Source organism: Dama dama, chromosome 8 (genome assembly GCF_033118175.1).
Source record: "Dama dama isolate Ldn47 chromosome 8, ASM3311817v1, whole genome shotgun sequence".
NCBI lineage: Eukaryota > Metazoa > Chordata > Mammalia > Artiodactyla > Cervidae > Dama > Dama dama.
In genome coordinates, this window is record NC_083688.1 from 42,134,513 (window position 1) to 42,206,601 (window position 72,089).

The 72,089-nt window shown below is 39.8% G+C and overlaps 1 protein-coding gene and 1 non-coding gene across 2 annotated transcripts; both read right to left on the reverse strand.

Annotated features, from left to right (window-relative positions):
* Positions 1-20,027: 20,027 nt before the first annotated feature.
* Positions 20,028-45,098, reverse strand: ICOS (inducible T cell costimulator). The gene is made up of 5 exons (XM_061148949.1): positions 44,965-45,098; positions 24,681-25,019; positions 23,990-24,096; positions 22,569-22,653; positions 20,028-22,021 (listed from the first exon to the last, which is right to left on the reverse strand). The coding sequence occupies exons 1-5, from the start codon at positions 45,020-45,022 to the stop codon at positions 21,981-21,983; spliced, it is 630 nt and encodes a 209-aa protein (XP_061004932.1). The 5' UTR covers positions 45,023-45,098; the 3' UTR covers positions 20,028-21,980.
* Positions 43,933-44,004, reverse strand: TRNAC-GCA (transfer RNA cysteine (anticodon GCA)). Its single transcript has one exon. It is a non-coding gene; the product is annotated as a tRNA-Cys (tRNA).
* Positions 45,099-72,089: the final 26,991 nt, after the last annotated feature.

A 72,089-nucleotide genomic window follows, 5' to 3' on the forward strand; every position in this document is an offset into this window, starting at 1 on the left:
GCTTTTGGATGGAATGTCCTATAAATGTCTAAGTCCACCTGGTCTAATGTGTCACTTAAGTCCAATGTTTCCTTATAGATTTTCTGTTTGAATTATCTGTCCATTAGTAATCCCCTACTTTTATCATGTGGCTGTTTATTTCTCCCTTAGGTCTGCTAACATTTGCATTATATATTTAGGTTTTGCTGTGTTAGATACACAAATATCTACTGATGTTATATCTTCTTGTTGCTAGCCCAGAACTCTTTGTCATACTGTTCCACCGCAAAGTCCTCACTATCAAAACCACATCCTTGACATTCAGTCATGCATTGCCTTGTGACGTCATTCACAAGGTTTCAAAAAAGGGAATGTAATCCATGGCAATCTGTGAACTGTGACTAAGTCGTGTCCAGCTCTTTGCATCTCCATGGACTGTAGCCCACCAGGCTCCTCTGTCCATAGGATTTCCCTGGCAAGAATACTGGAGTGGGTTGCCATTTCCTTCTCCAGGGGATCCTCCTGACCCAGGGATTGAACCTGTGTCTCCTGCATTGGCAGATGGATTCTTTATTGCCGAATCACCAGGGAAGTCCAGCACATATTCTGCTGCTTTTTCTCCTTCTCAGTGTTAGGAAAATTGAACTCCATGTTTCAATTCCTAACTCAAAAGTCACCTCCCTTAAATACACACTTCTTTTAATTTTTTTAAATTTATAACACACACCATAACAAACAAACAAAAAAAGGATATAACATCTGATCTTAGCTTCCCTGGTGGCTCAATGGTAAAGAGTCTGCCTTCCTATGCAGAAAACACAGGTTTGATCCCCAGGTCAGACAGATCCCCTGGAGAAGGGAAAAGCAACCCACTCCAGCATTCTTGCCTGGGAAATCCCGTGGACAAAGGTGCCTGGTGTCCACGGTGTCACAAGGAGTCAGACATGACTTGACTAAACAACAATAAATGTCACATACGGAGATACACACTATATAGCAAAGTGAAATATAGTCTAAAATTTAGCAAATGATCCAGAAGTAATACAAAGACAGGAGTCATGTTAGGCCACAAGATGTTCTCAAACAATCCTGCACGTCTGAGAGCCCCTCAGTCATTCACTTTAGTCTCTGGGAGGTCTTTGAAGGTCTTTATGTGCCTTCCTTCTCTCCTAGACTGTGAGTCCTTGAGGAAAAGAAATTCATCTTATTTCCCTATGTTCAGTTTCTCAATGTCTAGCACTTGTTAAGTACTCAATAAATGGTTATTGGATAAATGAGTAAATGAACATTTTAGTGGCTATCATACTCATCTTTATATTCCCTCCCAGGACTGAATAATTTGTACATAATGCATAAAATGGAGAGAATTCAAAAAGAAATTTCCAAGCACATGGAATATAGCCATCCTCTTCAGGGAAAATAGATTAATTTGGGGAAATGTATTGAATATCAAGAAAGAAAACTTGGAAAAAGAGCCACTGAAGGAGAAAAACAGAAAGTCAAAAAGGAAAGAGCAGTAAGGAGGCAGGAAAGACAGGGCCAGTGATGGGTCAATAGCTATGAACTTTTAGGTTCAGCAAGCTCTTATTGAGCCTGATACATTTTGCATTCACTTTGCCCACTATATGTGCTAAGTCACTTCAAGTCCACCAGTCTCCTCTGTCCATGGGATTCTCCAGGCAACAATACTGAAGTGGGTTGCCATTTCCTACTCCATGGGCCCACTATAAATTTGGTACTAAATAAACATAGTCATGTCAGAAGTTGGACAGTGGGAAACTTTCAAGTCCCAAGTCAGAAGCCCAGCAGGGTAAATGACTTCCTTGTCCTCAGATTTAGTTTGTGCCCCCATGTGATTATGCCTTCATACTACTTACTGTATTTGTGTTTATAACAATTGTAACCACTTCTGGCTACCTTTTCCTCAGACTCTAGAGCTGTTGGACACACAGCTTTTTATCTACATTTACCCACCCTGGTTGTTAACTCTGGAGAATAGGCATTCCTTCCAGATGCTAGTTGATTTGACATCTGTTTAGGTGTTCTAGACTTCCTCATGCCCTGGGATGTATGTAACCCTTGGGTCTTCCTATGCAGTCCTAGATAATCTCACCTAACTCTTCAAATGTGTATATGCCAACCTGGGAAGTTAACTGGCTCAGAAATTCTCATCTTCTTCCCCATTCCCACCCTTGATCTCTGTTGGCCCTGACAGACTTCAGAGATTAAAATGCTCTTTGTCTCTTGGAGTAAGTTTTTGAAGGTACTAGAAAAGAAGACTATGTAGCTTTTCTATTTTCCAATATAGCTTTACTTAAAATCACTATAAATTCTTAAAAGACTGACAGCTGGTAACAAAAGACAGTGATTACAATGAAATACTCTATAAATATCTGTGCCATGTTTTGTGGAAAATTTCATCGCAATTTTTCTGATTTTGAAATTGCTTATTTATAATTGCTATTTAAGTCCAGGAAGCTTTGAAACTGCCATCTAGGACATTTTTAAAGGTTGTTTGTTTGTTTTACTTTGAAATCACTTAAAAGAAGTTTGTACCACATATATTCATATTCTGCAAACCTAAGAATTAAGTGGCTGCTAATTCAAACATATTACCCACGTAGAACTGCCATAAGTAAAACTGCTTGTTTTAGTTTGCAAAGTCATTCCTTTCAACTCATTCTAAATGGAGCAATCCCTTTCTCTCCATCTAACTTTCAAGATGGAGAAAAGTTACAATATAAAACACTAAAAAAATGGAGAAATTGGCACTTTATGATGGAAGAAAGCAGGCTACCTTCTCCCTTAGAAAGCTGTCAAAGTGTAGAAGATGGAAGTAGAGAATCTGTTGTGACTTGGGTGATTTTTGAAAGCTTGGGAGCTTTCAGAGTTTCCCAGAAATCAGAGAAGTAAACAGCAAAGTGCCTGACGATGCAGCTTTAAGAAGTACAGACTTTACCAAAAAATAGAAATGTGTAATGCTGATGAAATTGATGACATTTTAACATACAAGGATGGTCATCTCACCCACCTGGGGAAAATGAAGAGTTGAAGTACATGTTTTCAACAGTGAACTGATAGGCTCTGATAATCTCCAAAATGATCACTATATAAGATCTTTAAAAAAACACTGAAATTCAAGTGCTGGGAATGGAACTAAAGATTCTAAAATGCTAGAAGGGTAAAAATTATAGTAATAGAAGCAACTTTAGAAACTATTTTGTAAATGAGGAAAATGAGACCTTGAGTGTATTTGACTGGCAGTGAAATGACTACTCAGTCACTGTGAAGATAAATGCACAGACAAAAGGCAACATGCTTTGAGAAATAAGAAAAATTATATGCGGAGGTTAAATGTGATTGGGTATAATTGAGATGGGATGCAGCAGTTCATCTGCAAAAAACCCCCAAGCTTCAATCCAAGTTCACCTACAGCACACTCCCAGCTTCCTCCCCCATGAGTACAAAGAAGTTGGCAACAATGAAAGTGGTAATATAAAGAAACTTAAAAATTCAAAGCTAGTGATAACTGTGAGAAAATGAAGAGGTGTGAGGTGTGAAAGCCAAAAAGCTCACAATAATTATGAGAATAGAAAATTGACTAATTTTAGACAAATTATTGGTGAAAATTGTATAATCACATTATAAACTTTCTTTCAAGCATGTAATTAAAAAGTATGTCCCAATGTATTTTTAAGTGCCATTTTTTAAATTCAAGTTTGTCTTTTTTAAAGATTCTTATGTTAATTCATTCTACAGCAACACTAAGTACCACTTCTTTAGAAAAGCAAATTATACCATGGAAAAAGTGCTTAGCAAGAGCTTACATTTTGTTCTCTGTGGGGGTGGCAAAGTTTCTTGGTTATAGACACCAGAACTCAGTCTCAATTTCTCTCTAAGCTTGGTGTCCTATGTTTGTTATGCCTCTAAGTAAATATGGCTCCCAGATGTCATCCACAGCCAGCCGTGGCTCAAGGTGCTTTTCAAGTGAGTTGGGTGTGGTACTTGAAATTGTAATATTCAGTGCCTCCGGGCACCAGAGATTGCTGTAGATAATAAAGATAATGAAAGGAGGGAAAAACCCAGATGACTTCAAATAAGCCTAAACTTCAAAAGTTTCAAGACTTAGAAGCTGGTAATTTGCGGTAAAGATCTTTTGTGGGTTGAACTTGACTTAATTAATTCCCCGCCCCTACCTTCACCAATAATGCATTCAAGAAAGGAAATTGAAATGTCTCTTGGAAATTGGATAAAGGAAAAAATTCAGTCCACTTGGCCTAAAGAAGAGAAGGTGGAGACAAGGTTTACTAACCATCTTCAAGGATATAATCCTCATGAGAGGATAAGTGGACTTGTCCTAGAGGTGTTCAGTAATAGTTACTGAATGAGCCATTTTCCTTAATGGCAGGAAGAAGTTAGTTTAAATTTCAACAAATAAGAAAGACAGTCTAGTGAGAACTAATGAAAAATAACTATATAGGAAACATCCACCTTTGAATATTTTAGGAATAGAGAAGACAGGAGAATAGATTGCCCTTCTTCTCAAGATCATATCATGTTTGAGTTCATCAAAGTTCATCTTAACATAATAAATGGCCTTGTAATATCTCTAGGATTATTTCAAGGGAAATTAATGTATTTGTCTATGTGCTCCCAAACTCCTACAATAAGTTTTACACAAGGAAAAAAGGAAAGCTTTCTGTGCCTACAAACTTTCCTTCCTGAGTCTACAAACAGAAGAGAAGTTGAGAAGAGAAGCCTGGGAGGAAAGGAGAGATGAGAATGGTCAGAATCAAAGAGGGCCATCTCAAAGGCAAGGAAGCACTTGACTGCCAAGTCAAAGAAGATATCAGTGACTCCACTTCCACCAGAGCCCAAAGTGCTCCATAGGACTCCTGGGAATACCAATTACAAGATGAATATATCAGCTGCCAACTCTGGCTGTCCTACACCATATTATCTGATCCCAAGTTTCTGGAACCACTGTCACCCCTTAGGAGATCATCCTTCCTTGCAAAATCCCAAGTCAAGACAGAAAACAAACTTCTCAGAGTTGATTTCTTATTAAATTGGCCAAGATATATTTTCTACGCTTTTCCTCTTCCTCTGAAGCTACCACACTTTCTAAACCTAGGGAAGAATAATGATACCTGATGAAAATTCTCAGCTATCAGTTCTCTAGAAGATCACCAGAAAAACCTATTAATCAAGCAAAGCTCAGTCTACTAACTGTATTGAAGTAAGGGAGAACACCACTTTGCGAGTCTCAAAATAGAAAACTGAGACAGGTTATCCACAGTGTTTTAGGGCCCAGACTAGATGACTTTAAGGTAGGTCTTCCAAGGCAAGAAACTGGTTGGGACTGGGCAAAGTTTATGACAAAATAAGTTGATTTAGTAGGCACAGTAGGCAAGGTTGTTAAAATAGTCTTGATGAGCAAGCTGTTAGAAGTCAGTTGTAGAGCTGACATTACAGGTTGGGTTCTCCAGAAGGCAGATCCTGGGGCAGTTTAGTATTTCAGATGGTCATTAGGGTGTGTCCTTGAGAACAACACCTGTGCAATAGAGGTGGGGGTGGGGGCAAGCCAGAATGGCCAGGAGGGAAGTCAACCTGTGATACAGTCTCCATAATCTCAGAAAATCCTCCATAGTGAGTTCTACATATTTAAAATGACTCATCAGAAATGTCCTTTATTGGGCCATGTCACTGGATATAGACTACCCCTGGAAGGAAGTTATGGTCAAGGCAGCTTTGACCAAGGAATTAGTGCTCAACTGTAGCTGAGGTGATCTTGGAAAGGAATGACAGAAAAGACATTCAGCCAATAGCATACCTAGCAGCTAGGGTAGAAGTCTTAAAGAGGGATCTAGTCAGAGTGGTCCACAGTTTCATCATATCCCCTAAACACACTCCCTGAATAAGTAACTATTATTACTGCTTGGTCTGAATACTGTCTAGCATAGGACTAGGAAAATATGTCTGATCTCATTATTGTGTAACATAGGAACAAGGAATTAGGACAGTTTTAGTTTTCAAAACAAGTTCAACTTCTGTTCTCCCCACATGAAATTTGTCTGGATGTCAGATAAAGAGATGCTTTTCCTCTATATATCAGTTGGGTTCTCTATCCATCCATCCTTACCCCCTTTTACCACTCATGTAATCCACTCATATATTACATGTGTTATCCTTTTACCCTATACGTATCCCATTTCCCCTCACCTCTGATAACTTTTCTGCCAAAAGTTAACTTAATTAATTAATTTTTATTTATTTGGGCTTGTAGATCTGTATATAATCATCTATCTTCCTTTCATCATCAAATGGCTTCACTTAGAAAAGAAATAAAAGATAGTTCTTACTGGCTTCATTTCTCTTACCAACCCTTTCAATTCTACCTTTACTACTCTATGAAAAAGACCCATTGGGAAGTCATCAGCTCCCTTGATATTTACAAGATTTGCTCAGATTGACCACCTTCTTAAAATTCACTCTTGGCTTCTCACATTCTGCAACTTTTCCTTCTGCTTCTGACATAATCATTTCTGTCTTGTTTTTTTTTCTTTCTCTTCATTATTTGTCTCAAAAACAAAGATAGTTCCCATTTCTCTCTCTTTTCTATTCTAGCCATACTTTCCTAGTTGTTGATCTCTACTCATATGAACAGCACCTTCATGTGAATAATATATTCTTTCTTCAACATCCAGTTGCCAACTAGAAATCTGGAAGTGATTCATTTGTCAGCACCCCATACTCACCATTTCTATGAGCAGACTTATTGTATGCTCCTTCAAGAGTACAATGCTCATATTTCCTATCTATATCCTCCCATATACCCCTATTCTATGCAGAATACTGGAGAAGAAAACAGCAACCCACTCCAGTGTTCTTGCCTAGGAAATCCCATGGACAGAGTCTGAGACTGGTGGGCTATAGTCCATGGGGTTGCAAAGAGTAGGACACGACTTAGCAAATGAGCACATACAGAATATAGTTCTGCGTGGATCAGCATTCAGCTAGGAAAACAGAAAACCACACCAATTATTCCAACAGAGAAAATTTAATACAGGAAATAATTTAAATAGACTTTGGAGGATTGAAAAGGCAGAGTAAAACGGGATTCTGAGGTAACTCAAGATAGTAAGTCCAGAAAGCAGCTACCATTTGTAGGGCTGTTGGAACAGAGGGGGAAAGTTAGGGTTATTAGAACCTAGAATCTTGGATCTGAGGAGAGGTCTCTGCCTGTCTGGCACTGATGGCTCAGGAGCTCAGGGGAAGATCCTCAGGATGACAAGACTCAAATCCCAGTGGAGGGGGTGCTAGGTGGCTAGTGCCCACATCCCTAAGGCAGCTCTATTAGAGGCTGGTTCTGGAAGCATGGGAAGAAACTGGAAATCAGAACCCACTGCAGTTTCCAGGGTAAAGAGCCATTGTAATGACCCTGATGGTAACAGCAATCAAAACACAAAGGAGCATGTGCCTTCTCCCTGCTCCAGATCTCACAGGGAGCAGAGAGAAAGCAGAACTGTGATTTGCAGAGTCCCAGGCCCAGCATCCCAAGAGGACAAGTTTATAGCTCAGAGGTGACAGCTTAATTAATATTAGCACTGGTGCCATAGTCTTCTAAGCCAGGGATCAGCAAACCACAGCCCACAGGCTGAATGTCTTAGTGAATAAAGCTTTACTGGAATACAGCCTTGATTGTTCATTTATTAATATGTATTGTGTTTAGATGCTTTCATGATAACCGTGGAGGGTTGAAAATGGCCATGAAGTCTGTATGGCCCAAGCAGCCAAAAATAAGAATTTTGTCCTTTATAGAAAAAGTTTGCCAACCTCTGCTCTAAACTTCCAAAGCTGAACAACTGCATTCTTTTTAATTAACTGCACTTCTTTCACCCTCAATACATCTATCAAGCTACATATCTATGATATTATTTCTCCATCTTGACTGTTTCCTCAGCCATTATCTCTCTTCTTGGTTATCATCTTTCATCTGCCTTCAGTCTATTTACATACAGCTATAAGATTATTTATTTCCTTGGGCTCCAAAATCACTGCAGATGGTGACTGCAGCCATGAAATTAAAAGATACTTGCTCCTTGGAAGAAAAGTTATGACAAACCTAGACTGCATATTAAAAAGCAGAGACATTACTTTGCTGCCAAAGATCCATATAGCCAAAGCTATGGTTTTTCCTGTGGTCATGTATGGATGTGAGAGTTTGACCACAAAGAAGGCTGAGTGCCAAAAAATTGATGCTTTTTAAATGTGGTGTTGGAGATGACTCTTGAGAGTCACTTGGGCTGCAAGGAGATCCAACCAGTCCATCCTAAATGAGATCAATCCTGGGTGTTCATTGGAAGGACTGATGCTGAAGCTGAAACTCCAATACTTTGGCCACCTGATGCAAAGAGCCAACTCATTGGAAAAGACCCTGATGCTGGGAAAGATTGAAGGAAGGAGGAGAAAGGGATGACAGAGGATAAGATGGTTGGTTGGCATCACCAACTCAAGGACATGAGTTTTAGCAAACTCCAGGAGTTGGTGATAGCCAGGGAAGCCTGGCGTGCTACAGTTCATGGGGTCGCAAAGAACAAATGAACAACAACAACTAGATTATTCTTTGTAAAATTTGTCTCTGGAAATGTTTCTTCCCTGCTCAAATACCACCAATGCTTCCCCTTTTTGCTAAAAATAAAAAATCGAAAGTCATTCTCATGTTTGGCCCAAGCTACATTTCCTGGCTTGTTTTCTACCACTTTCATGCACCCTCAGATCAATGAATTGTCTCTAACAAACTCTACTCTTAACTATCTTTGTGATTTGCACTTACATCTCTGGTTTGACATAAATAAAAATAAAAAACACCTCTACTCCACACCTGAGTTAAAATCTAATTGAGAAAACCAACTCTTAACTGAATACAGCAAAAAGATCAAAATGTTAGATTTATTACCATGAAAGCTAAGGTGCAGTATGTGGTTTACGCAAGAAAAGTGGATTACTGATACTTTCTCCTACCTCTCATTCATATACGAATTAGACCTTTACGAAAGCCCATTCAAGGAGAAAACTTTGATCTTCAAAATAAAACAATATCCAGGACCTCTGCCTCCCAATTGATATAGGATAGAGAGGACATGATAGAAATTAGCACGTAGGGCTTGGAACTTTGTGATAGATCAGCTCCACTAAATTGATCAGTGTGTACCAATGGACATCTCCTACCATCAGAAAGGATGGAGTAGGAAAGAAGACAGGTAAATGATGAGGGTGTTAATTAAGGACTCCCATGTAAAATTTAAAGCAAGAATAGGGGAAGGGTTAGTTCCCCCAAATATTTCCCATTTTTTCTCTCTTCCTTTGGGATTCATCATGAATTATGTCAACCAAAACAGTGATCATTCTCTGAATGGGAGGAAACCAGCTGTTGATCAAGGCTGTCTTATTTCCACCTTCATGGGTTGCTTCCTTAATACCACCTACTGATCCTTTGGTATCCTTCTGCGGAAGCATAAAAATGCTCCAGACAGTATACTAATGAGATTAACTACAAATCTATGCCATATCCAAGGCTGAGACTTTGCTTCCTCTTCTATTTCCCATCCCAAATGATGTCCAACTACACTGCCCACTATAGCTTACCAGAGGTTAGGCAATACAATTAAAATGCTACACCAACATGTTCCACTCAGAAATTTCCAACAACATAAAGATGGCAGAACTTTGCATAGAAACTCCCTCCCATTGTGAAACTCCCAGAAGAAATTGAAGTCCAAATATTAAATTCTCTTGCAAGTTAAGGTTCAAATAATTTAACATGCCAAAGAATTAACACCCTTAATTCTTCCTCTCCACGTTGCAAAATGGCTGTCTAAGGAGGCCTTACAAACAGTTGTGAAAAGAAGAGAAGCAAAAAGCAAAGGAGAAAAGGAAAGATATGCCCATTTGAATGCAGAGTTTCAAAGAATAGCAAGGAGAGATAAGAAAGCCTTCCTCAGTGATCAGTGCAAAGAAATCGAGGAAAACAATAGAATGGGAAAGACTAGAGATCTCTTCAAGAAAATTAGAGATACCAAGGGAATATGACAGAGGATGAGATGGCTGGATGGCGTCACCGACACAATAGACATGGGTTTGGGTGAACCCCAGGAGTTGGTGATGGACAGGGAGGCCTGGTGTGCTGCAGTTCATAGGGTCGCAAGAGTCAGACATGACTGAGTGACTGAACTGAACTGAACTGAAGGGAATATTTCATGCAAAGATGGGCACAATAAAGGACAGAAATAGTATGGACCTAACAGAAACAGAAGATATTAAGAAGAGGTGGCAAGAATACACAGGAGAAATGTACAAAAAAGATTTTCATGACCCAGATAATCACGATGGTGTGATCACTCACCTAAGGCCAGACATTCTGGAAGGTGAAGTCAAGTGAGCCTTAGGAAGCATCACTATGAACAAAGTTAGTGGAGGTGATGGAATTCCAGTTGAGCTATTTCAAATCTTGAAACATGATGCTGTGAAAGTGCTGCACTCAATACACCAGCAAATTGGGAAAACACAGCAGTGGCCACAGGATTGGAAAAGGTCAGTTTTCATTCCAGTCCCAAAGAAAGGCTATCCCAAAGAATGCTCAAACTACCACACAATTGCACTCATCTCACACGCTAGCAAAGTAAAGCTCAAAATTCTCCAAGCCAGGCTTCAGCAATACATGAACCATGAACTTCCAGATGTTCAAGCTGGTTTTAGAAAAGGCAGAGGAACCAGAGATCAAATTGCCAACATCCACTGGATCATCGAAAAAGCAAGAGGGTTCCAGAAGAACATCTATTTCTGCTTTATTGACTATGCCAAAGCCTTTGACTGTGTGGATCACAATAAACTGTGGAAAATTCTGCAAGAGGTGGGAATACCAGACCACCTGACCTGCCTCTTGAGAAACCTACATGCAGGTCAGGAAGCAACAGTTAGAACTGGACATGGAACAACAGACTGGTTCCAAATAGGAAAAGGAGTACATCAAGGCTGTATATTGTCACCCTGCTTATTTAACTTATATGCAGAGTACATCATGAGAAACGCTGGGCTTGAAGAAGCACAAGCTGGAATCAAGATTGCCAGGAGAAATATCAATAACCTCAGATATGCAGATGACACCACCCTTATGGGAGAAAGTGAAGAGGAACTAAAAAGCCTTTGATGAAAGTGAAAGAGGAAAGTGAAAAAGTTGGCTTAAATGGCTGAGTAATATTCCATAGTGTATATGTATGCTCAGGGCCGGTGCACTGGGAAGACCCAGAGGGATGGGATGGAGAGGGAGGTGGGAGGGGGGATCAGGATGGGGAACATATGTAAATCCATGGCTGATTCATACAATGTACGACAAAAACCACTAGAATAAAAAAAAAATTAAAAATTGGCTTAAAGCTCAACATTTAGAAAACTAAGATCATGGCATCTGGTCCCATCACTTCATGGGAAATAGATGGGGAAACAGTGGAAACAGAGTCAGACTTTATATTTGGGGGGTCCAAAATCACTGCAGATGGTGATTGCAGCCATGAAATTAAAAGACGCTTACTCCTTGGAAGGAAAGTTATGACCAACCTAGATAGCATATTATAAAGTAGAGACATTACTTTGCCAACAAAGGTCCATCTAGTCAAGGCTATGGTTTTTCCAGTGGTCATGTATGGATGTGAGAGTTGGACTGTGAAGAAAGCTGAGCACCGAAGAGTTGATGCTTTTGAAATGTGGTGTTGGAGAAGACTCTTCAGCGTGCCCTGGACTGCAAGGAGATCTATCCTAAAGGAGTCCATCCTAAAGGAGATCAGTCCTGGGTGTTCATTGGAAGGACTGATGTTGAAGCTAAAACTCCAATACTTTGGCCACCTGATGTGAAGAGTTGACTCATTGGAAAAGACCCTGATGCTGGGAGGGATTGGGGGCAGGAGGAGAAGGGGACAACAGAGGATGAGATGGCTAATGGCATCACTGACTCGATGGACATGAGTTTGAGTCAACTCCGGGAGTTAGTGATGGACAGGGAGGCCTGGCATGCTGCGATTCATGGGGTCAAAAAGCGTCGGACACGACTGAGCAACTGAACTGAACTGAACTGAAGACAAAGCAAGTGGGAAAACAGATAAGCAAAGGAAATAAAAGGTACAGTTTCTAGTCTCTTTATGATACTAGGAATGTTAACCATGAAAAATTATTTTACTTCTTTAGACCATTGACAAAATTGGACTGTGGATCCTTGTAGACTCTGTGGTTGCAGAGCCTGTGGAGTTTCTGTGGTTATTCTGTTGAGCTTTATAAATATCTTTTGTTGTGATCAGATTTGATATCTCAGGCCTCACCTTCACACATGTAAAAGTAAATATTCTAGACATTTTAAAATCTGGACAGTGGGATTCTATAGCATTTTGCTTAAAATTCAGAAATTAACATAAAATTCCTTTAGGATGACAGAGTGGTATTAGACAGGGAAGAGAAGGATGGAGAGGCATTTTGGTTATTTTAAATCATTCCTTTTGTCCTCACATACCAAGAAGGTTTAATCTCAAAGTGCTGTTTGGGAAATGTTAGGCTGAATTCAAGCTTCAACTGGATGGCAGTCAATGGTTCCCATATTTCTCATGTTCATTCACTTGGGTTTCTTTACGTTAAAAGAAGAGTGCTTCCCAGAAATCGCCATTTTTCTTGACTGTTGCTGGGAAATAAATTCAAACCCCACAGCATTTAATACATCTCTTAGGATGGAGAAAAATAGAAGATCCCTACCTTGATTTCCATTAGAGTGGAAACTCTGACCCAAAATAATTTAATTAAGTCTAGCCCACTTCCCACATTAATAAAGTGAACACATTAAAATTTAACATCAGCTTCTTTTATTGTTTTATTTTTTTAATTAATTAATTAATTAATTTCACTTTACAATATTGTAGTGGTTTTGCCATACACTGACTTGAATCCGCCACGGGTGTACATGTGTTCCCCATCCTGAACCCCCCTCCCACCTCCCTCCCCACCCCATCCCTCTGGGTCATCCCAGTGCACCAGCCCCGAGCATCCTGTATCATGCATCAAACCTGGACTGGCGATTCGTTTCACATATGATAATTTACATGTTTCAGTGCCATTCTCTCATACCATCCCACCCTCGCCCTCTCCCGCAGAGTCCAAAAGACTGTTCAATACAACTGTGTCTCTCTTGCTGTCTTGCATACAGGGTTATCATTACCATCTTTCTAAATTCCTTATATATGGATTAGTACACTGTATTGGTGTTTTTCTTTCTGGCTTACTTCACTCTGTATAATGGGCTCCAGTTTCATCCATCTCATTAGAATTGATTCAAATGAATTCTTTTTAATGGCTGAGTAATATTCCATGGTGCATATATACCACAGCTTCCTTATCCATTCAATCTGCTGATGGGCATCTAGGTTGCTTCCATGTCCTGGCTATTGTAAACAGTGCTGCGATGAACATTGGGGTGCACGTGTCTCTTTCAGATCTGGTTTCCTCGGTGTGTATGCCCAGCAGCAGGATTACTGGGTCATATAGCAGTTCTATTTCCAGTTTTTTAAGGAATCTCCACACTGTTCTCCATAGCGGCTGTACTAGTTTGCATTCCCACCAACAGTATAAGAGGGTTCCCTTTTCTCCACACCCTCTCCAGCATTTATTGCTTGTAGACTTTTGGATAGCAGCCATTCTGACTGGCGTGTAATGGTACCTCATTGTGGTTTTGATTTGCATTTCTCTGATAATGAGTGATGTTGAGCATCTTTTCATGTGTTTGTTAGCTTCTTTTAGGATGCTGGCAGGCACTTCCATCGGATGCAAGATAAAAACTTATTTCATAGTGGTGAGGACCCAATGACTCCTGGCTAAGTGAGGCAATCGAGTCTTTTCTTAATCTGAGCTTAAACTATACTGGTTCCCCAGCATAGTTTGTTTTTTGGGAATTTGCTTACTTTAATGGACCAATTAGTAAACAAACCTTTGGGTCTACAGCTCCTTTTGGTAGATGTAGTGGAAAGGAAATTGGACTTGACAAAGCTGTGTTCGCTATTGCCCACTGGACTGAAACCAGTTCTGGCCCATCCTCCTTCCATCTCAGCACCTGCTCTGCAAACAGTAATGAGCTTCAGCCATCCAGTGAGCTGAAACCTAAAACTAATCACAATACTAGGGCCAAGAATAGGAATATTGTCCACTGGATAGGGAGAGAATCTAAAGAGGCAATAACTAGAGCTTTGTCAAAGAAGGGTTTGAAATTTCAGAAACAGAGTATTAGAGAAAGGGGTAGGGCATCCAAAGTATAGAGACTCAAGTTGAGAGTGGAAGGAAAAGTTCATAAGGGATTCCCCACCCCCAACACCCTGATGGTTAGGGGACTATGGAAGACTGAGTAATGGGCTAGGAAAGATATCCCAGTTTTAAGCCCTGAAATCTGTGGATGATCTTCCAAGGCAAACGAGACTTTGCAGACATTTGCAAATGCCATTCAGTAAGGATCTTGAGATGAGAAATCATCCTGGATTATCCAGGTGGACCCTCAATGCAATCACAAGGATCCTTATAAGACAAAGGCAGAGGGAGATTCCACAACAATGGGACTACAGAAGCAGAGATTGGAGTGATGACAAACCAAAGACCACTGGCAGCCACCAGAAGTGCTAGAAAAGCAAGAAAATGGATTCTTCCCTGGAGCCTCCAGAAGGACCAGCCTAGGTCCATCCATTGACTTTAGGCCAGCAAAGCTGATTTTGGACGTCTGACCTCCAAAACTCTAAGAGAATAAATATGTTGTTGTAAGCCACCAAGTCCGTGATGATTTGTTACAGTAGCCTCAGGAAGCCAATACAGGGACGATGTGAAGTAGGAAGAAAGAAAGCTATTTTTTCATGTGTTGTGAATGGGAAAGTGTGGAGAGGAGAAGGAAGTGATGGGCAGGCTGCTTGGAGAAGGCTCTAGGAGAAGAAAAGGAGGGGGCTACTGCTTCCAGAGCTGCCCCCAGGCATGCAAGAGGCACTGATGAGGAGGACAGGGTTTTTATTTAATGACATTTTTTCTGTCCTTTGTGAATGAAACCCATCCCCATTTGGGCATGTTCTCAAAAGACTGGAAAGAGATATATGTTCAGTTAACATTTATTTCTGATGCAATGTCATGTTTTTCCATGTAAATTCTGAGTAAGCTCGGCGATATCTGGGTTTTATAGTGGGGATTTTAGAGAACTTCTCTGAAGTTTTGGACCTAAAATGGGGGGTATTCAACTATGTCTTCCTACCCTAGCTCAAGAGAGCATTTCATTATGACTTCCAAAGTAGGGGAATAATAATGGAAGAGAGTGTCATGTCCACTAGACAAGCTGCAGTCATTTTGGACCATGACCCATAATTAAAGCCAAAAGGACAGAGTAGAGAGAGACCGTACTAAGGAGAAGTCACAAATAGGGTTCAGTGTTTCTGGCAAAGAACCATACTTAGATGCTGTTATAATCTTTATATACATGAAAACTGAAAACTCCCCCATACAAAATGAGATTTGGTTTTTTTTCCAAAATGGCTCAATGTAATTTTTTTATGTTAAAGTTTACAGGGTCGTTTTGAAAGGACTTACTAGAAAAGGAATGGGCTGGGGGAGGGGTAGTGATATTACATACAGGAGAGAAAAGAGACTAGCTGGCCCAGGAGTGCTTTCATGGAGAAGTACAAAGGTATCTAGATGTGTCATGGCAGAAGGAGAAGCTGTTGAAATGTTGTTCAGTGGCTAAGTAATGTCTGACTCTTCAGTCCCCTGAAGTGGCCCCAAGGAGGCAAGGCTTCCCTGTCCTTCACTATCTCCCAGAGTTTGCTCAAACTCATGCCCGTGGAGTCGGTGATGCCCTTCAACCATCTCATCCTCTGTCACTCCCTTCTCCTCTTGCAGGGCTGAGAATCCAGTTTCTGTTAGTTTACAATTGTGTTTGGTTTTGTTTCACTAAAAAAAATATTCAGCCAGGCAGCTCCCTTTTCCACAAGCCTTTTTGTGACTTTAACACTATTGTAGAGAAAAGATTCTTTCCTATATTATAAAAAAAAATTATCCAACACAGTAATATCGGTATCTGTCATTATTCTACTTCTGTTGAACTCAGCCTCAATGGACATCCTTTCTTAAGGACAGAGATCAGTGACAGACATCCATGGTTTGGTGAAGGCTTTTATCCAGCAGAGATCAGGAAACTGAAATTGAAAACTTTCATAAAAAGCTCTATGCTAAGGGGACTTGGGGAGAAAGGAAGATTTTTAGTCATGGTTAGAGCAGTCCCTGAAATGAGAAAAGAATGGATAGACTTGGAAGACAAAGGAAATAAGAATCCACAAGTGTTGGTTTTAGGGATAATTTCTAGGTTTGTTGATAGACACTCTAATTGCCTTTAGATGGATTATATGGCAAAGTAAAGACTAGCTTAGACTCATATATTGAATCACAAACACTAATCAGCAAGAGAAAAATAAAAGGTGGCATAGAGTGAATGGCATCCAAGGGTAGCTTCCTTTTAAATTCACCAGTGTCTTCTTACTGAAAATATAGACTGTGGAAGGGGAATTAAGTGTTGATATTGATGCAGTCACCCTCCTAGAAAATTTCAAATGTCCCCGTTTCTCATTTTCACAGAACAAAGGTTGACAAGCAGGTAGGATGAGCACAGCCTGTCTTCCATGGCACGAGGAGAAATATTATGTACCCAACACAAGAGAAAAATGATAAAACAGAGTGGGAAATGGGAAGAGGATTCAGATCACACAAAGAACAAGCGGTCCCCTCACATAAAGAATGTGAATGTTACAAGGCGGAGAAGCGTACTCACCAGAATTCAAGATGACACTGCTAAGCAAGGAGGTCAGATCCCAGGACGACTCTGTGTCCCAGGGTGCTGGACGCATAGCAGGAGGGAGCAGAAGGGGCCACAGATGGCAGCTTAGTGGTTAAGTGAAGAGGGCAACAAAGAGATTTTTCCAAAGGTGTAAGAGTCAAGGAACAAACAGGAGAGGAGGAAGCACCAGTTACAGGCAACAGTGCGAAAACAGGCTTTCCCCTGGTCCTGGAGGATCAAAGGATATCTAAGCTGGAGTTACCCCAGAAGCCAAAGCTGAGACAAGGACGCGAGGGCAGGAAGTTTATGTGAGAAGTGAAGGAGATGCCAGTAGGGATGTAAGCAGGTAGACGGGGGAGGAATGACTGCCAATAAAGCGTATCGAATTGAACCGGTAGTCCCTGTAGGCAATCAGAACTTAACACAAAGGGCAAGCTCTGGGAGCCAGTATAGAGCACAAGCCACAAGTTAGACATCCCAGGCCAAGGGAGCCACTCTGGCCCCCAGTTGAGGATAGAGGAACCACCCAGACTGGGGTGTTAGAGCCCAGAGTGAAGGGGGTATCCATGGGGTGGGAGCACCCAGCATAGGGAGGGAGCACCCAGACAGGAAGAGGAAGCTATCCTGTGGTGGGGGGAGGAGGTGCAACCAAGATGGCAGATTGGTTTCCTTCTGGGGGACTGATCAAATAAGTGACATATTAAGGATAATAAGAATCATATTTCTCAATGTCATAAGAGGAACAAATAACAGAAAGGAACAAATCTAGAACAAACTTTGTTGTGTTGCATTAGAATTAAAAGCATAGGTGTGAACTCATGAATTTCAAAACAGCAGATGTGGGTACAGAAATAAACACAATTGTAAATGTGTATATGTATGCATTTTATATATATATATGTATACAAATTTATATCCCTACCTAGGTGTACATATTATATATACAAGTATATTTGCATCCAGACTTCCTAGGTGGTCCTAGTGGTAAAGAACATGCCTGCCCATGCAGGAGACATAAGAGACATGAGTTTGATCCCTGGGTCAGGATGATCCCCTGGAGGAGGGCATGGCAACCCACTCCAGTGTTCTTACCTGGAGAATCCCATGGTCAGAGGATCCTGGTGGGCTACAGTCCATAGGGTTGCAAAGAGTCAGACACGACTGACGCGACTTAGCACGTACAATTTGTATCTACACACATACACACACACATATATACACACACATATTTACGTCTACATTTGTGTGTATGTGGGTATGTGTGTCCCACTTCTGTCCAGTAAGGATCCTGGAGCAAGGAAATCCCAATAGGAATGAACACTTACTAATGCTTAAATCTTGGCTTCTAAAAACCATTGTCCATGGGAAAACAACTGATTCCAGCACTGGGACAGGGGAAAACACCAGCTGAGCCTGGAGGGTCTTGTTCTGCCAGAAAGCAAAGAAGTGATGAAAGAATCACTTCCAAAGAAGTGATGAAAGAATCACTCCATCACCTGATGGAGACCTAGTTGAAAGACACCAGAGCCAGTTTGAGTAGGCGCCCACTGGCCAAGGATGGGACAATTTAAGCATCAAAACAGAGTAAAAATAGTAATAGATGTTTGTCACTGAATAAAACAGGAAATCATATGTATATATTAAATAGATGGACAAATGACTAAATTGACACTTCAATGAGGAACAGATGATTCACAAAACTTGAAAGTACCTCCCTATAAACTGTCACTATAAAATAGAAAAGAGTTAACTTTACAGAGGAGAAGCTTAACAGATAACAGCTTAGTCAAGGGATCAAAATGCTTGTTGTCAGTAACATAACAAGTTGAAATTTCGAACCACCTGACAAGATGCAATTAAAAGAAAGTAGCACCGTTTCTGTGTTATTTTGGCTAAAGGTCAATAAAAGCTGATTTTAATTATGAAGAAACACAAGACTGAGCGAATCAAAGGACCTTCTACAGAATAAGTGCTTATAATCTTCGAAAGAGCCAAGGCCGTAGAAATCAACGCTGAGGAACTGTTCAGACCAAAGTTCTCAACAAAGGTGTGAAGACTAAATGCAAAGGGAGATTCTGGATAGAATCTTTTGCATAGAATACATTATAAGGACATCTGGAAAAACTTGAATGTGGTCTGAGAATTAGGGGCAGCAATGTAGCCATGCAAATTTTCTGATGTTGATGATAGTATTGTGTTTATGGAGAAAAGGGGCTTGTTTATAGGACATACATATCAGTTGGAGGTGATAGGCTGTTAGGTCAAAAACTTAGAACTAATGCCCTATTATTAGGGCATTTTGGGGGCCTTCCAACTATATGTTTGTGATGGCCTCAATTAAAAAAAAAAAAGGGAACCAAACAAGCAACTGTTCCAAGCTGTGTGACAATCTTTAAGATCGAGGTCAGATTTGCACGTGCTGGCTACAGTCATCATTTCCCTCCCCCAAGAAAACATATTTTCAGTTGCTGAGTATCAAATGTTTATTCTTCAGCTTCCTACTACTACTAAAATCTATTTCATAATTAGCTCCTCTTAGGGAAATAGATGGGGAAACAGTGGAAACAGTGTCAGACTTTATTATTTTAGGCTCCAAAATCACTGCAGATGGTGATTGCAGTCATGAAATTAAGATGCTTACTCCTTGGAAGGAAAGTTATGACCAACCTGGATAGCATATTAAAAATCAGAGACATTACTTTGCCAACAAAGGTCCGTCTAGTCAAGGCTATGATTTTTCCAGTGGTCATGTATGGATGTGAGAGTTGTACTGTGAAGAAAGCTGAGCACCGAAAAATTGATGCTTTTGAACTGTGGTGTTGGATAAGACTCTTGAGAGTCCCTTGGACTGCTAGGAGATCCAACCAGTCCATCCTAAAGGAGATCAGTCCTGGGTGTTCATTGGAAGGACTGATGCTGAAGCTGAAACTCCAATCCTTTGGCCACCTGATGCAAAGAGTTGACTCATTGGAAAAGACCCTGATGCTAGGAGGGACTGGGGGCAGGAGGAGAAGGGGACGACAGAGGATGAGATGGCTGGATGGCATCACCAACTCTAGGGACATGGGTTTGAGTAAACTCCGGGAGTTGGTGATGGACAGGGAGGCCTGGCGTGCTGTGATTCATGGGGTGTCAAGAGTCGGACACAACTGAGCGACTGAACTGAACTGAACTGAAAATCAGCTTTTATTTCACAGAAATTGTATCCTTTAATAATTCCCTTTGAAACATACAGGGCTAAGGACGCAGGTGTTTCAAAGTACAACTCGGACAACCAGGAGAAGGGGACCACCTGAGGGCTGTCCTCCCCACTCGACACCCCATGCAGAAAGCCACAAACAATCCTGGGAACACCTCTGCAAAGCCAGCCAGGTTGTTCAACTCAGTAGAACATTGTACTTGATTCAAATTACACATTCAGTACTGTACTGTACATATCCAGCATCACACATGCTTAAAATAACATAAGTATGCATAATGACATATCAGATCTTACTTTTAAAGTAATAAGCAGGCAACTACACATTCTAAAACTACTAAGTAATCCCTTTTTACCTAAATTTAAAATGTCACCTACACATTGGCTGCTTCAGAAGCCTTGGGCATGCAGACAGGAAGTGCAGAAAATATTTCAGCTAAGACTAATCACATGTTACATGTACTTAAGAATCTCTACAGCTAAACTGAATGCAAAGGAAGACTGTCTTGAAGAGCCAGCGCCAGTTTCCAGGCTGAGTGGTTACTAGGACAGGGGATCATACAGATGTTTTCCTGACACATCTGTGTTTCATCACAGATCCTGGAGGAAAAGGCAGGCAGACCGAATCTGGTTCCCAGGGCTGCCTCAGCCCCCGGGGGCAAAAGCACCTGGTTGTCCTGGCTCAGTAGAGTCTCTCAATTCTGGGAATTCCATCCAGGTCTGGATAGCTGCTCCAGGCTGATGGGGGCCACTTCAACCTGTAAAGAACAGTGGCATCATGGCTGAAGCTTGGCAGTGACCTCTAAAAACTGCAACCTTTTGCCGAATGGATCATGGGCTTTACCTTCCAGGACAATGCTTGACAAAGAAAGATGGTTTTCTTCGTTTGTTCAAAATTTTATCATGATCTCCAAAAATAGGCTGGTTTGTAATTAATAGCACCGTGAAAACATAAAATTAGTGGGAAAAAGTGTCAAAAAATGAAGTCACTTTTGATTCTGAGCAATGCTTCCTTCCACTGGTGTCAACATGTCAGCAAAGTAAACCATTTGGAAAGTAAACTGAAGACAAAGTAAATCTTTCTCATAGAACACATTATAAGAACATCTGGAAATTTGGGGGAAATTTGGGAAAATAAGATATCTCTCTGGAGCAAAAAAATTATGCTTATTTAGGGAGAATACAGGCAAGTTATATTCACTAGACTGCAACTATATATATGTAACTGAGCAGCAGAAGGAAAAAATGTAGACAGTAGCTCCCAACTCCGTAAGCCTGTCAAGTAGTTAGGTAGAAGCATTTTTAAAAGTAAAATTGAGGGCAGAAGAAAGAATCTAAATTGTTGGGGCAGTGGTCAACTGGGGTATTGAAGTTGGAAAAAGAGTGCTGTGTACAAACATATTAGTATGCTATAGTTATACATCCATACCTCAGAAATAAAACAACTACAGTTTTCAAGCATCTTCCTCTACTGCCTGATTATGAAGGGAACGGTCATCCCTACAGGAAGAAGAGGTAGTCTGTAGTGAAATGCAGATAGACTCTGGCTCTTGGCTGCCCATTTGCTTTGCAGATTTGGTACCCCTGGCATCTTTAAAACAGTTTTGTAGATGTGTTTGTTCTCCTGGCTGGTGCTTTGCTAGAAGCAGATGTGAAAACAGGGATTCCATCCCAGTGAGGTCTGTTTGTTGAGCACACATGAGCTGGGCTTTCTATAACGCTAGTTGCAAGAGGGTATTTGTTTTGGGAGAACTCAACAGTACTAAGGCAGTCTGTTAAAATCCCTATTGACTGACATAGTCCAGACTGAACAAAACTCTTGCAGAAAATGTATGTAGTCAAATCAAGTCAGACTCTCTGTGGTCCAGGAAACAGAGAATCTTGCCCTTCAAGTTGTAGAGAACTGACCAAGGTGGTTCATGCCTGGGTGCCAGTGAGTTCCAAATTACGGGTCACATCTGTAACAGAAATATAGCATAAATTCTTTAAAAATTCTTTATGTGCCAAGCCCATTCAGCAAAACTTCTCCTTTCCTCTGCCTCTTATAAACACACACACATATACATGCCCTCAGGGAAACACATACCCCTTCCAAACTCTTCTTTATGTTTCAAGATTGAGCACCAATTCTACATTTTCCATGGAGTTTTACCCAACGTCTATTGCAAACTTGGCTCCTATTGCAAACTTTGAGCTCTACCATATTGTTCATTTTTTTTTTTTAATTTTATTAGTTGGCGGCTAATTACTTCACAACATTGCAGTGGGTTTTGTCATACATTGACATGAATCAGCCATGGAGTTACATGTATTATGTACATATTGTTCATTTTCAATGAACGAGACAAAGCATCAATTCAGTGAAAATGAAACTTTGGCTTTTTACAGAAAATACTAAAATTCTGTCTTAGAGACATCTTCTCTTCTTTTAAAACAAAAAATTAAAATTATAGGCTTCATGTAAAGAACACTCTTCCCTTCCCAAATCCCCATGTGTCACTGTACCTGTGGGTGCTGGCTTTTTAGCAGTGTTCACTGCTGCCATGAACATGTATTCACTGTTAGGGTCATGCACGCTGGCGGGATATTTCTGCAAGAAAAGTCAGAAACATGGTTTGTCTTCTCCTCTTCCCCATCTCCATTCCTCTGTGTGTGTGTGTGTGTTACTGATTTCTATTCTTTGTTGAAGCAGTATGTGACAAAGTATTAAACGTGACTTAGGCTTTTGACTTTGGGTTTCCCTGATAACTCCGTTGGTAAAAAAATCTGCCTGCAATGCAGGAGACCCCAGCTTGATTTTTGGGTCAGGAAGATCCCCTGGAGAAGGGATAGGCTACCCACTCCAGTATTCTTGGGCTTCCCTTGTAGCTCAGCTGGTAAAGAATCTGCTTGTAATTTGGAAGACCTGGGTTCAATCCCTGGGTTGGGAAGATCCCCTGGAGAAGGGAAAGGCTACCCACTCCAGTATTCTGGCCTGGAGAATTCCATGGACTGTGTAGTCCATGGGGTCACAAAGAGTCGGACATAACTGAGTGACTTTAACTTTCAAGGAGAACCATATATGTAAATGACTTTAAATAAAAAGCTTTCTGCTTAATATCTTTTCTCACTTATGCCTTTACTTTTCCTTCCACAGTAGACTTAAGACCACAGGACTTATCTTACGCTCTTCCTTCCTTGTCTCTCTTTTCAAATTCCCTTCTAGAAACAAACATACATACTGTATGGCCAATGATCACACTGTGGATGTACTTGAAGGTGCTAACATCCTTGCATAATACTCAGAATGGTATAATTTCTTTGAGAACCCATTTTGTGATAGATTAAAAAGAATATTCTCCCGCACAGAGAGATTTTTGTTATCATTCTTTTATCTTTCTGCATAGCTTTTCAGTGATTTTCTTTAAAAGCAAGGAGTCCTAATAACTCACCATGTAAAAAAGTTGGCAGTTTCTTTCTCAACTACTGATGGCATCTTCCAAGGCTTTCTCCCTGGTTGTTTCTTAATTGACAAGTTGAGGAAAGCTTACAACTGTTTCATCTGGCCTGACTTTGGAAACTTCTAATCAAATTTGCAGTGTACATGGAATAACATTTTTTAAAGTCGGAAGCATCTTTTTAAAAAATCTTTTAACCTTCCTTTTCCCTTTGGTCTTTCCATGGCCCTGATTCCCTTAGCATTTTGGAATAATAATAATGACATATCTTTCTGGAAGCCACTGAATTCTTCTTGGAATGAAGTGGCTATAAAGTAAATAAGCTTCTGTTCCAAGTTAGTAGTTTAATTAATAGGCACATCTTAAAGAAAAGAAATTATCTATCTGTTAATCAAATTATTCTGGCAAAAGCAATACTTACTCTGATGAGTATAGAACTACTGATATTCCCCAGTAAAGCTGGTGCAAGAAGAGATCGATGTTGCTCACCTTTCTTGTAAGCCAACACATAAGGACACATCCAAAAACGCAGACTATGACAAAAGCTGCACATCCTATGGGTAACCAGAGCTTCAGCTGGCAACAAAGCTGCGATTCTGGGTTGAAAAAGAAAAGATTAGATAAGGAAAAGCTCTCAGAATCAAATCTCCCCTTTCATTGCTGAATTATAAGTTCATTTACCAAATTTAAAAGAGCTATTTAATCAAATAAAGTTTTTCTTCAGTACAATCATGAAATGCAGTAAGTAGTAAATAAATAACATCATCTCAGTATGATAGCAAGGATCCAAAAATAAAACCAAAAAGACCCTATGCGCATATATGTCTACAAATGTGGTTAATGGAAAAGACTTTGCTGTCTATGTTCTTGCAAAACAGTAAGAAAAGTAATGTAGAAAACTACTGTTTTCAATCATCTCACTTAATTCCACATACCCCAACAAAAACCCCAAACCTTAAACTTCAGGTGAATAGAGGTAATAGTTCTTAAGCCATGGGTTTTGACATTTGTTCTAATTTTTTCCCTGATTTTCAACAGCATGTCTGTTTTAAAGACAATATAACCTATTTCTAACTCAGCAGTTTATACGATACTTGTTTGTTTAACTGTTTTCATTAGTGAGAAAAATGTTAAACTGCATATATACTCTTAAGTCTAGAAGATGAAAACAATATCTTACCATAAATATTCAAATATTCTCTGCTTAGAATATCTACTTGAAAAGGAGGAGGATCAAAAATCGACAATTTGCAGATGTAATAGTTGGCATAAGAACTGTCCAAATTATATAGAAAAAAAGAGACACTATTATTGGATAACTGAAATTTACAGGCATTCAGATTCCTGATGGAGTCCGTGTCTTCACTTCCCTTAATCTTAGTGAGATCACAGAGTATGTTATTCCCTTTCAACAACTGCATTTTAAATTGTCGAACAGTATCAGGGTATTTGCATAAAATTTGTACGCCTCCGTTGTGAAATATGAACATCTCAGATGCAGCAGAATCATTGAATTCTCCTAGGCAAAAAAAAAAAAAAATGAAAGCAAAACTTTATGATTTTGTTGCTCTAATCATTATATTTGAACACAAAAGTCATCTTTTCTCTTCATAAAGTCACCATCATTGCAACAAAATGAAAGAACTTCACAACCAAATTATAGAATATGAAGGTAGAACTGTGAATTAAGAAAAAACCTAACCAGAGATTTGTTTATCATACATGAGTACATAATATTTAATATGTTAAATAATACATTTACATAGCATAAATCAAGCAGAAGTGGTTCCTGCCTCTTGGCAGATTTCACATTGGAGACAGATGACAAATAAATATGTAGTCATGCACCATAGTTTATGCTAGAAATGGAGTACTATTCAAACATAGTTACATGGGTCCTAATTTTGATTGAAGAATTCAGATAATGCCACTCCAAGAAAGTGACTTTGAAAATTAAAATTGAAGGAGGATTAGCACTTTAGTCAAACAATGAAAAATTCGGGGAAAGACATAGTTTAGGGGAAAAAACTTTTTAAAGCACAAAACAGCTTGAACTAAAAACGAATGGTTATGTATAAATATATATTTACACTATATGCTCTAAGAGAGTGAAAGAACAAATGAAAATTATTTTCAAATGATAGAAACATGTCTTCTCTGAACCTCATCCATTGAGAACTGAATCAAAGTCTGATGATAAAGATAAAGATAATGATCCAGATTTTCTATTTACTTTCTCATTTTTAAAAACAAATTTGAAGCTTATAGGAAGCCAAAGTTGTTTTTGTGAGCTACATAGGGGATCACAGAAGAAAGAAGCTGAAATGGTTTTGGACCAGTTGCAGATTCTGAGTTATAAGTTAAACAACTGTCTGCTTTCTTTTTTCCTTTTTTCTTCTTTCTTTTTAATATGATGAAATTTCATACTGAAATTGTTTGGAAAAAATTATTAACATGACAGTTGCTAGTTTAAATTTTGAAATTCCTGGTTTTATTCTTGAGAAAACTATGTAACAAGAACAAAGAATTTTTAAGGAAAAAAATTACCTTTTGCTCGTATTCCAGTGAAATAGATATACTATTTGTGCATTTTTTGCTCTTTATCTTCCAGATATAAATTTATTTTATATAGCAAACATATTACTTAGTGTTCTTCTATTGGCATTTAATATTATATTATAAATGTTCTATTTTTTACATAGTCATAATAATTATCCTTTTTAATGCCTATACAAAAGGCTTAATGTTAATCTAGAATAACTTATTAAAGCATTCCACTCATGTTGACTGGTTGGGGTTATTTCCAGCATTTTGATTTCATGTAAATATTTCAACATGTGGTAAAAATCTCTAAAGACTCTAATGACACTCTACACGGCCACGTTGCTTTTGGAAAGAACTGTTCCACTTTTTAACAGGACTAGCATTATGCAGGAGAATTCACTTGCCACAACTCTGCTTACGCTAGTGTGTCAATTTTATTTAAGATTTACCACAGTTACTTATTTTTTTTAATATCTCTAGGCTTTCTATCTCTCATATTGTTAAGGAATAGATTTTCAACTTGAGGATTTGATTGTGAAAATATACACAAGTGTTCTAGTTTTCAGCTATGGCAGTCCAAATTGTTCAAACTAACTCCCACACCAAAATAACCAAAAATGCTGAATGAAATGCCTAAAATTATTAGTTCAAAAGATTAAATGGTGAAAGTAAAGAAGAAATTACTAGATTAAACTTAAAGAACCAGAAGCCAAAGACAGAAGCAAAGGTGAGAACTTGCTTTTACTTTGAGAGTTTATGCTGTTCTCTCAGATGTATATTTTTGTTTTCATGTCTCAACTCCCGGAGTCTGAAAGTGAGAAATCTGGTAAAAGACATTTTATCAAATTTCTCCTTGGTAAGATGAAATCCCCAATGTTTGCATTCTTGGAATACAGGTAAAGCAGAAGTAAGCCAGCTTTTACCCAGATTATGCCCCACCTTCAAATCACTCCAAAGGTCCAGAAAAATCTCAATAATTGAACTTTGTTTAAGGTGACTGGGATTACTATTATACCTAAGCTTTTGAAAGTAAAAACACAAACTATTCCAGAAAGCAAAGATTTACATCCCAGGACTCAAATCATATCTACAAATAATACTTAGTTATAATGACAAACATACCATAAAAAATAAACAGACATACCAGGAAACAAAACAACAGAAACAATAGACTACAAAAACAAATACACAATTATATATTTAAATTAAAAGATTCCCCAAAAGAAAACAATTGAGCATTCTATGTCTAAGGAAATAAAAGACAAACTTGTAGGAGTATCTATAGAGCACAGGAAACTTCAAGGAAAAAAGTCAGCTAATTTGAAAGATAACTAATTAGAATTGGAAAAAAAAAAAAAGTCTCAGCAGGTAGGTTAAAAGTATATTAAATGGTTAAAAAGAGTTGAGGAATTGGAAAATTAGGCTAGAAAAACTATTCAGAATGCAGTCATAGTTCACAGATTCAAGAATCCCAACAAATCACAAGCAGATATTTTGAAGATAAGCACATCTGGTGGCCCAGACGGTAAAGAATCTCCCTGCAATGCAGAAGACAAAGGTTTGAGTCCTGGATTGGGAAGATCCCCTGGAAAACAATACCCACTCCAGGATCCTTGCCTGGAAAATTCCATGGACAAAGGAGCCTGGTGGGCTACAGTCCATGGGGTTGCAAAGAGTGGGGACACAACTTGGCAACTTTCACTTTCACTCAGTTCAGCTCAGTCATGTCTGACTCTTTGTGGCCCCATGGGCTGCAGCATGCCAGGCCTCCTTGTCCATCATGAACTCCCAAAGTTTACTCAGACTCAAGTCCATCGAGTCAGTGATGCCATCCAACCATCTCATCCTCTGTCATCCCCTTTTCCTCCTGCCTTCAATCTTTCCCAGCATCACTGTCTTTTCCAATGAATCAGTTCTTCACATCAGGTGGCAAAAGTGTTGGAGTTTCAGCTTCAGCATCGGTCCTTCCAGTGAATATTCAGGACTGATCTCCTTTAGGATGGACTGGTTGGATCTTCTGCTGTCCAAGGGACTCTCAAGAGTCTTCTCCAACACCACAATTCAAAAGCATCAATTCTTCATCTCTCAGCTTTCTCTATAGTCCAACTCTCACATCTGTACATGACTACTGGAAAAACCATAGCTTTGACTAGATGGACCTTTGTTGGCAAAGTAATGTCTCTTTTTTAAATATGCTGTCTAGGTTGGTGATAACTTCTCTTCCAAGGAGCAAGTGTCCCTTAATTTCATGGCTGCAGTCACCATCTGCAGTGATTTTGGAGCCCCAAAAAATAAAGTCTGTCACTGTTTCCACTCTTTCCCCATCTATTTGCCATGAAGTGATGGGACCAGATGCCATGATCTTAATTTTCTCAATGTTGAGTTTTAAGCCAACTTTTCCACTCTTCTCTTTCACTTTCATCAAGAGGTTCTTTAGTTGACATATTATAATAAAAATCTTGAAAACAACTAGGGAAAAGAGACTGACTTCTTTCTAAAAAGCAACTGTTAGACTGACAGGTGGTATCTCAACATCAATAATAAAAGTTATGATACAGTGGAATTACATCTTATATCTTTAGAGTACTGAATGAAACTGTCAACCCAAAATAGATTGTCTAGGGGGACAGAAAAAGTATATGTAACTTGAGACTTTGATAAATGAAGTATGCATGTTGTGATTTCTTGATAATGACTAAAATAATAGAAACAGACTATAAAACCCAAATGAATGTCACAAAATGTAGTATGATGCTTCTGTATAAACGGGAAGAAGAGTTGGAATCAGGAAAGAAATACAGAGCGGAAAGGTGTCTGTGTGCTGAAAATGTTTAACTTCTGGACCTGTGGTGATTATGGGAGTAAGGTAGTATGCTTAGTAGTTATTCATTAAATTGCACATTTTATTTTTTCACTTTTCTGAATAGATGCTTTGTTCTAGAAAAAGATGATTTTAAAGTACAAAAAGAAAACTAATGCTTGTTTCATTTAAAAAATAGAGGGTAGATATAAGCAAAAGGCGAAGGGGAAGAGTTGATCACATGAGAATAGGTACAATCTACATTAGATTAAAATAAAAGATGATTTGCATGGGGACTTATTTGTCTGAAAGTTAATTATGTTGCACTACTCTTGCTTTGCTGCAGAAGATAAAAATCAGTGAGCTGGTTCACAGTTTCTTTAGAAATGTTCATAGCAAGTTTCCCAAGGACTTTAGAATGGCAGTGTGCAAACCACAAAGAAATCTTGGAACAAAAGTGTCTGCACAGCCACCCCTGTGCTCACCCAGACACAGATGTACTTCTATTTCTGAAGATGATTCTGTCAGCAATTTTTTCTCCTTTTATACCCACACTATGACCTATAACCCAACACAACATGAAATATAATGGTTGGTGGTGCAGAGTGAGAGAAGTACAATGCAGTGGTTCCCAAGGAAACCAGAGGAAAATTCTGGCTTTGCCATTAGCAAGTCTCTGTAACAAGGATCCCTCTCTAGACTGTAGCTTCTTCATCTGTGAGATAAGGAAGTGGGACCAAGACATCTTAAAGTCCTTTCCAACACTTATTGTCTATGGATTCAGGATGAGAACATAACCAGATGAGACCATGAACAACCAAGAGAGATTACTTTGCTGTTGGATTCTTCAGAGGAGAAACCGTGTTTCCATAATCCTCTTTCTGTCCCAGCATCTTATTGGGCTATTCCAGGAAGTCAGGAGAAATGAAAATTAATGAGACTATCGTCCTGACGAAAAGCATTTAGGTATGGCTAGGAAGACCTTTGACTGTGTGGATCACAATAAACTGTGGAAAATTCTGAAACAGATGGGCATACCAGACCACATGACCTACCTCTTGAGAAGCCTACATGCAGGTCAGGAAGCAACAGTTAGAACTGGACATGGAACAACAGACTGGTTCCAAATAGGAAAAGGAGTACATCAAGGCTGTATATTGTCACCCTGCTTATTTAGCTTATATGCAGAGTACATCATGAGAAACGCTGGGCTGGAAGAAGCACAGGCTGGAATCAAGATTGCCAGAGAAATATCAATAACCTCAGATATGCAGATGACACCACCCTTATGGGAGAAAGTGAAGAGGAACTAAAAAGCCTCTTGATGAAAGTGAAAGAGTAGAGTGAAAAAAGTTGGCTTAAAGCTCAACATTCAGAAAACTAAGATCATGGCATCTGGCCCCATCACTTCATGGCAAACAGATGGGGAAACAGTGGAAACAGTGTCAGACTTTATTTTGGGGGGCTCTAAAATCACTGCAGATGGTGATTGCAGCCATGAAATTAAAAGACACTTACTCCTTGGAAGGAAAGTTATGATCAATCTAGATAGCATATTATAAAGCAGAGACATTACTTTGCCAACAAAGGTCCGTCTAGTCAAGGCTACGGTTTTTCCAATAGTCACGTATGGATGTGAGAGTTGGACCATGAAGAAAGCTGAGTGCTGAAGAATTGATGCTTTTGAACTGTGGTGCTGGAGAAGACTCTTGAGAGTCCCTTGAACTGCAAGGAGATCCAACCAGTCCATCCTGAAGGAGATCAGTCCTGGGTGTTCATTGGAAGGATTGACACTGATGCTGAAACTCCAATATTTTGGCCACCTGATGTGAAGAGTTGACTCATTGGAAAAGACCCTGATGCTGGGAGGGATTGGGGGCAGGAGGAGAAGGGGACAACAGAACATGAAATGGCTGGATGGCATCACCGACTCGATGGACATGAGTTTGAGTAAACTCTGGGAGTTGGTGATGGACAGGGAGGCCTGGCGTGCTGCGGTTCATGGGGTCACAAAGAGTTGGACATGACTGAGCGACTGAACTGAACTGAACTGAGGAAGACTACTCAAGTTTTTCTTGAGTGACAGTGCCGAGGGTGTGTGCTATTGACATCAGGGGAGTAACTGGAGATCCCAAATTATCTTATCTACTAGACACTTTTTTATTGGAGTATAACTGCTTTACAATGTTCTGTTAGTTTCTGCCGTGCAACAAAGTGAATCAGCTCTTTGTATGTCTATATGTATATGTATCTATATATCCCTTCCTTCCTGAACCTCTTGCCCACCCACCTGCCCTCCACCCACCATCTCACCCATCTAGGGTATCACAGAGGGGAAAAAAACATCATCAAAAAAATCTACAAACAATAAATGGAGACAGTGTAAAGACAAGGGAACCCTCTGCTGGACACTCTTAATTAATCATTTTATCAATTTTAATCTATAAATTGCCTAGGTCACCTTTTTATTATTAAACATGGTGGTAAGAAGCCTGACTTAAGTGTCCACATGCCCAATGCTTGGAGGAGGAAAATGCAACCTACTCCAGTATTCCTGCCCGGGAAATTCCATAGATGAGGGAGCCTGGTGGGCTACAGTCCATGGGGTCTCAAAGAGTTGGATGTGACTGAGTGACTAAGCATGCAGACACACCCAATGCTTAAACTTTCCATCTGGAAAACCATTTAGTAACTCTTAATCTGCTATTTGAACATTTTCAACTACAGGAATCAGATAGGGCATGTAATCAATTGCTTCACAATTACTATGGATCCTGTAAAACCTCAAATCTCTAATCACAAAATCTCCTCAGTCTTTGATGGCATTTGAAAAACAGTATCATAAGGAGGTCATCCCTATAATCATGACTAAAGCATTTAATGGATACACAGACAATTTAAGGAAAATCTGAATATATTAGTTCCTTATAACTATAGAAGGTGCTAGAATCTTTTCTCCACCTTCCCCAGATATTATCTCCAAGTCTGATATTCAACCAGGAGTACTGGTACAATAGCACCAACTTTTATAGCCAGTGTCTGCTTTGACTGGGCATCACATCTCTTTGATCAGTTTTCCTGCCATGCCAGTGGTGGAAAATTGTGCCTGTCTTCCTCATCAACGTCTTTCTTCTCACATACCACATTTGAATATAAAATCATCCTCTAAAATAGTCTCTTACACTATCTTTGATATGTTCCTCACTCTCGCTAAATCACCATCTCCATCCCCAGTACCCATAAGTTCTCATATTCACTGTCCGCACATGTTTCAGGCGTCCTGTAAACACCTCCACCTTCACACTTGTGTTTCCTGTAACATGATTCAACGTCTGCCGAGCATCAGACACAGTCAAACCTAGCAAACGTACAAATCACACAGCAAGTCCAGTTTTTCCGTTTACAGATAACTGATGACCCAGACAGATTAGATTGTCTGTCTAAGGTCACACAACCTCTTGGGCACATGAAAGATTTGGGGTACAATCTGAGGTTGAAGTGCCACTAGCAACAACCAGAGAAAGTATAATGGAAGCAGGCAACCACATGAAGCTTCATAGTGATCACTTCAGATTGAGTCTTAGAGGATCACTTGAAATCTGTCTACAGGAAGAAAGTCTGATTTCCTGCACCTCTGTTTTAAATCCAGTAGAATCTACCCATTTCTCCATCTAAACTGCTATTGGTCCAAATCGGCAACATCTCTCTCTCTCTGGCATGATGAGAGCTTCCAAACTTTCTGTTCTCACTCATGCACATTCACCATCCATGCTTCTCAGGGAAACCAGAATAATCTTCTTACATACATAATCCAATAGTGCACCTGCCCTGCTACTAAAACATCCAGGGCCTCCCCTGGATGTTTTTCAGTTAGAAGAAAATCTCAGTTAGATTCTCAGTTAGAAGAAAATCTAACTCCTTACACTGGTTTCCATGACTTGCATGATCTACCCTGTCTTGCTGACACTATTTAATATCAGTCACTCACTACACTGCAATCACACTGCTCTTTCTATTCCTCAAACATGAGAAGCTGGACTCCAGGGCTTTGAATTTCTTGTTTGTCTAGAATGTTCTCTCTTATTTTCATATGGCTGCTTCTTACTTCTCCAGCAACCTCTGACCACTCAATCCAAGTGAAAGTGAAAGTGTTAGTCACTCACTCATTTCTGACTCTTTGTGACCCCATGAACTGTAGCCCTCCAGGTTCCACTGTCCATGGAATTTTCCAGGCAAGAATACTGAAGTAGATTGTCATTCCCTTCTCCAGGGCATCTCCCCAACCCAGGGATTGAACCCAGGTCTCCCACATTGCAGGCAAATTCTTTACCATCTGAGCTACCAGGGAAGCCCCATTCTAAGTCATGTTCTAGCATATTACCTGAAATAAAGTATCATTATATGATTTGTTTATTATACGAAAATGTAAGCTCTAAAATCAGAGACCTTGTTGATTTTATTCAGTGATCCATCTCAAGTATCTACAATAGCATGTAGTAATTCACAATATTTTGGATAGATAGATGGAAGAATATGTAGAGCTCAACGATGTTATAAATCTAGGGAGATAAAGCATATAATATAAAACACAAGAACCAAAAAGGCTCATAGAAATGACCCAGTTAAGCCTTTCATTTTAAATTTTACATTTAAATTTATCAAGCCAAACTGGGGTCAGAAAAGTGAGTATATTACCCAGGATTACACAGCTCATAGTGGAACATGATCCTAGGGTTGCCTTTCCTCTGCCGACAAATAGATGCAAATACGCAATCAAGTACAGAAGATACCTCCTCAACTGGGATGTCAGATTCTAATGAATATTACATGAGTATTAAAGAAGCATGTTCTTTAACTATTATAAATATCTACCAGGTTCATAAAGACTTGTTTGTAGGTGTGCATGCTAAGTCGCTTCAGTTGTGTCCAACTCTGTGCAACCCTATGGACTGAGCCTGCAAGGCTTCTCTGTCTATGGGATTCTCCAGGCAAGAATACTGGAGTGGGTAGCAATGCCCTCCTCTACGGGCTCTTCCCAACCCAGAGATCAAACCCTAGTCTCTTAAGACTCCTGCATTGACAGGTGGATTCTTTACCACTAGTGCCACTTGGGAAGCCCAAAGACTTGTTCAAAGTGTTGACTATTCTTTTGGTTCTTTCATATCTACAGAGAGGAAGACAGATTTAAACCTGGCTATTTTTTGTATCCTCCAGAGGACAGAATCATTAAATTTGCCCAATGGATGTCCATGATATGTGCCTCTGAACCAAAAACTGTTCTAATACACCCAGATGTTTCATAACGAGAGCCTGTTAGTGATTTGTAATAGAAAGTGAAGTCGCTCAGCCGTGACCAACTCTTTGCGACCCCATGGACTGTAGCCTACCATGCTCCTCTGTCCATGAGATTTTCCAGGCAAGAGTACTGGAGTGGGTTGTCATTTCCTTCTCCAGAGGATCTTCCCACACCAGGGATCAAACCCGGGTCTCCCACATTGTAGGCAGATGCTTTACCACTTGAGCCACCAGGGAAGATATTTGTAATAGAAACACCATATCACATTTAGCACTTAATGCATTGTTAAAAACACAAATAAGATAATGTTCTCTTGAACTCTGGTGATGAGTTTTAAAATCTGGGTAATAAGACTTTGTTTTTTTTTTGCTACCATATCTGTTCACTTCTTGTTGCTACTCCTAGATTATCAGTACTCTAGAATATAGGTACTATACTTAATCACGTTGACTACCAGTCTAAAGGGCTCAGTCTTTCCAACAGAGGTTCAAACCTGTTCACTGCTGCTAACTATGATTTTTATAACATTATCATTGATATTAGTAGACTAAGGTTTTAAGGGTAAAATCAAAATCTTTATATTAGGTGATTTCTCTAGACCATCAAACATTTCAAAAGATAAAAGCATTTGCATCTTCTTTTAGGGGCAGCTATTAAGAAAAATCTCTGAAGAAAAAGTTCCCCTGAGAATTGCACTATGGTTCAGAAGTTTATTTGCAAATTGATTCTTTTAATATCTGAACTATTTCATTTCTTCAGTGTCAGACTGTCTTGCTAGAACCCGTTCTGCCAGGACTCTTTATAAGCAATCACATTATGCCTGTTTGAAAGTCTTTTGGCAAAAACACTTTAAAAACCCACACAGTGCAGCGGGTGCAAGACAGATCAGCAATTTACTCTCCTTAACTCAGACTTCTAACCACAAACCTCCACAAAGATCTGAGTGATAGAAAGATAAGAGCTCCTGAGTTTGCAATTATTGATAGGCTTATTAAAAAATATTTTCTGTAATCCAATAATGATAATCTTTAGCTTAACATAGCACACAAATGTGACATAAGATGTGAAGTTTTAAAAATGGCAATGTTTATGTTAGGATTTTATTACATTTGGGCTTTTACTAAGAAATTTTGGCATTTAAAAAATATGCTTTCTACCACTTTTTTAAAACCACTCATAAAAGCACTGTCATTTCTTATGCACCTAGCAGCTAAAACTTTTAGAATCCTGATGAGCAGATTTTTATATATGCATTATTTCTATATTTACATTATTATTCAAAGGCATCCATAATCTAAAGTAGAGATTAAAATCAGTAGCAAGGGTAGGCAAAATAAGCCCAATCCAAAGTCTTAACATTTGCAGAAAAGGAAGTAAAAAAAAAATTAAGAAAAAAAATAAGGAGAAAGTTAAACAGCCAAAAGACTGTATGTGTGTGTGTGCACGCGCACACACTGACACAAGCGTACATTGTGTGAATTGCTTTTTTCCCCTAGGAACTCAGTAGAGGAGGTAAAACAACCTTTCGTGCTCCAAAATGTGTAATGCTTTTAAATGAAAGATTGGTTTTCTTCTAGTAAAAACTGATGGAAAAATCCCAGAGATGTTATAAACTTTCTCGTGATATTTACAAAGTAATTAAAATAAACTCTACTCTCTACCCCAGTCACCTTTATCTCCAGCCCACCATTCCCCTTGGTTTAGTTCCTTCTTTCCAGCTTCCTTTCAACATCTTTCTCATGATGTGCCTGACACATTAGGAGTAACATTTCCAGACTGAACTCAGCATTCACTCACCAAACCCAGACAAGTCCTGTCCTTTAAGGAGTTAGGACCTCGGTCTTCCTCAGGTCTCCCTCTCTCTGATCTGTCTCTCTGACTGTCCTGATCCAATCAGTCACCGAGTCCAGTTGACTCTAGCTCATGGATGGCTCTCAAATTCGGTTGCTCTTCTCTATGCCTATCACCAATCCGGGACTATTTCACAACTTCCCTCATCTGTGGAAGCATCTTCTTGACGGGCATTCTCAACAGCCATCACTCCCTCCTCTAGCCTCCATGTCTGGTTCCAAAATTGCGTTCCTAAAAAGCATGCCACTCGGCCAGGTTAAAATATCCATTACCTTGTTGCTTATGAGGTTAAAAAAATGAATTTTCTTGGCATGACACAAAACCCATTCATGATATCAGGGACCATATAGCTTCAAGCTGCACCATACATTTTGGCCATTCCTATAACATGGTTACCTCTGTCCGCATAGACTAGAATAGCCTATTACCACTTTATTTGCTTAGAAATCCTTGTTCATCCTTTAAGAGCAATTTTAAACTGGTCTCTGAGACCCCCCAGACAAAGATTCCCATCTCTATACTCTCAATAAATCTTTGTTTACACCAATATGTTTATAACATGTATTAGCTTAGATCATAATTATTTTTGTCTATCTTTCTCATTTAACCAATAGCTTTATAAGTATAAAGATTGTATCATGGTCACTTAAATAATCCCAGGACCTGGAGTATATTCAGTTCAGTTCAGTTCAGTCACTCAGTCGTGTCCGACTCTTTGCGACCCCATGAATCGCAGCACGCCAGGTCTCCCTGTCCATCACCAACTCCCGGAGTTGACTCAAACTCATGTCCATCAAGTCAGTGATGCCATCCAGCCATCTCATCCTCTGTCGTCCCCTTCTCCTCCTGCCCCCAATCCTTCCCAGCATCAGGGTCTTTTCCAATGAGTCAACTCTTCCCATGAGGTGGCCAAAGTATTGGAGTTTCCACTTCAGCATCAGTCCTTCAAATGAACACCCAGGACTGATCTCCTTTAGGATGGACTGGTTGGATCTCCTTGCAGTCCAAGGGACTCTCAAGAGTTTTCTCCAACACCACAGGAGTATATTAGATACTCAATAATAATGAATGAATGAGCAGATGAATATGAAAAGTGAGCATGGTTGGTAAATGTCCTTCATTGGGGTGAGGAGATAAACAAGGAAAACAGAGCAAGAGATCCTGTTTATTAGATCATGGAGAATGCTTATTTCCAAGTCCAAAGGCAAAGGCTCAGACTGAATGATACCCAACCAATTCTCTGAAGTCCAATAGTTCTGGAGTTATACAAATATCTAAGCCTTCCAAAGCTTCCAAATAATAGTAATTGCAACTTATAAGCATTGCATGTTTCTCATGTAATCTCATGAAATCTCATGTAAGATTTCAGTCAAGGCTGTATATTGTCACCCTGCTTATTTAGCTTATATGCAGAGTACATCATGAGAAACGCTGGGCTGGAGGAAGCACAGGCTGAAATCAAGATTGCCACGAGAAATATCAATAACCTCAGATATGCAGATGACACCACCCTTAAGGCAGAAAGTGAAGAAGAACTAAAAAGCTTCTTGATGAAAGTGAAGGAGGAAAGTGAAAAAGTTGGCTTAAAGCTCAACATTCAGAAAACTAAGATCATGGCATCTGGTCCCATACTTCATGGCAAACAGATGGGGAAACAGTGGAAACAGTGTCAGACTTTATTTTGGGGGGCTCTAAAATCACTGCAGATGGTGATTGCAGCCTTGAAATTGAAAGACGCTTACTCCTTGGAAGGAAAGTTATGACCAACCTGGATAACATATTTAAAAGCAAAGACATTACTTTGCCAACAAAGGTCCATCTAGTCAAGGCTATGGTTTTTCCAGTAGTCATGTATGGATGTGAGAGTTGGACCGTGAAGAAAGCTGAGCGCCGAAGAATTGATGCTTTTGAACTGTGGTGTTGGAGAAGACTCTTGAGAGTCCCTTGGACTGCAAGGAGATCCAACCAGTCCATCCTAAAGGAGATCGGTCCTAGGTGTTCATTGGAAGGACTGATGCTGAAGCTGAAACTCCAATACTTTGGACACCTCATGCGAAGAGTTGACTCATTGGAAAACACCTAATGCTGGGAAGGATTGGGGGCAGGAGGAGAAGGGGATAACAGAGGATGAGATGGCTGGATGGCATCACCGACTCAGTGGACATGAGTTTGAGTCAACTCCGGGAGTTGGTGATGGACAGGGAGGCCTGGCGTGCTGTGATTCATGGGGTCGCAAAGAGTCGGACACGGCTGAGCAACTGAACTGAAACTTCATGCAATACATCATCTGATGTTTATAGCAGTATTTGATATCAGATTTTCTATATTTATCCCTATTTTACAGATGAGGAAACTGAGGCTTGAATAATGGGCCCAAAATAAGGTAGAGCCATGATTTGAACCTAGACAATCTGAAACCAGAGTCACCCTTCCTAAAAAGCCCCTTAGTCCAATAATCTAGCCCAGTTTCCTAATTTTATAGAAACTGAAACACAGAAGCTAAAGAGACTTGCTGAGAAAAAGGAAGAAAAAGAAGTTTTTAACATTAACCTAGATTTAGAAGTTATTTTCAAGTGTTTCTTTTCCTTCAAGATGTATTAGGTATATAATTGTCCCAAATACTTAAAGCAGTGTTTATGCTGGTGCCACATATGTTTTATATGATTGAAAAGGTTATTGTACACCACAAAAATCATAAAATTATTTATTTTATATGAAATTACATTGTGTTTAATACACTCATTTCCCTAGACAGCCTCGAACCATTGTGCATTGAGCTGCCTTTTGTACCTGAACCTGCAACAAAGTCTGGGTCCTTGCTCTGATGGGGTCTAAATTCTTGATGAGTATTGTAACTTATTTGCCTGTAGAAAAGTAAACAGATATATTCACATTTATAAAAAACTCTCATAGTTAAATAAGTGCAAACAGGAACTCCAAGAAGATTTTGCTTCAGTCCTAAATAGTACAAAATGAACAAAACTTGAATTGAGAATGCAGTAGAGGTTTATTTCTGTTTCTTGTTGTTTTTTATGAATGAATTTTTTCGGCTCTAAGCCCTAGGAGGGTATAATTGCTGGTTGTAAAAAGTTTGATGTCTTACACTTGAAGAAGTTCCTTCTAAGTGTTCCTCTGGTGCTTGTGGGAAGTGCCATGTCTATGGCAATACACTCAGACAAACAAAAGACTCTATCAGAACTAGTGGGTGACTGACTGAAAATTCTTGAGTCCATCACCTTCCTTAAAGACAACCTGATTCTTCTTAGCTTTTCTTCATGCAAAGTAGATCCAGACATCAGTATGTCTGCAAGAGTCAGAGGAGGTTCATAGCCTGATTTCTGCCTCTCTCTACACTCACCTGTCTGTTTCAATCAACCATACAGGCCAAACTAATGGGAAAACATCACTTGTTGACTAACACCTCTCATTTGTGTTACATATTTTCTGCATACTTAAGTTCCAAACTCCAAAGTATAATTTTGAATTTTCCTTAAAAGGTGTTGAATGCCATATTTTTATTTTACTTAGAATGACCAAAATGTGTCATTTAATAGACTCAATTTATTAGGATAGAAGTAGTACAGAGATGCCGTTTATGGAGTAAATATGGCTTTTTCTTCAGGCATTGAGGACAGCAAATGATGTGTAAGTGTAGGTATATACACATGTGTGTATGTGTATATGTATGTGTATACATATGTTTATATATATACTGGGCTTTGAATTTTTATCTTTTGCATCTTTTACATATAAAAGTCACACTGTTAGGATAGGGAGTCAGCATAAGCTATGGGTTTTGCTCAGTTTACAACTGTGAATACTGAGGCCAATTTTTTTTTGTCAAGCAAGTTTATGGATACCACAGTGAGCAAAGCTTTGATGAGAACTGAAATCCTCCCTACACACTTGAATTTTGTTTCTACTAAGAAATTGGAATATGCTGCTAGCAATTTAAAAACCAAAATATTCCATTTTATCTGAGGAAGTTGTTAATACCAACTGCAAGTTATGAAAGTCATTTTGTTCACTAATTATGAACAAGGATCTCAAGACCTTCATGAAAATAATAGGCATTTCTGAAAAGAAGGAAAAAAAGACAAAGATACGACTAAACAACCACTGTGAGAAAAAAATATCCCGAAAGTTTAAAATAAGGAACTGAAATCTTCAATTTGAAAAGACTCACTCAGTCCCAAACAATGTTAATGAAAACACTCACAGAATTAGGCATAACCTAGTGGAATTCCTGAATTCCAATATTAAAATGAATAACAAGATTCTAGAGAAAATTTTTTAAGCTACTTGCAAAGTAATGAGAGTCAGACTAGCATGGAACTATTTAACCACAACCCTAGAAGCCAGCAGACAGTGAATGAATACCCACAGACAATTTAAAGAGGACAGACCAGGAATCTTATTCCCAGGAAAGATATTAGTTATTCATCAGAGTAAAAGAAAAACATCTTTACCCATGCTGGAATTCAGAGACTTCAAGGTATCTGAAGAAAATAATAGAAGTCTTCTGATCATTGGATAAGAACAGGGGTGACAAGACAGGAGCAGATGGCAAGAATGATGCTGCCATTGAAAAGAGGTGATGTGAGTATAAGGAGAGAATCCTTCAGTCAGAAGAGAAATACTGTTAGGGGAAACTTAGCAATTGATCTGCAACTACAAGTTTTCATTTATTTCAACAAAACCCACATATGGGGTGTGCATGCTAAATCACTTCAGTCATATCTGACTCTTCACGACCCTGTGGACTGTAGCCCGCCAGGCTCCTCCGTCCATGGGATTCTCCAGGCAAGAATACTGGAGTGGGTTGCCATGTCCTCCTCCAGGGGAGTCTTTCTGGCCCAGGAATCAAACTTAAGTCTCCTGTGTCTCCTACACTTTCAGGCAGATTCTTTACCACGAAGGCCACCTGGAAAGCCCCACCAGAAAGCAGAAGAGTGAAAAGAGAACATCGTGAAGTTCTCATGTCACTGCAGGGGGTGGGGGATAAAAACATCAAGCAAGCTTATTGTCATTATTGATTTTATTATGATTTCATCATGTTATTATTAAATTATGATTTACTATTTACAATAATAAATAGATATTCAATTAAGATGCTCTGAATATGACAATGACTTAGTCAATCAAGAAGTGTAGCAGACCTTTCAAATTACAGAGGGAAGACTTCCTCTGTAGTCTGTAGAAGAAATTTCCTCATTTCAACAAAAATAAAAGAAAAGACCACAACCAAGGAAAGTCAACATAAACATAATATTGAAGGAGGAAAATCAATATAGGGCTTCCTTGGTGGCTCAGCAGTAAAGAATCTGCCTGCAATGCAGGGGACACAGTAGACTCAGGTTTGATCCCTGGGTTGGGACGATCCCCTGGAGAAGGAAATGGCAACCCACTCCAGTATCTTGCCTGGAAAATCCCATGGACTGAGGATCCTGGCAGGCTACAGTCCATGGGGTCGGAGAGAGTTGGACACAACTGAACAACTGAGCACACACACACTAAATCAACATAGAGTTATTGTACTAAGTGAGAAATGGCCTGAATTCAAGTACTGAAAGAAAAACGGACAATTTGGATTTTTTTAAATGTAGCAGAAACACTGGAAGGAGGAGGCTCAAATGTTGGCTGAGCTCCTCCCCAGAGTTCAGGGGGAGGACTCCCCTGAACTCTGGGGAGGAGCAGATGCTGGAGAGCCAAAGAGGTGTTTTTTTTCCTCGGGTGATGGAGTTCAGGAACCACTGCTTCAATGCCTGGGGGACAAAATCAAGGCTCAAAATGAGCATGAGGGTTCCCCTTCCAGCTTCCACCCTGAACACACCATGAGACATGCACATTTATTAAACACCACCTAATCTCAGCCATTCACACTTCACTGCTTTCAAAGTGGTCTGTCCAAAACCAGAATTCATCATGTCACCACATCGTATTTCCATTGCCCATAAGGTCTGGAAAGAATATCTTCTAAATGTAGACAGAAGGTCCCACTTTTCCCAAATCCTTCTACAACAAAGAACCTCCTACTGTTCCAGAATCATTCAAAGAAGATGATTTTGTTAAATTTTACATTGAGATCAATAGAAGACTGAGAATCACCAAGATTTTTTTCCCTCTTAACTCACCAACCAAATAACAAAACTGGTAATTTCTCTCATTTGAGATTCATGTTATTTCTCCGCTACTTCAACATGGTACAGAAAGATAGTGGATATTGGAATCAGATGTATTGGAATTCTAATCTTGGTTCGGCCACTGAAGACTAGGTAACCAAACATTTAGCCTTTCCTGGTCTGAGATTCTTCAAATGTTAACTAAGAATGCCTACCTCTCCATGGGATGAGGAAGCCTACATAGTTGGGAGGATTACAAATATAGCAAAGGAAAGGAGCTGCAAGACCTTAGCTGACTTCAGTTTTGGTCTTTACTTTGCATTCAGAGTCTTTAAAACAGTAGTTGCTGAATAAATGGATTGTGATGATACTTTGAATATGATGACCTAAATGGGAAGGAAATCCAGAAAAGAGAGAGGATATACGCATATATGTAGCTGATTATCTTTGCTGTACAGCAGAGACTCACACAACATTGTAAAGCAACCATACTCCAATAAAAATTAACTGTAAGAAAGGCATAGCGATTTTGCCTTAAATTAGGAGCATAGATGCTCAAGTTCATTTAATAAGGAATGCCTTACCAATGATGAATCCCCGAACCACCTGAATCAATTATATAAATTAAAGGAGCAAAATACGGCTAGAAAAAAATTGTTAAGCAGTTTACTATCTCCATCTAGTCATTCATGCTCCAATTTTGCCACCAGTCAAATAGGAAAACAGCTTGTCATGTGGCATGGTTTTCTGTGTGATGAGGGGGAATGTTGATTTTATTCCACCAGAATCTTAAGATATATATCATTCCAGAAGTACAATGTATTAATCAGCTTAGTCTGACAACTGGAAATAATTCCACCTAGGCTGGATCGATCCTTCCACAGTGGTAACACCATTGTTAATTTGAATCTCCTGACCATAATATCACCACCACACATGCCCAGTTGGGTTTGGCATATTGGGACACTTTCTAACACTACAAACAACCCCTTCAATGACTTGAACCAATGTTCTTGGGAGAAAATCCACAATCCTTCATGTGGCACAAAAGGTCTGAATAGTCTAGCCTCTGCTTTCCCTTCCAGCCTCATCTTGCACCATCGCCAAGTCTTTCCCTCTCTGTCCTCAGGCATATCCACCTTCCATTCCAGCTTCCTGACTCACTTCATTCCTTCCTGACACAGGGCCTTTGCACTTACTCTTCTCTTGATATATGAAATGTCCTTACCCACTGTCTCCCGATTCTCCCCATTCACCCTTATTTGTCCTGCAAATCTCAGCTCAAGAACCACTTAAAAGACTTGGATGAATCCCACCCCCAACCCGCACCTCCATATCCACCCAGTCTACACAAGTTTTTTCGTTACACCCCCTGATAGAACTGAGTTCTGTCTGTAATTGTCATTTCATTCACAAAATTATCTGATTAATGCCTCTCTCCAGACTTGCAGTTAGCTTCATGAGAGCAGGAACTAACCTGGTTTTGCTCATCATTATACACACAGAGGCCAGCACAGTACCGCCTACATGGCAAGTTCTTGGTGCTGAATGAATGAATGAAGGAATGAGTGAATGAATGAATGAATATCACTCTCAGTGCTATTCCCTTGTTGCTTGTGCAGCTAAAGGATTTCACGGGATGTAGAAAAGACATAATGGCCCCAAACTACCCTTGAAAGTGAAAGTGAAAGTGACACATCGCTCAGATGTGTCCAACACTTTGCAACCCCGTGGACTGTAGCCTACCAGGCTCCTCTGTCCATGGGATTCTCCAGGCAAGAATACTGGAGTGGGTTGCCATTTCCTCCTCCAGGGGATCTTCCCAACCCAGGGATCGAACCTGGGTCTCCTGCATTGCAGGCAGTTGCTTTAACCTCTGAGCCACCAGGGAAGCCCCAAACTACCCTTGGGACCTATAAATAATTCCTCATTCCTCATTCCTCTTACGAGCTTTGGAGCCACCTTGAGCCACCACAAGCTCAAATATTTGATCAATACACTTTTTTTTCCTTTGAAGATAAAAATAAAGTCTGCTATTGGTACCACTGCAAAACTTATCTCTAAACAAGAGTATACCATCCAAAGTTCTGCCTACACTTTTAGTGTTAGCAAAACTTCCCAAAATAATGTGATTTCACTTTGTTTTCTCCCAACCTCGGGAACATGGCCCAGACTTAAAGATAAAACAAAAATAATTGAAAACATACCCAGTAAGAAGTAGAAGAAACACATATTAATTTCATTGTCAATAGCATTATTTAAAATATTCAAATAGAGTCTGATATATACCATCTAAGAGAAAGAATTGAGGACTTCAGAATGATTTTTTTTAGTGTCTTCAGAGGCTTAGGACTGTTTTACATTGTCCACTGATCCTTGGCCTTTCACGAGGACCTTGACATTAGTGCTATAAAAAACCTTGTGGCAGCCAGTGCATTTCTGACAAAAGACCACCCAGATAAGATTAAAATAAAACTCCTTCTTTTCAAAGCCCTTCCGTTTTATTTTCTCCCAGCCCAAATGCCAGGCCTACTTAATTTTCATTCTGTTGACACAAGTCATTTTGCCTTTCATCTTCCTCTGAGAACAGTAAGCCACTCTTTTATTTCATCCACTAAAAGTTAACTTCAAGCAGGTAATTTAAAATTTTAATGATCTGATGAGACATTTTTCATCTTAAAACAGTGACATAAATGCCGTTAGCCATGGACTTGGGCTCTTCTGTAATTGTTCTTACTTCCTAAAAAACAAACACACACTTTCTATTTGGTGCCTAACTGTTCCACCTGTTATTTTTCTTAATGTTCACTTGAATTATAACTTAATAATGCATATTCAAGAAGCCACTTACCTGTTACAATTTCAACTTGGATGCAGAAGAGAAAGAAATACCAAAGGTCTGACTTCATATTTGCCAGAAGCAAATGCAATCTTCTCCTTCAGCGTTTAAGGCTGACAGTGAATTCACGTCCCTGACTGTTTTCTATTTGCTGGAAAGGAAGTGGGTTTGGTGGGGGCTGATGTTGTTGTGTCATACTTACCATCAAGGCAAGGAGGTGTCTCTGAAGTGATGTCAATGTCAGTGGCATTATTGCTCATGGAGGTTAAGTCTAATTCATGGATTACTATAATTTGTTGTATTTATTTATTTGGCTGCACAGGATCTTAGTTGCAGCACATGGGATCTAGTTCCCTGACCAGGGATTGAACCTGGGCACCTCCTATATTGGCAGCATAGCCTCTTAGCCACTGGACCACCAGAGAAGCCCCTTACTCCATGGATTATTGATGACTTTGAAGACAAAGGAAAACTTTGCCCTTATTTCAGTTCCAAGAAAACAAATGAAAGAGACAACACCTGCTCTTTTCAGAACCACCCTATTCCCTCTGAATCAATAGTTGTTGGGTATAACATGATCTAAAATTAACCATATGATACATAGCATGCATTCTGATGCATTTCTATCTTATGCTATTTGCTCCAGAGATAGAAAGCCTTTGAAGTAGGACAAGAAATACATAAAATTACTACAGAACTTTGGGCTTCCTTGGTGGCTCAATGGTAAAGAATCCTCCTGCAATGCAGGAGACACGGGTTCAATCTCTGGGTCAAGAAGATTCCCTGGAGGAGGGCATGGCAACCCACTCCAGTATTCTTGCCTGGAGAATCCCATGGACAGAGGAGCCTGGTGGGCTACAGTCCATGGGGTCACAAGGAGTCAGACATGACCGAGCACACACGCACGCACTATAGAACTTTAGATAATGATGTCTGAAGGAGGAGCAGCACCGAAACCTAAGAAAGAATAGTTTTATGGCATTCATTGTAGATGGTAATTTTCCAAGTGATGGAGTCAGTTTTAATGTAACTTAAACCTTGTTTTGCATAATTTTAGCAGAGTCTGTGCACGCACGCTAAGTTGCTTCAGTTGTGTCTGACTCTTTATGTCGCTATGGACTGTAGCCTGCCAGGATCCCCAGTCCATGCGATTCTCCAGGCAAGATTACTGGAGTGGGTTGCTCCTCTCCAGGGGATCTTCCCAACCCAGGGATCAAACTTGCAGCTCTTATGTCTCCTGCATTGGCAGGTGGGTTCTTTATCACTCGTGCCACCTGGGAAGCCCCAGCAGAGTCTGTAGAGACAAGGGATTCTGAATCTATGGCCTCAGATGAAAGCAAGAAAGCTGAAGAGCCTACCCATGGTGTCTCTCTATCCATGCAAGGAGATAGAGTAGACAACAATGGCAACAGTAATAATAATATAAAGAATTATGTTTATATGCATATAAATGTTTATATGAAATGTGCCACGTGCCATGTCCAGATCTTTGTGACCCAAGAACTGTAGGCTGCCAGGCTCCTCTGTCCATGGGGTTTCCCAGGCAAGAGTTCTGTAATGGATTGCCTTTACCTCCTCCAGGGGCCTTCCCAACCCAGGGATCAAACCTGCATCTCTCCAGTCTCCTGCATTGTAGGTAGACTCTTTACCTGCTGAGTCATCCAGGAAGCCCCTTTGTATGAAACAATGCATGTTAATGCAAAACATATAAAATTAAATGTAAAATGATATATATTCAATATGCATAAAATATGTAAATAAAGCTAATATTATATTTATATTTTTTCACATTTATTTATGTGGATTATTTGCTATATATTTACATAATATTTTCAGTTCAGTTCGTATTAATTCACTTAATCCTCTTAACCATCCTATTAGATGGGGACTACTAATCCTCCCATTGCATAGATGAAGAAAACTGAGGCACAGAGTGGTAAAATACATGGCCCAAGTCATTTAGTTAGTAAGTGGCAGTGCTAGGATTTGGAGTCTGTGACTCCAAAATTCTTACTCCTAACCAAGCAGGTGAAGCCAGTCATGCCAAGGCCTGCCAAGCTTAACACTCAGAGGTCTGAACCAGCTTCCAGAATGCTGGATTCAGGCTGGGTTTCTGGGGAGTAACAGGGCAGGATCAACCATCAGTCTACAGAGGTGACACCCAAGTGAGATGCTGGAATCAGCTGGGTGGGGCAACAAAGGGGTCAGTCCAAATGTCCAGGCTCTGAAGCAGAATCCAGGATAGACTATAAAAAAGCAATTAAGGATACTGGACCAGAGTCAAGAGGTTCTAAAGGTAAGGTTGGAGGCTGTTCCTGTAGTGATTTCCAAGCTGCTGAGGCTTCCCAGATACCTTTTTCAGGGCCCCTGAGCCTCCTTAGTGGGTATGAAAGATGCTATTTGAACCTGATTAGCACCAACTGGTGGAGAAGGCAATGGCACCCCCCTCCAGAACTCTTGTCTGGAAAATCCCATGGATGGAGGAGCCTGGTAGGCTTCAGTCCATGGGGTCGCTAAGAGTCGGACACGACTGAGTGACTTCACTTTCACTTTTCACTTTCATGCATTGGAGAAGGAAATGGCAACCCACTCCAGTGTTCTTGCCTGGCGAATCCCAGGGATGGGGGAGCCTGGTGGGCTACTGTCTATGCGGTCGCACAGAGTCAGACACAACTGAAGCGACTTAGCAGCAGCACCACCACCAACAACAACTGGGCCACAGGTGTCTTGGGAATCTGCTACCCATATTTCCTTCCTTTCCCTTCTCTCCATCCCTGACAGCATTGCGGGCATTCTTTACTGTCTGAGCCACAGAGCAAGACCACAACGAAGTTAGAAAAAGTCAGTTATTCTTCCCTGCTATCTTTGAGGGCAAGGACTCCAGTACAAAGTCAATGGGACTCTTGATAGTGTCAGGGACAGACAGAAAAGAAAGGAAGGAAATATGGTTTATTGGGGCTTCACAGGTAGCACAGTGGTAAAGAATCATCCTGTCAATGCAGGGGACACAAAAGACACGGTTTGATTCCTGGGTTGGGAAGATCCCCTGGAAAAGGAAATGGCAACCCACTCCAGTAATCCTCCCTGGAGAATTCCATGGACAGAGAAGCCTGACAGGCTACAGTCCATGGGGTCACACAGAGTTGGATAGAACTGAGCGACTAACACTTTCAGTTTCTTTTCCAACCTAGTTGTGGCCTTGCTCTGGAACTAAGAATGGAGAGACTTTACTTCCTTTGATAAAACCTGCTACAAATTCTAGAGTTCAGCTGCAGTTGCACAGAGGAAAATGGGGGTGGGGGGATCTACAAAGAACATTTATTGAGTAGCTGGGGATTCCCAGGTGGCTCAGTGGTAAAGAATCCGTCTGCCAATACAGGAGATGCAGGAGACATGAGTTCGATCCCTAGATCGGGAAGATCCCCTGGAGAAGCAAGTAGTAACCCACTCCAGTATTCTTGCCTGGAGAATCTCCTGGACAGAGGAGGCTGGCAGACTATAGTCCATGGAGTCACAAAGAGTCGGACATGACTGAACATGTGCACAAATAGTGAGTAGGTATTCAGTTGGCCAAAAGGTTCATTGGGTTTTTGCATAAAGTCTTATGGAAAATCCCCAAATGAATCTTTTAGCCAATCCAATGCTATGTGCTAGACACCGTGTGCCACATGAATTACCTCACAATTACTCTCTAAAGTATATCTCATTATTATTCCCATTTCCCAGATGAGGAAACTGAGATTTAGAAAGATTAAATAAGTAGTCCAGGATCACACAGCTGATAAGTGATAGAGTCAGGTCAAACGCAGACAACAAAATTCTGAATTCTATACTCTTAATTACCACAATACGCTCACATGCTGGTCTTCATTTATCTGGCCAGAGATTACTGGTAACATGAATTTTTAGCCTCAGATTTTGGTGGAAGAAAGACACTTAGGTCCTTGATGAAGTTCCCAAATATCTGAATGCAAAAGAGTTTTCCTATAAAATTGAGATGCAATGTTTCTATCTCAAAGGGAGAAAAGTTACCCAAACTATGGTTGGATTCTGCTTGAGTTCAACTGAATATACATGTTTTCGTTTGATAGGAATCTGTTTGTTTTTTCCCACCAAAAGACCTGTTTTAAGACTCTTGGTTGAAACTGAGCTTGAAGCAAAGCAGGCGCTGCATCAGCGATGTAGACGGTACTCATATCAAAGACCCCTCCAAGGGATCCTTCCCTCACCTCCTCATCTCAAAAATCTCAGTTCAGAAAATAATTACTTGTGGTTTTAATTATTCAGAACTACTTTTCAAGTGCCTGGAAAACAAACTGGGCAGAAATTTCCATTCACCCCACAGGAAGCACTTTTGTTTGCTTTTACTTTTTTCACTTTTTCATTCCATGACTTAAGAGGGTTTTGATTTGTGTGTGCAGATGCCTAGCATGCGGGTGGGAATGGAAAGTCTGTTACATTAAAGGTGCCGTGTTTATTATTACTTGCCTTGCGGGCACTGGGGCTGGGGAGACTATGTGCTTGCATGTTTGAAGTTCTGCAGGTGAATACCTTTCTTCTCCTTTGCTTGAAACTTATTGAAAGCAACAATCACAGGTGTAAGAGAGCCCACACACCAAGGCCAGTGAATCCAAACAGTGGGGCTGAAAATGACCCCCAAAGTGTCTCTGCTTCATTTGAACTTGGCTTGCTCATCTGAAATAGAAAAACATTGGAAGAGAAGAGTTCTTCCTAGTCAAAATGATTTCTCCTCCTGTGTCCCAAGTTGTTGGGTGACACCGTCATGCAGTCAGCCGGGAACCTGCATGTCAGCCCTCTCTGCTCCACTATTTCACCAACGAGCCCTGTTATTCTACTTTCTTGCTCTCTTCCATGTTGTTTTTCTTCATCTTTTGTCTCCAGCATCTCTCTCTGGATCTTTCTGTCCCACTCTTGCCCAGTTGCAGTCAGTCTCCACACTATACCCAGAGTAAGCCATCCTTGTAAAATGTAGATCTGATGCAGCTGCTTTCCTGATTCTCACTTTCCCCTAGCCTCCTGCCAGCCTTAGATAAGGCCCAGCCTCCTTACAAGACTTCACAGCAGGGTTCAAGTGTAGCACCATCTCTTGCCACATGTCTTCTTTCTTCCTCCTGCACTCAGGGCTTCAGCCACACTGAATGACATATCATTCTCCAAGTTCCCCAGTGAACCCTTCCTCCAACCACCAGGAGCCTCTTCTTGCCCCCTCTTCCTTCGTCCCCACCCCAGCCTCCCTTCTTCTGCCAAAATCCTACCATACGTCAAGTCTGCACTTACATGTCCATCAATTTATCAAAGAAGCCTTTCCTGACCCACTTACTCCATAATTAGAGTCCATTGGGTGGCTTTTCTGCATCTTCCTAAATTCCCTCTGTATCCCTCATCCCAAGACTCATTACACTAGTGCGGTGGCTTCCCTGCTGGACTGTGAGCAGCATCAGAGCAAGGGCTGAAGATGCATTCTCTTCAGCCGTGTCCTCATGGTCTCACAGTGCCTGGAGCTGACTAGATGCTCCATAACTATTTGTTGAATGAGTGAGTGTTTGAAGAATCCTCAACTTTTGAAGAAACTATATTACCTCAGGAACCATCAGGAATATTGGTCTTAGAATGATTATCTGAGGGCAGAAAGTTATCAAGATGGGTTTGCATTTCACATTGAAATTAACTCAGTAATATAATAATTAATCATCTTGATTTAATCATCTTGATTTAATCATCTTGATTTATCTCTTTAACTGATCATTTGTCCATCCCTAATCATAAAACAAATAAACATTCCATTTTAACAGCAAAATAATAGTTACTCATTTAAAAGTTACTAATTCATCCCTAAAGCCCTGAAAACTATTTTCACTTATTGGTGAGAAAAATCAGTATAAGATGTGACTATGAAAGTGAAAGTGAAAGTCACTCAGTCGTGTCTGACTCTTTGCGACCCCGTAGACTATACAGTCCATGGAATTCTCCAGGCCGGAATACTGATTGGGTAGCCTTTCCCTTCTCCAGGGGATTTTCCCAACCCAGGGATTGAACCCAGGTCTCCCCCATTGCAGGCGGATTCTTTACCAGCTGAGCCACAAGGGAATCCTAATATGTGACTATAATGTGATATAATCTATATTTTTAACCCACTTAGTCACTTCGGCCTCCATTCTGATAATGGTGCCATTGCCCCAGACATCACAAAGCACTTTTCTGGATCCCATTTCCTCCAGAATCTCCAGCATTCTATTTCTCTCAGTCCCACCTTTCACTCTTGAGTGGCCTTCTATAGCTCTTTCCCTTCTGTTTACAAGTGTGCTAGAATCACTTCAACCATTAACATATATGAGCACATCTCTTCTGACCCTACAGCCCCAGCCACTGACTTCTCGCTTTTCTTTCTTAGTAAAGAGACCTCACTCAGTCTCTGTCCTTCACTCATTCCTAGATGTTCCTCAATCCACTGTCTGTTGGTTTCTGTCTCTATCATGTCGTTGGAACCACTCTCCCTAAGCCTACCCATGACCTCCACATTGCCAGCTCCAAACAGCACTCTCCCTCCTTCCTTTCCTTGACCTCTCTGAATCACTTGAGGCTATGCTTACTTTGTGTTGATGTTACACTTACTTTATTTTGAAAACAGTACCACCTGGTCCTGATGGAATTATCAGAACTAAAAATATTCTGATATATTCTGTGTTGAATAAGGTCTAACTCTCAGAAGGAAACTTTTACCTTCCTAATTTCAAACAGGTCATCACAGCCTATCTGTGGTCTGCCTCAAAGTGACTGGTCAGATCATTGCTCCTTGCTTGTTAACGTCCATCTCTCAGACCCTTTTCTTCTGTGCCAGGGCTTCTAATTCCTCTCTCCTCCTCAATGTTGATGTTGACAGTCCCCAGAATTTGAGCTTCATCCTCTGCTGTCTTCATTCTAAATACTCCACCCAAGGGACCAAGCAGATAATGTCACTGTTAATTGAAAAATTAAGTGGGCTAACATACCAGCACCATTTTTCTTGTGTGACTTTTTTTCTTTGAGTGGCTTGACACAATAGAAATTTATTGGCTCCCAGTTCCAGAGGCTAAGAGTCTAAAATCACCATGTCAGCAAGGCCACGCTCCCTCTGAGGCTCTGAGTAGAACCTTTCTTTGCCTCTTCCTAGCTTCTAGAAGTTGCCTGCATCCTTGGTGTTCTTGACTCACCCCTGTCTCTGCCCCTTGTCCTCACATGGCTAGCATTGTTGAAAGGAGTACATAGTCTTTCCTGAAAGACTGAAATTCAAAACATTTGCAAGCTCATATGTATACAAGGAGGCAGGCAGATAAAAGAAATGAATGAAGTGGACCTGGTAGAAGGCAATAGGGAGTGATGGAATCTGGGGCACACAGGAGAGGATGTGGGAGAAGCAGCCAATCAGATCCACTGCTACAAGGAAATACAACTCCAGTAGCCATATCTTCTGCTCTTTTCCAAATATATGTACGAAACTCTAGTCTTTGTAGGAAATGTCCCAATTTTAAAATTTTGCAACTTATTCAAAAAATGTAAAATCCATTATGAGTGAGCACTCTGGGGGCGGGGTGAGGGGGCAAACAATATATATCTGAAGATCCAGTTTGGCTTAACTTCTCCTCTAAAGGATAACACTCAGTTTGCACTACAAACCCAGGCATAACACATCAGAAGATTTGTTCTAGACCTGAATGCATCATTTAATAACCATGTGGCCCTGAGCATTTAATAACCAACAGGCCTAATCTCTTTGAACACAAGTTTACTAATTTATAACCTCAGAGGATTCTTGTGAGAAAAAGATAATGGATATAAAAGCTCTGAAGAACTGTTACATGATACCAAAAAATCTAGTTATTATAATTTTTAAATTGCATAACTTTTTCATAAGTGTTCGGTATTCTTAAACTATATCATATTTCGACTCATCTTGAGTTCTTATACATAGGATCTGGATTGTTGACCCTCTTTCAAAAAAATAAATAGCATAATTGACCTTCTTTGAATGGCTAACTCAGAGTAAGATTTTAATAACCTCTTCCCAGTAATTGATATATTTTTAGAATATTAAAGTATAAGCTTATGAAATTCATTCCATTTCAAAACTGTTCTTTTTTCTTCTTCCTTTGTAAGCACCAGGGCTTCCCTGGAGGCTCAGCTGGTAAAGAATCTGCCTGCAATGTGGGAGACCTGGCTTCAGTCCCTGGGTTGGGAAGATAACCTGGAGAAGCGAAAGGCTACCGAATCCAGTATTCTGGTCTGGAGAATTCCACGGACTGTATAGTCCATGGGGGTAGCAAAGAGTCGGACACGACTGAGCGACTTTCACTTTCACTTAAGGGCAAAGGTCACCTTTTCTCCAGTTTCTATTCAAAACCTAAATACCCTTCACCCAACGGCCTCAGCCAAGCCAGAATACAACATTGGAGCTTGATATTAATAGACATTACAAAGAAGTCGAATTACGTTAGTTTTCCTTGGTTGGGCTTTGTGTGAATGGATGACACCTACTGGTATAACTGAAAATTTGCTTTTTCTTTTTAAGAACTAAAATAAATGTTCACCATTTAAGCCAAAATGAAGAAAAGAAATGAAAAGAAAACTATATCCATTAGAGTTCAACACTTTCAAAATGTAATTACCAGAAGTACAAGTCAAGGATTCCATAGAATCATGAGAAAATGTTTGATAGATTAAGTGAACAAAGCAAGATATATGTATTACAGGAGTACAAGGTTTATGTTTAAACTTTTATATAAAAATGTATAAAGAAAAAAATAGAAAGTATACATTAAAATTTGAAAGGATAGGCACTAGAATGTTAATTTGCTTGTATTACAAATGATTAGTTTTCCTTTGTGTTTTTCTGCACTTTTGCAAATTTCTCCTATGACCATATATCATTCACGTAACAGGAATAAACAAGCACAGTATATGTGTGTGTGTGTATGTGTGTGTGTGTGTATAATTGTTTCCTTCCTAAAAGTTTTATGAAATTACTTCATGCATGAAAAAACAGAATACCTAAGACAAAAAGGATGAAAGTGATTTAAAAATTTATTAAAGAGCTTTAAATTTTGGCCAGGCAAGGCCTCTGATTTGTTTCTTTTTTAAAAATCCCAAGTGATTTTCCAAATGAAGCTGAGGGTCATTGTCAAATTTTTACAAGTTCTCCCTGTCTAACTTCCCCACCCCTCAAATTCCTTCAGAATTTCGACTTCATACATCATTGGGTATCCAGACTTCCACGTTCCTACTTCTGAGCTTGGGAGAATCCTACAGCACAGAAACTCAAATCTTTCATAAACAATTTTATTTTAAAAGTCAAAATAAAGTTTGACAGATATAAAACTAATCTCAAATTTTTATCAATATTCATCTTTATTTCTTAATTTACTATTTCATGTTTTGAGTAGACCTCAGTGACTATAAGAAATTAACTTGTGACAAGAGTTTTCCCCATTCTTAAGAGTTGAACTACTTGAGAAGAGGGGCAAAGATCTTGCAAAGGCTAGTTGGGTCAACAGAAAATTAAAAGAGCAACAATAACTAGGATAGGCAAATGAGTAGCTGTTTTGGACTCAGGATAAATCAAGAAAAATCAGAGACGGCAAAAAATGTTTGATGGATAAGATAAAGTGAATACCTTGATGATTAAAGTAGGTAAAGGAGATGATAAGAGACAGAAAATATATTAATCCACATTTGTATGGTACAGTTTGCATGCAAGGTAAGTCACTTCACTTGTATCTGACTCTCTGCGACCCCATGGACTGCAGCCCGCCAGGCTTCTCTGTCCATGAGATTCTCCAGGCCAGAATACTAGAGTGGGTTGCCCTGCCCTCCTCCAGGGGATCTTCCCGACCCAGGGATTGAACCTGTGTCTCTTATGGCTACTGCATTGGCAGCCAAGTTCTTTACCACTAGTGCCACCTGGGAAGCCCAATATTGATACCTACACAAGCTTTATATGTTAAAAACCGGTGACTTGCTGAGAATAGTTATTATCATTCCCATGTTGTAGGAATGGAAACATGAGTCTCAGAGAAGTTAAATGCTTTGTCCAAATTCGCTAAGCCAGAGTCAAAACCCAACTCATATAAACTCGCTTCTAGCTTAGTGTTCTTGTAAGTGTTTAGAAAGAAAGAGAAAAACAAAAGCATAGGCCTTACAGAAGATTATTCTGGAATCTTCATTCTATTTCAGTCTCTCAGACTTTGTTTTCTGATGCCTAAAGAATGCAGTTATAAATAATCTTGGTCTCAGCCTCATCTCACAAGAGTTGTTGCTCAGTCGTGTCCGACTCTTTGTGACCCTAGGGGCTTTAGCCTGCCAGACTCCTCTGTCCATGGAATTCTCCAGGCCAAAATACTGGAGTGAGGAGTCATTCCCTTCTCAGAGGATCTTCCTGACCCAGCAATCAAATCCAGATCTCCTGATTGCAGGCAGATTGTTTACTGTCTGAGCCACCAGCCCCCTACAAAACCATTGGTTATTTGCCAGATTATAGATTCACTGGCATGTCCAGACCTACTTGATGTTAGCTTCTCATAAGCAATTTGATATAAAAATAAAAGCAAAGTTTTGATGGGTAGTTATAAAGCCATAAAAATTAATTTTACATTTTATTATCAAAACTCCCAACTTAAATTACTAGAATTGTGTCATGACGGTTACACTCAGTTTATTACCCAGATACTGTGAGCCCAGCCTGAACCCTCCCCCCGCCAGAAAATGAACAGTTTCCTCAAAAGGCACACTGATTCAAAACCTCCAGGAAACAGGGGTGAGGACTAGGAGGAAGTTGTCAGAGTCATACTGAAGTTCATCCAAAAAAGAAGAAATGTTTTTAGACTAGACCTGCCATAGATTAAAACATACTACTAAGTTATAAGAATTAGATCATTTTATACTGGCACAAGTACAAAGGTAGACAATTCAGTGGAAAAGAGTACATATCCAGAACTAGGCACTTGTGAATATAAAAATTTAATACATATTTTAAAGCAGAAAAAAGTGTTGAATGAAGAGACAAATTCTAAATAATTCATAAAAGTTCTATTTTTATTCTTTTAAAAAACATTAACTTGAGCAAGACTATCTTAGCATGAGGAAAAGAAAACATATGTACAAAGTGTTAGAAGAAAAGACAGATACAGATGAGTTTTTTTTTTTAATTTTAAAGAAAATTCATCTAAGACATGTACCTTTTTAAAATATGGTTCAAATGGCCAATTTTCTGGGATTCAGGAAACTGGAACAAATAGAAAACTGAATAGACTTATAACCTTGGAAGAAAATGAAAATGAAACCAGGGGACTAACCAGTACAAAAGGCTGAACTCCATCTGTTGTACAAGCAAGTTGTTCAATGACTTTTAAAAAGTAGATAATGCTCAAGCTCTGGACCACTAGAGGTAAAGATTGAAGATTTTCAGTTTATTTTTGTGAAACTGAGATAATGCTGGTAACAAAATCAACTCAAAAAAGGTCCACAGACCAAATCTCATTTATGAGTATAGATACACATGCTCCAAGCTAAATACTAAAAAATCTAACCCAGTGGTTTATTATAAAGGAATAACTCACCAATTGGGATTTACACCCTAAATGCAAGAATTTCTTAATATTAAGAAATCTAAATCTCATTAACTAAAAGGGGGGACATATACAATCATCCCAATAGATGCTGAAAAGAACTTCAATGGATTCATGTTTTTAAAGAGAAAAATCTGTTAATATAGCAAAACTAGAAGGATGCTTCTTAACCAGATGAAAAGTTTCTACCTCATATCATTAGACATTATCATCTTAATTACAAAAAAGCTGAAGGAATCCCCTAAAGTTTGGAGGAAAGCAATATGCCCATGGGTTTTTTAATATCCAGTAAGACATTTGAAAGAAACAAGTACTATATATTTTTTAGAAGAGGAGAAACAATCATCAGATATTTGTTCTGATATAATTGATTACTAAGAAAATCCAAGAGAACAAACTGTAAAGATGTTATGATTAATAAGAAAGTTTAGTAAGGCAGCCAAGAACAAAATGAACATAAGAAAAACATATAGCTTTCTATATGTTATGAGAAAAAAATGAATGTTTGAAAACTTCAAGGGAAAAATGACAGTAAGTACATACAGTCTATATCAAGAAAGCTATGAAACTTACTAAAACATAACAAACCATTTGAATAAATGGAACGGCACACAATCCTTCTGAATGGGAAGACTCAATGTGATAAAAATAGGAATTCCCTCCAAATTAATTTATTGTTGTTGTTCAGTCACTAAGTTGTGTCCAATTCTTTGTGACCCCATGGACTACAGCACACCAGGTTTCCCTGTCCCTTGCTATCTCCCAGAGTTTGCTCAAACTCATGTCCATTGAGTCGGTGATGCCATCCAACCATCTCATCCTCTGTCATCCCCTTCTCCTCCTGCCTTTAATCTTTTCCAGCATCAGGGTCTTTTTCAATTTGTCGGCTCTTTTACTAGTAAGCAAAGAGAAATGAGATACATGAAACCATGACATACTCTTCTGTCCTACCAGGTTTCAAAAAGTATTTAAATAATTTTTAAAATATATTAATAATATGTTGAAGGTATTAAATAAAATCTAATGTTCAGTTTGGGTAAGAAAATGGGCACTTTTTCCACAGCTGGTGGAAGTGAGCATTGACACAACCTTCTGAAGGGCAATTTGATAATAAATATCAGATCTTAAAGTGCATCACACAATCCCATGCTCAACCAGCATCTTTCCAGGAAGCCTCATCTTCCGTTTTATGAGACCTTTCCCAACAGGTCAGGACCCTCAGTGAAACTCCAGTGGACTCCAGATCCACATGCAGATGTGCATCTACATTATAAATTAGTCTTCATAGCCATGTATCAATATAGTCAGCCAAGTGATTGAATGAATTTTATTCTTTAATTATTTAGTGTTGGGTAGAAAAATCCTGAACAGTAATGTGGCAGAATATATACCCACTTCATCTTTGAAAATCTGCTCTGGAAATAGCCTTGGAAACACATTTATGGCCTGAAAGAAAATAATAGCAAAACAAATAGAAAATGTAATAGAAACTATTCTATGTATCCTTCCCAGACTGAGTGAATGAGGTTCTGGAATACAGTTAATGTAGCTTAAAGATTTATAGGAAACAAGAGCAATTTCTAAGCGTGCTGTATCTTTCATCACTCCAGTAGCCTTGTTGCTATTGTATTAAAAAAAAAAAAAAACTAAAAATTATTTGTTACATATTTCTCTGGATGGCCCATAACTGAATTTTGCATTATTTTACCAAATAAGTGATATTCTTTATAACTGATAGGTGGCATCTATTCTCAAGAAAAAAGTGCCAGCTCGCAGCCTGTAAAGTATCTTATTTTTCTGCTAATAAACATATTTTCAACGATGCTAATCTACCTATGCCTGCAGTGCAACATAGAATTGAATCCACGCCACTTGATGATAAACAAGATGTGTAGAACTCAACATAAACAAATATGTTTGCCAGGAATTTCCATTATAAGTGACAGAAACCCAAACTGACTTAAGAAAATTGTGGCTTATATGAAAATTATAAGCCATAATGAAACTAAAACTAAGTTCAAAGGAACTTTAGGTACAGCTAGATCCAAGAATCTATCTTTATTTGTATCCCCTTTCTGCTGTTTTCTGTGTTGGCTTCACTATGAAGCAGTTATTCCAAGGAACACTGAGCTTACAAACCTGTGTTTGTAAGCCTTGCAAACCTGACGGCTTATAAAGGGTATATTGTACTAGCAGAAGCCCTACATCTTATGCATGAGGCTGTTATGGAACATAAGAATGTTTTTGACATAATCCCTTCAGCAAAGGAGATGCAGAGCTCAGTCTGGCTAAGCTTAGCCACTGCCTATTCATGGAGCCCAGGGGCAAGGTCAGCCCCACCCCAACCACATAAACTGAGAGCTGGGGAAAAGCGGCCCCTAAAGGAACATCACAGGGGCTTCCCTTGTGGCTCAGCTGGTTAAGAATCCACCCACAATGCGGGAGACCTGGGTTCGATCCCTGGGTTGGGAAGATGCCCCGGAGAAGGGAAAGGCTACCCACTTCAGTATTCTGGCCTGGAGAATTCCATGGATAGTCCATGGGGTTGCAGAGCTGGACAGGACTGAGTGACTTTCACTTTCACTTTCAAATGCAAATCAAGGTACTGCTAGCAGGAAAGAGGAAAAGGAATGTAGGTCAGACAAAAACAGCTGAAGCCTGCACAGACACAAATAGGAAAATTCTTCCTTCTCATCTTGATGCTGGGAATAAAGTAAATGCCCAAGACACAGTATGAAAACTCACTGTGGTAGGATATATGACAAAACTTTTAGACTAAATAATTGGCAGTGATTAAGAGAAGCTTTTTCTTAAGTCATTTCATCAGTCAAAATAGAGGAGAAAAATGGGGGTGTAGGATTAGCACTCATCCTTAGACTGTTCCAAGGCCTTGAATAGTTTGCCTCATGTGTGTGCGTGCTTTAGTCGTGTCCAACTCTTTGCAGCTCTAAGGACTGTAGCGCACCAGGCTCTTTGTCCATGGGATTCTCCAGGCAAGAACACTGGAGTGGGTTGCCATGCCCTCCTCCAGGAGATCTTCCCAACCTAGGGATTGAACCCATGTCTCCTGCATTGCAGGCGGATTCTTTACCACTGAACCACCGGGGAAGTCCCAGTTACCTTATATGCAATAAGAAATAAAACATGTGGAGTGAGAAGGACCTTTTTCACCCTGCTCTGAGCTTTGGGAGGCTGACCCTACAGACCATATCAACTCCCTCAACCTCTGGCTTCCATTTGCTTGCAGCTGGGGGAAACAGGAGGGTGGGAGGAAAGTGAAGCTTAGTACTTATTCCCTAGACTCCTCCCTTCAAACCCATAGCTTCTGTCTGGGAGCCCTCCCACAGCTACCCCTGGCTATCCTAGCTCTGCTGGGTTCTGGTGAGCACCCCTTCCCCTTGACCTTCAGATCTGAAGGTGGTAATGGCTTCCTGCTGTTGCTTGCCCTGGGATATTTCTCCATCTCAAATGGTTTTCTTTAACCCTGCTTACACCTTCACAAATAGTCTCTTTATTAAACTTTCCTCAATTACTCTTGCTTGAGTTCATTGCCTATTTCCTTTGTGTGTCTGTTGGGGGATTTGCAGGGGTGGGGTGGTGCCCCCATTGATCTGAAAACCAATTTTGTAAAGAGATGAATTTAGTAGGTGTCTCGCTACCTATTGTTATTTCAGGGGTGAGACAGGGAAAAAAAATCTCACACACTCACCACACACACACACACACACACACACACACACACACACACACACGTGTTGATGTAATCATTGATGGGTGAATTTCCTTTAAGTGGAAATAAAGCCTTTCATTACACTATTCTGGAGATAACATACCATGCAAATTGCTCTGAGTTAAAATTGCTTCATTATATCAGATTCTTTCTCCAGAGATAGCATAGCATTAAACGAAGGGAGATAGAACAGTGAGGCAGAAAGTCTGATTAGTGTAAACAAGAGGATGACAACATATTGGAGAAAGGACTCAGAAATAAAAAGGCTGTGGGTATACCAAAGATAGACTTTCTCAACTTGTAATTTAGAAAGCTAGCTCTAAAGCTAAGCATCTCTTCTCTATCAGCTAGAATAAATGAGGTTATCCACAGTTAGGAGCTGAATTGCGTCTCCCTTATAAATCATATGTTGAATTACTACCTCCCAACACCTTGGAACATGACTGTATTTGGAGACAGGGCTTTTAAAGAGGTAGTTAAGGTGAACTGAGGTCTTACGAGTGGGCCTTAATCCAGTATAACCACCATCCTTATAAGAAGAGGAGATTAGAGCACAGAGTAAAGAACCTGTCAAGACACAGAGAAAAAAAAACAGCCATCTATAAGCCAAGGAAAGAAACCTGGAGCAGATTCCTCCTTCATAGCCTTCAGATCAATCCAATTCTGCCAACACCTTAATCTTACACTTCTAGCCTCCAGAACTGTGAGAAATTTCTATTGCTTAAGCCACTCAATCTATGGCACTTTGTTATGGCAGCCCTAGCAACTAACACACTCACCTCCAAGACTTCAAAGGAAAGACTTCTGGGGAAAAAAGTCTCCTCCATCAGACCAAAAAACCAAATCAATCCATTATGTTAGTATCATGAAGCTGCAACTTATATATATAAATCCTCAGGTGACTTAGCCATTTTCTTGCCTATCTGACCATCAGTATATGCCATCAGATCCATCATTTGGGGCAACAGAATTGTCAGTGCATTTATTTGTCAGCTGTTTTGGGGAATTATATGGTTGGACTACTGCCCATCCTACCAAATGTTGGGATAAACCTCCACTTCTAAGTGAGAACTTGGCATGCCAGGACTTCATGTGTTATCTCTTCTCCCACGATGATATTAGACAAAAAATATTCTGGATAAAGATGTGTAGAAATTCGACTGATGTGAAGAGTAAGAAATAAATGATTAAAATAAGGCAAGATCACTGTATTGCAGAGATCAGTTCCCTACCCAACCACTAGGTGTTGCTCCTCCAACAAAGGAATTTATAATGCCTTTTGTAAGACTGGGTCTCCTTGAGGCCATACTCTGACCTATCCCTACCCCATTACTTTCAGGATATGCTTGCTAAAGATTAGTAATCTATTTATCAGGGCATCCTGGTGGCTGGTAAAGAATCCACCTGCAATGTGGGAGACCTGGGTTCAACCCCTGGGTTGGGAAGATCCCCTGGAGAAGGGAAAGGCTACCCACTTCAGTATTCTGGACTAGAGAATTCCATGGACTGTATAGTCCATGGGGTCGCAAAGAGTTGGACACGACTGAGTGACTTTCACTTACTTACTTAGCTGGGTTTGGGCCACTGCCCTACATGAACAACAAAAAGTCTAAACAGTAGTGGAGAGCAAAGCCGAGAAAGAGCCCCAGGCAATCATTTTTTTTTTTTCTCTCCATAGGAATAAATACTGCCAGGATGCCCCCTGCTTCTATTGCAATTATTAAGAAGTAATAGAATTCTCTTTTGAAATGTGTGCTCAGAAACCCATCGCATTAGAAATGAATGTTAAAACATCAAATAGGTTTGGGCTGAGGAAAAAACAAACTCAAAGAAAATCAAAACCAAATTGCTGAAATTTTGGAGATCTCAGCATCAAAAATGGAATGTTATTTGTGACAGAAGCCCTAATAATGGAGTCATTTGTCCTATACCGTCTATTTTAGTTTCAAGCTCCAGAGCTGTTCATTTTTATTTAATTTAGTAAGGCTTCCTCTTCTTAACAATAGTTTACATGAGTGAGTTTTTTTTCTTCCTTCCAAATATATAAAATTAGAATTTCTGTTGAATTCTTAAAAGTGTGTTTATTATACCCCAGTGCCCAGGAATTTTTCCAGTGGAATACAACTTGATTTCAAAACAGAAAAACTGGATTTCCTCCACAGACTCTTACTGGCTCCAAACTCTGGAGAAACAGGGCTTCATCCAGAGGGCCCAGGGCCTGGTACAAGGATGAAGAGCTGAGCTTCTGAAGCTAGACCTTCTGCCTTCAAACTCAAGCTTCCCACCTGAGGTGGGCTTCCCTGGAGGCTCAGATGGTAAAGAATCTTCTTGCAATACAGGAGACCTCAGTTCAATCCCTGGGTCAGGAAGATCCCCTGGAGAAGAGAATGGCTACCCATTTCAGTATTCTTGCCTGGAGAAGGAATCCCAGGGACAGAGGATCGTGGCAGGCTACAGTCCATGGGGTCACAAAGAGTCGGACACAACTGAGTGACTGACACGCATGTTCCCACCTTAGTAGCTGCAGGCTCACCAGGCAAGTGCCTGAACTTCTGAGTTCAACTTTCTCATCTGTAAAATGAAAATAATAATGATAATATCTGCCTTGTTAGTTTGTTCTGGTAATTAAATAAACCCAAATAACCTATTTCCACCTAAAATGTTTTATTGGCTCAATTTTAGCTGCCGCTGGGGTTAAGGTCACAGAAACAGCTCGTGACTTCTCACCTATTCTCCACACTGCTTGGTTTAGCCTCCTATTTCAGTCAAATGGCCAACGGAAGGACCAAGGGTATCTGTATGACTCGTATGGTGACCCCGTGGTTAGCTGGTAAACATATCAAGCTGTCTGTGGTCACAGTGGTGAGGTTTTGTGACACCAGCTTTCTTGGTGGGTTTTGTTTTGAAGATGCAGAGGTTGTTTAATTACCTCTAAAAAGAACCACTTGAAACTTTCTCTTGCTTGACCTGTAAAATTTAGCCAAAACTAAAGCAATTCCCTTATTATGTGTGCTCCAAGCTGAACATAGAAAGACAACTAAGGTGAAATGTGAGAAAGGAGGAGAGGTGTGAAGAAAGCTAAGTGCAGAATTTGATGTTATTTTCAGGTCCAAGGTGGAAAGTTTTCTTATATTATCTCCTAGTGGGAAAAAGTCCCTTGAAACTTCCCTCCCAATCAACCTTCATCCATAATGATAGAGGAAAAGGAAACAAAAATCACTTTCCCCCCAAATACTTTCCAAGGTGGCTGTTCAGTTTGATATATTTAACTTCACGTTGGCAGAGTTTTCCCTAAATATCCCCAGAATTTAATGAAACAATACCAATTCTTTAAGGACATCAATTATCCAAGCCAGATTCATTTGGATGTCCCATTTGTGCCTAAAATAGATAAAACAGTGTGCACCACGTCCTGGAAAACCCACCTGTCTTCCCCGGAATGTTTAAGAGCATCAGGAGCAATGCTTCTCTCTATGAAGCATAGTCCCTTCCATTTGGCCAGAACTGGAACCCAGAAATGGTTAAAGTAACCTTAAAGGGATTGAAAACATCCAGGGAAGTTCTTGCGTGTATGTGCTTGATCATTCCGTGCGACCCCATGGACTGTAGTCCACCAGGCTCCTCTGTCCATGGGTATTCTCCAGGCAAGAATACTGGAGTGGGTTGCCATTTCCTTCTCCAGGGGATCTTCCCGACCCAGGGATCAACCCCAGATCTCCCGTATTGCGGGCTGACTCTTTACTGTCTGAGCCACGAGGAAGCCACAGGGGAAGGTCCTCTTTGGGAGATATCAGAGGAAGCTGAAAGCCCAAGATGCCTGATTAGCGCCTGATTGGTCAGCTGGCAATACACGCCCGATCAGAGGTGGGCAGTGATTGGAGGATGAGGACAGACAGACGTTTGGAAGGAGATAAGAGGAAAATATGAGAGGGAGCAGAGGAAGGACTTGAGGGATAAGAAGTAAAAAGGAAGGGGAAGGGAGACCCAACAGTCAGGGGAAGAGAGAACTGTGAGAAGGAAAGCAATGTTTCTAGGGGAAGATTTTAACAAGGAAACATTTATTGAGAACAATCCATTACACCTCTGCAGGCTTAACTGGTTTCTTAAAGGCTTCAGTAAGAGGGCACCTCTGAAAGGAAGCACTGATCCCCAAATTTCAAACCTTCTTGTAGTCATCATTTGATTTTTGGTTTTGTTTTTGCTTTGGAGTTTTGTTTCTGCTTTCATTATTTCCCAGTGCCACTTGGACTGTAATTACCTTGACATTTATATTTTTACAATATTTGCCCTTTTGTTTATATTTTTATTTAAAAGTTAAAGAAATTTCGTATCAGTAATTAAATGGAAAGCTAGTATTATTTGCCGTAAATAAAAGGTGATGAGATAAATAAAGTAGAAACAATGCATTAAATTCTAGCTAGAGAGCAGGACAGTTTGAGATTAGCAAATGTTAGGGAAGTGGTGAAGATATAAGGCTACTGAATGAGACTTGTCCTTTGATGTAATCAAAAAGAATGAAAGAGAATTGAAATGGGGGAAAAAATTATATTCTCACTTTGTGAGTCAACATGATTTTATGTTCAAGTTCTAGCTGAACTCATTTTTTCTCATACTGTCCACAACTAGTGGTATCCATCACACACTTTGAAAAACTTACAAAATGCTGTATTTTGTTTTCTAGAAGGGAGCTTGCTCTTTATAAATTGATACATTTGCTCCTTGAAGCTCCATCAGTATCACCAGACTTTAGTTAACCTAAGCCCCTCTTCTAGGAGTTAATCACCGCTGGGAGATCTAAGAGTATATGATAGGAGGAAATCCAGGACCAGAGCTGGGAGATGTAGCACCCCAGAGAACCACTGCCAAGTAGTCGCTGGGCACCGGATGACACCCCATCCCTGCACCCACTCTTGCACTGTCCAATACGCAGCCTCCAGACCACGTGGCTACTGAGTACTTGAAAATTGCTAGTCCAAATGGACATGCACTATCAGTGTAAAATACACACCAAATTATTTTAGGACAGTAACCAAAAAAGTTAAAATCTCATTAAAATAATTCTAAAATGAATACATGTTGAAATGATAACATTTTGGATGTATTAGGTTAAATAAAACATGTAGCAATACTAAACTCACTTGTTTCTTTTTAATTTTTAAATTATTATATTTTGAACCACTTTCAGACTTACAGAAAAGTTGCACAATTGTACAGTGTTCCCAAATATTCTTCACCTAGCTTCCTCTCAACTCAGTATCTTCTGTAACTACAGTACAATTATCAAAAGCAATAAATTAGTGTTGACAAAATACCATAAACTGCACTGCAAACTGTATTCAAATTTCACTTTTTTCCACTGATACCCTTTTTTGTTGTTGTCCCAGAATCCAACCCAAGATACAGGATCAAGTTTAGTTCCCTTAGGTCCCTCCAGTCTAGGACAGTTCCCTGGTCCTTTCTTGTCCAGATCCAGAATTTGAACACAGGGATTGAATTCCAGCACCTGGACTTAAAACTGCCACACTTTTTAAAGCCACGTGTGTGTTCATGCTAAGTCGTTTCGGTCATGTCCAACTCTGACCCTATGGACTCTAGCCTGCCAGGCTCCTCTGTCCATGAGATTGTCCACACATGAATACTACCCAGGGTCCAAACTCAAGTCTCTGTTGTCTCCTGCATTGGCAGGCAGTTTCTTTACCACTAACACCACCTGGGAAACCCTTTCAAAGCCATGACATCAGTTCATTCATACTCCACAACTCAAGATTTACCAATTATAAACCCTCTGTTTTAGCTTCTCCTCTGCACAACATAGATTGAAAAATTGATCCTCTACTATAAGGATTCTATCCATCATCAGGCTTTCTGATAATCGATAATGACCCTAACGTTCACAATGAACCTGCCTGTAGTTGAATACAGAATCCATTGTGTTCATCAATACCCATTCCAGGGGCTGAATGGCAGAATATTCTTTAATAAAAGAGTAGAACTGAAAGAAAAAAAAAAGAGTAGAACTGATCACCACTTCCCAGGCTTGTGCTGCTTAAGTGGAGACAAGCAGAGTATGGCCCAGATGGAATATTCCAGATTCCTGAGACCAAAGCAGAGAGATGTAGTTCTTTCTATTTGTTCAATTGGGTTGTCTTTTAAAAAGTTTAGTTAGGTGATTTTTAAATTCCTGAATAATTAAACATACTTGGATAAGTTGTAAGGGTGGCTGATATTATTAGATATTAAAAAGAAAATATTTCTAAGGGTGCTCTAATTTGGCATCCCATCTCAGAGACTTTATCAATTCCAAAATATAGCCACTAGGGGGTGCTGATGGATCATACTTGACTCTCAAAACCCACAGCTGTATAAATGCTTTTGTTCTTTTGCTGCAACCAAAGAAAAGAAAAAGAACAATTTCCGTAGATATACAGTATAATTCAGCGTAAGGGCAAGGGTTTTTTTGTTTGGTTTTGTTTTTAACAGTTTTCAGTACAAGCCCGTAGAGCAAATACAATGCAGGTGAATCTCAGCAAGAAGAGATGGATTATCTTGATGCAGTGAAACCTTCACTGGAATTGTTTCCTTAAAAGAATTTTTTTATTTTCATTCAAGGAGATGATTGCTTGAAAACCTGTGCATTTTTTGTCATGATTTGCCTTGGAGCGGGGGCGGAGAGGAAGATAGCGGGAGTGCTTCCATACAGAGATTTGAGATTTGTGCTTGAAGGAATGTGACATCCCAGTGAGGGCAAAAAAACCAGCTGAAACTGCCATGCATCCCATCAGACTCATCTTGGTCCTATTTCCACCCTCTCTAACTGTAGATGCATTTCATAGTACTTGCCTGAGCAGCATTGGATCTGTAAGCCACAAAGCAAGGTAACTTGAAACAAAATTCATATTCTCATATGCAGGGAAGAAACAAAAGAGGGCAAAGGCTGGGAAGAGAACATGACCCCACCACCCACCGGGATATGTCATCTGGTTAAAGACAGCCTGGAGAAGTATTGGATAAAGGTCAGGTGGAGCAGGTGACAACACCTGCTCACGTACCTCAGAGACGGGAGAAAGCTGAGCAGAAGCTAGTTCCTTGTGAAAGACTGACCAGTTTCCCAGACATCATGGTCTCAAGAAATGGATGGCTGGAGTCAAAAGGGAATTGAATTCCCAGTTTTGCTTTTTAAAATATCTTGTGTCGTAAACAGTTTTTAGTATCCTAAGCAGTTCAGTTTATATTTTTAGGGTATTAACTGTTTAAAAATTTTAAATCTAACTGTTTAGAATGTCTGTAAATAAATGGCTGCAGAGTTTTTAGAGAACTCTGCTTCTGACCTACACTAACACAGCAATACTGCCTTTCCCTCCCTCCATAAATGGTTGTTCTTGATTGTTCCCTTTAACCACTGAAGATCCCCCGGAGAAGGGAATGGCAACCCACTCCAGTATTCTTGCCTGGAGAATTCCACGGACAGAAGCCTGGTGGGCTACAGTTTGTGGGGTCACAAAGAGTCGAACATGACTGAGCCACTAACACACTAACTTGAAGAGAAAGGGTCTCTCAGGTAGCGAGAGTCCTAAAGAAGCTGCCTGCCAACGCAGGAGACACGTCAGGAAGATCCCCTGGAGGAGCAAAGGGCAACCCACTCCAGTGTTCTTGCCTGAGGAATCCCATGGACAGAGGAGGCTGGCGAGCTACAGTCCATAGAGTTGTAAAGGGTCAGATACGACTGAAGCGACTTAGCACACACTTGAAGGGGATGGACAATCACAACACAGGCACGCCTCAGCTCCCCGAGAGGATACATTCTGGAAGTTCATTGGCAAGCCATGTTTGGAACTGAGAAAAGTGTGAAGGACAGTTAGAGACCTTGGGCTGCCAATCAGAGCACATGCGATCCCTAGGCTAGACTGTACCAGGAGCAGAGAGGAGCTACCTGCTCTGAGCACTTACTGTATACCACCCCCAGCAACCATACCTTAACTCCCTTTTACTCTCAAAGTAACCTTGAGGTGGGCGTTTAAGATACTGTTGTATAGATGGCTGGAATTAGACAGTTTATAATAACCCCATCAAAATCCCACAGTCAGTAAAGTCAGAGATAAAGCAATTGACCTCAAAGCCTGTGCCCTTTCACTTAACACCTCTGAGCTATCACACGCTTTCCGTGTACCAGGCTCTCTTCCAAGTGCGTCACACATCATGTCATTTAAACCCACAACGGGTGTAACAGATAGGTACTGTTGCTGTTATTTCCATTTTAAAGATGAGGCAACTGAAGTACAGAGAGGCTACGAAGAGGTAAAGTAGCTACAATGTAACAGGGCCTGGATTCCAAACCAGGCCATGGGGCTCCAGAACTCCTGCTGTGAAGCAAACCACCACCTAGGCACCCTCAGGAAGAACTCCGGCACTGGCTGAGTTACAAACCCATGGGCCAGAGGCCATAACTGCCAAAAGGCAAAGAAAGGGGGTTTTCTCCCCACACTGGGTTCTCTCCCCACACTGGGTACAGCAACACTTCTTAGAGTTTATTATTTGCCAGGCTCCATGTTCAGTGCTTCATATTTATGATATCATTTGGTTCTCATAGTAGTCCTGGGAGAAAGGGATAATTATTCTCATGTTTAGATGGGAATACTTGGGCAAGAAATGTTTCTTAACTTACCCAAGGACATGCAATTAATAACCAGCAGTTCACTGCAATCACTCAGTCATATCCAACTCTTTGCAACCCCAGGGACTGCAGCACACCAGGCTTTCCTATCCATCACCAACTCCCGGAGCCTGCTCAAATTCATATCCACCCAGTCAGTGATGACATCCAACCATCTCATCCTCTGTCATCCCCTTCTCCTCCTGCCCTCAATCTTCCCCAGCATCAGGGTCTTTTCAAATGAGTCAGTTCTTCACATTAGGTTGCCAAAGTATTGGAGTTTCAGCTTCAGCATCAGTCCTTCCAATGAACATTCAGGACTGATTTCATTTAGGATGGACTGGTTGGATCTCATTGCAGTCCAAGGAACTCTCAAGAGTCTTCTCCAACACCACAGTTCAAAAGCATCAATTCTTCAGCTCTCAGCTTTCTTCACAGTCCAACTCTCACATCCATACATGACCACTGGAAAAACCATAGCCTTGACTAGATGGACCTTTGTCGGCAAAGTAATGTCTCTGCTTTTTAATATGCTATCTAGGTTGGTCATAGCTTTTCTTCCAATAAATAGCAGAGGCAAAGCTAAAAATGTAACTTAGAGGGATTTCCATGAAGTATTGTTCAATAAGAAAAGCCAAATCCAAAAAAGTACGCAAATGTACATATGTAAAGAATTATATAAACATGGAGAAAATATAGGAGGAAGCATCTTAGGCTATTAATCTGGGTCATAGGAGAAGGTGTGATAAGGATGTAAAAAGTGTATACATCACACATTTTTCCTATATGTGAAAATTATGCATGTGTGTTTATGTACATATAGTTATACAATTTATATAAAAGTTATAATAAATATAAATAAAGTTAAATAACAACACATACTTGATGAAAGTCAATATCCATTTTTAATTAAAGTTCTTAGAACACTTTATTGTTAAGGATGTATCTTTCTAACACTGGGAATGTTAACAGAAGTCCAAGTAAGCATTATATTTAGGTTTAAAACTCTGGGTGTATCAAGTTAAAGTCAGGAAAAAGGCTAGAAATCCAATTATTATTCTCTATTATTCAACATTGTTTTAGAAGTTCTAGTTCATGCAATAAGAAAAAGAATTAAGAAGGTGAAAGCATTACAATGGAAGACACAAAGTGACATGTGCAAATGATTCTGTTATAAAAGAAAAAAATATATATATATGCATCAACACAATACTGCCTTCACACAACATAAGACCAATCCTAGATGCCACTTTTCAAGTGGTAAAAATTAACATTGGTGTCATTTTATCTCCTTTATTATCTATCACTTACTAGTTTCTACTCCTCCAAAGCTTGGTGCCATTATGTTTCTCTAAGTCTTAAAATCACCCACTTCTTCCTCTCCTCCTTAGTAGAAGAAAGTGACCTCCCTACACACACATGCACACACACACACACAAACTAATTCATACTTAAATGAGAATGACCACTAAAATTCCATCATATTGTCTATGCTCCTTTGTCAAAGACCAGTTAATTATATTTATATGGGTCTATTTCTGGGCTTTCTATTCTGTTCCATTGATCTATTTGTGTATTATTTCACCAACACCAGTGTTTTGATTATAGTAGCTTTATAGTGTCTGGAAGTCAGGTCTTGATCTTCCAACTCTGTTCTTCAAAGTTCAGTTGGCTGTTATTGGTCTTTAGAGTCTCCACATAAATTTTAAAGTCAGTTTGTCTACATCCACAAAATAACTTTCTTGGATACTGATTGGAATCGCATTGAATCTATATATCAAACTGGGAAGAATTGGTATCTTTTTTTAAATTGAATTATAGTTGCTGTACAATATTATGTAAGTTACAGGTATACAAGATAATGACTCACAATTTTTAAAGATTGTACTCCATTCATAGCTGTTATAAAATATTGGCTATATTGAAGAACTCATATCTTGACAATGTTGAGTCTTTCTATATATGAATATGAAATACCTCTTCATTTATTTTGTTCTTCTTTGGTGTTTTCATCACATAGTTTTGTAGTTTTCGTCATATAGATCTCACACATATATTATTAGTTCTATATTATGGATGTACTAACTTAAGTATTAATGTGTTCCTCTGCAATATGAATTTTTCCAGAACTTCTCATTATTTTCTCCCCTTAGGTGGGACAGGATGGTGGAGAGGGGGGAGTTTTGGGACTACGTGGAAGGCTAGAGCAGACTGAGGTTGGGTATTTCTCTACTTTCAGGTAGGTTATGTTGTGATAAATTTCCAGTAGATTCTGCTAAGTCACTTCAGTCATGTCCGACTCTGCGACCCCATAGACGGCAGCCCACCAGGCTCCGCCGTCCCTGGGATTCTCCAGGCAAGAACACTGGAGTGGGTTGCCATTTCCTTCTCCAATGCATGAAAGTGAAAAGTGAAAGTGAAGTCGCTCAGTCCTGTCCGACTCTTAGCGACCCCATGGACTGCAGCCTACCAGGCTCCTCCGTCCATGGGATTTTCCAGGCAAGAGTACTGGAGTGGGGTGCCATTGCCTTCTCCGCCCAGTAGATTAGGCTCTAGTAAAATACTTTCTTCTGAGAACAGAAGAATAGGATGCTCTTGCATATTTCAAACTGATTCCTTTGCCTCTTGTTCTGAAAACACAAGAAGATTTTTCCCTAGGTTTAACTGTGAGAACTGGTAGAACTTCTGGAAGTAAAACTTAATAAAGGGCCAGCACAGCCAATTTTCTTTTTAAGGCTTTCCGAGATTTCTCTCATCTTGTTTGAACGTTTCTCTTCAGAGTTTAGTTTTTCAGAGCAGAGATCCTGACGAAGACAGTCTGATGTTGTTCAAAGAACAACAGGCTGGAATCAGGAAATCTATCTTCTAGTCCTAATTACATTACCTTGAGCAAGATGGTTAACTTCTGTGGATCTTTACTCCTATCATCACATAAATAGAGAGTTGGAAATAGTTTTTAGTTCAACAAGAACAAAAGAGAGTGTCATTCAGAACAAGAGAACCATTTTATGATTTAAAGTCCAATGCTGTAAAAATACAAAACTTTTTAAAAAGTGATATTTATTTTACTAAACTAAAGACAAGGAAAAAGAACACTCTAGACTCTTAAAACTTGTAGGCTTTTCTGCAGAAGACTGAC

Coding starts and splice junctions, on each gene's coding strand:
- ICOS (XM_061148949.1), bottom strand. CDS start 45,022: ATGAAGTCAGACCTTTGGTATTTCTTTCTCTTCTGCATCCAAGTTGAA. Junction 24,097..24,680: donor AGAATATTTGAATATTTATG/GTAAGATATTGT, acceptor TTTTCAACCCAG/AATCGCAGCTTTGTTGCCAG. Junction 22,022..22,568: donor TAAAAAGCCAGCACCCACAG/GTACAGTGACAC, acceptor TTTCTGTTACAG/ATGTGACCCGTAATTTGGAA.